This window comes from Vigna unguiculata, chromosome 8 (assembly GCF_004118075.2).
Source record: "Vigna unguiculata cultivar IT97K-499-35 chromosome 8, ASM411807v1, whole genome shotgun sequence".
NCBI classification, from domain to species: domain Eukaryota; kingdom Viridiplantae; phylum Streptophyta; class Magnoliopsida; order Fabales; family Fabaceae; genus Vigna; species Vigna unguiculata.
This window is the reverse complement of record NC_040286.1, coordinates 18,757,425-18,829,513: the sequence shown is the minus strand read 5'-3', so window position 1 is coordinate 18,829,513 and position 72,089 is coordinate 18,757,425. Positions and strand designations below refer to the sequence as shown.

The 72,089-nt window shown below is 34.3% G+C and overlaps 2 protein-coding genes across 10 annotated transcripts; both read right to left on the bottom strand.

The window, feature by feature from the left end:
- Positions 1 to 27,713: 27,713 nt before the first annotated feature.
- Positions 27,714 to 38,523, bottom strand: LOC114193755 (O-acyltransferase WSD1-like). Of its 9 annotated transcripts, none has more exons than XM_028083672.1 (9): positions 38,399 to 38,523; positions 38,228 to 38,295; positions 37,533 to 37,824; positions 29,410 to 29,964; positions 29,044 to 29,110; positions 28,812 to 28,918; positions 28,471 to 28,680; positions 28,106 to 28,243; positions 27,714 to 28,021 (listed from the first exon to the last, which is right to left on the bottom strand). In XM_028083672.1, the coding sequence occupies exons 3-9, from the start codon at positions 37,704 to 37,706 to the stop codon at positions 27,857 to 27,859; spliced, it is 1,416 nt and encodes a 471-aa protein (XP_027939473.1). In that variant the 5' UTR covers positions 37,707 to 37,824; positions 38,228 to 38,295; positions 38,399 to 38,523; the 3' UTR covers positions 27,714 to 27,856. The 9 variants fall into 9 exon arrangements, with proteins under 9 accessions (XP_027939473.1, XP_027939476.1, XP_027939474.1 ...); XM_028083675.1 differs by having other exon boundaries at positions 37,533 to 37,804; XM_028083673.1 differs by having other exon boundaries at positions 38,228 to 38,282; positions 38,399 to 38,516.
- A 7,249-nt stretch (positions 38,524 to 45,772) lies between these two features.
- Positions 45,773 to 47,359, bottom strand: LOC114194967. Its single transcript, XM_028085369.1, has 2 exons — positions 46,942 to 47,359; positions 45,773 to 46,743 (listed from the first exon to the last, which is right to left on the bottom strand). The coding sequence occupies exons 1-2, from the start codon at positions 47,357 to 47,359 to the stop codon at positions 45,773 to 45,775; spliced, it is 1,389 nt and encodes a 462-aa protein (XP_027941170.1).
- Between the last annotated feature and the right edge of the window lie 24,730 nt (positions 47,360 to 72,089).

The window sequence follows — 72,089 nt, the reverse complement described above, 5'->3', positions numbered from 1 at the left end:
ATGCAAGAAATACTCGTGGTCAACACGGAAATGGTGACTCTGCTACTTAGCCTGCTTGGACTGGATTCCATTTATTAAGACTTTTCTTTTAGGGCTACAACTCATGTATTGTCTTGTCATTGACTTTATTTTGAATTACTTTTGATCCTTTACTACACTTTGTTACTAGCATCGTGGTGTGCCTTAGTTTCTTTCCTGTTTTCTTTTGAACAACTGTGAGGAGTAATGTTTATACTCCAAGACCGTGCTTACTATATTATTATGTGTGACACTTCCTTTAAGTAGGGTTATTAATTAAATGGGATGTTACATAACTAATAGTGATAAATTTTATATTTGTCACAAATTTTATTAAAATTGAATCAAATATACGTATCACAAATTCGTTACTAAAATTTTATATGGTAAAAAGTTTTTATTTGATAAAAATATAATTAATAAAAACTTTATTGAATATTTATAAATTAAAAATAATCATATAATGACAATTATTATTAATTACTGAAAACAAAATTAAATTAAATTAAATTAAATTTATTTAGGATTTGAACTCACCTTGTAAAGGTGTGCCAAGTTACTATACCACTTCACAATTGCTATTTTCACTTTGATATTTTTTCTTATTTATTTATAGTCTTATATTTTTTGTTAATATTAGTAAATAATATATTCACTACAAATTTAAATTTAGTATGCAAAATATAAAGTGGCTACACTATTTTCCCTATCTCTATCTTTTTATGTCTCTCTATATATAAAATCTATATATAAAATAAATAATATTTTCATAGATAGATGAATGAAAATAAATAGATAAATAGAATAAACATAACTAATACAAAGTTTGTATTACAAAATTATATAAAAAAAATCTATTATCATTAGTATCATCTTCAACAATAATATTATTTTCTTGGTTCATTGCCTTATACTTTGGATTTGTTGTATAACTTGTTTCCTTACCTTCTTTGGCGTTTTCAACTTTAATAGCACTCCCAAAACCATGTAGCACTCTAAATCCCATCATTTTAATTTTGGTTGTGTTCATCTTCATCACATTTCTTCACTACTTCTCCATGAAAATCCCATATAACACAATCTCTTTTTATCCCAATTGTGATCAAGTGCTCATATATGATTCTTTTAGACCGAAAGAGATTATTGTTGCACTTTTTGCATGGACAACATATTAATTATCCTTCTCCAAGATCAGTAAATGTAAATTCAACCAAGTTGAGAACTCCTTTCTCATATAATGGTTCTGTTCGATCAATAATTTGCATCCAACTTTTATTCAATTCCATTCCCATCAAAGAAAAAAATATTATTAAGTTAAAAAAAATTCCTATTAAACATGGTAAAGAACAAATAAAATCTTATAATCAAAATCCATAAAATCATAAAATAAATAATTAAAAATACATATTTCATAACTCACCTAAAATTTTTCGATCTTTTCTCTTCAGTTTAACACTCTCTTGTGTGATCATGTCATTCTTTTCTCTTTTCTTCGTACTCTAAAATTTATATAGACTTCTATTATTTATTGAACTTTATCTCTTACTAAATAAAATCATTATCTTTAATATATTTTATATTATTAGTTTGTTCAGAAAAAGATTTAAAAAGTTTGTTAATATGTCTAGAAAATAACAAAATTTTGTTAACTTTAATACTTATATAACAAAAAATAATTAATCAGTAAATACAATGAAAATTAATAAATAAGACATTTGTATTTAAGCATCGATCATAAGAAAAATATAAATGAAAATTTATCAATGTCGTTATATAATAAAAAGAAAATTAATGATAATTTATCAATTTCTTTGCCAAAAAATACATAATATAGTTTGTTATTAATACATATAATTTATAATTATTTAATTATAATTATTATGCTGTTACTAATAAAATAAAATATTAAAATAAATAAATAATAAAAAATGAGTAGACAACTTGAATTCTAATAAAGTTTCATAAAAAAACATTTGATTTTTAATTTATAAAATTAAATTAATAAATATAATTATAAATTATTATGTGAATTACTTTTTATTAAATTTGTAGGTGTTTTCACTAGCGTCCTTTGACAATTATCCAAAAAATTCTTCGCTTTTGAATTTTTGCACATTCACGTTTACCTTTCGTGTAAATCTTCACTTCTTCACTTTAGACTAATCCAATTTAATTTTGGGTGAAAACGAAATTATGCGTTCGGTCAATATTTCCTAACATTTGGTGCAATCGTAGTTCGAGGCTTTATAAAATTTAGCAAGTTACAGTTTCAAGGTTTTCCTCTAAGGTATGAGTTTCATCTTTCACGTTCTACCCCTTTAAGGTATTACTTTTCGAATGTATTAATTCTAGCTACAAAACTGGTTGTTGCAATGAGTGTGACCACTATAGATGTGTCTCTTTTGGTTCCTTCGTTAAAAATCACCCATGCATTTCTTGCTCATTCTTTGGCTTTATGTCAAATCGCTCATTTTATTTTTCTCCCAATTTTAATTCCTCTTGGTATGCACTTAGGGTGTGTTTTTTTGTGCGGAATGATTTGTGGGAAAGGAAGATAATTGATTTCGGTTGATTTGAGAGTGATGCTTATGTTGTTCTTTTTAAGGAATTTGGGGTGATAGTGGAGTGGATTTGAGAGTAACTTTTGTGAGAGTATGTGAACGATTTGACTGATATGACTAATAAAAAATTAAATTTAGGTCTAATTAGTCAGATGATACCTACTTATATTTAGATGTGTCAGTTTGGTACCCGCTTTTAAAAATGTGTCAATTGAGTCCTAAATTTTGAAATGATGTCTCAATTAGATCTTTTTCAGCAAAAAATTATTAACACCATTAACGGTATTGATATTTAAAATGGATTACAAAATTAAGTATTGATATTTATTTAAAATTTAGTGGTAAAAGTCATGAATTAAGTAAAATGACTTTAGTAATTTTTGTCAGAAAGGGACCTGATTAAGACACTTTTTCAAATGTTGGAACTATATTGACACATTTTTAAAAGCGGGTACCAAATTGATACTTTGATAATGTGTAATTAATTTTTGATATATTTTTATCATAAATAAAAATATTAATAATATTTATTAATTGGAAAAAAAATTAATATTATAATATATTTGATTTGAAAAATTTAATATTTAATTTCAAAAAAAAAAAAACAAACCATGGTCGTCGTCCATCTTCTCAAGAACCAACAATGGTGGAAAGGTAGCAAGTTGTGGGGAACATTCAAAGGAAGGACAAATGAAGGACAAAGGAATGAGAGTGGTAGGGCAGAAGCTCACCTGGTAGACCTCGAGAGCACCGTTGGGTTTGTTTATTTTGAATAAAATAACAAGGACATAATCGTAAAATGTTTCCAATCACTCTCCAATCTCACTTTGCTAGCGGGATGTGATACATAGAGCAATTTTGCAAATCAGCGCCCTCCTTCACTTTCAAATCCACGTAAAAGAACAAAAAAGTTCTCTCAAATCTTTGCTTGTTATCACCTCTATACAGTAAACACTTCTAAAAGAACACGGTCTTAAGGAGAAGAATGTTTGAATTTTAAGTGGAGTTAATATTAAAACTGATAACTTTTATACATGTGTTAACGTTGCATTTGAATCTTCTGTCAAAGGGTACGAAAGCATAAAATGACTTTGCATATGAGGTTACTGATAATAGGGATAAAAAGCGTGATGCCATTCTTCAAAAGTTCTTCGGCTATTTCTGAATGTTAGGTGAAATAATTATCATTGCTTTGGTATTAGCACTCAACTATTGGTTTGCATTTGAATCTTCTGTCCAAGGGTACGAAAGCATAAAGTGACTTTGCATATGAGGTTACTAATAATAGGGACAAAAAGTGTGATGTCATTCTTTAGAAGTTCTCTTGCTATTTCTGAATGTCAGGTGAAAAGATTATCATTGGTTTGGAATTAACACTCAACTATTGATTAAGTAAATATTTTTCAGTTCTTATTTTTAATTTATTTGAGTTATATATTCCATCTCTCGGATACTAATATGTCCATTAATTTCTATTTTTCATTACATGGTAATTTATTACTTTTAATTCTTTCTTTTTTTTTGGAGTTGTGTAGTGGTAAGTTAGATTCCAAATTCATGATTTCACCTGAGATGTGAATTTATATCTTTCATTTCTTTCTAATTTATTGTCTTTTTGGTGTAATCACAGTTGGGCTCTAAGGTTCCTCCTCCAAGGTATGAGTTTCATCACGTTTTAATTTCCCTCCAAGGTATTAATTTCTATTTTTCATTACTTTGTAATTTATTACTTTAAATTGTAATTATTATGAGTTGTAGTTGTCTAAATGCTATCTTTTAGTAATGTAAATATATCATTGTTTGTTTAGATGAAAACATGTCTAACTATGAAGAAGAGAGGCTATTGCAGAAAATGAAGCAAAATTTGAGGCTATAGGAATATCACGCAAATCTTCTTCTTTGAAAGTATTAACTCCAAGAATAAGAAGGGAAGAAGAGATGAAGAAAATGTTGAGGAGTATAAGTCCAAAGAATTAGAAGAGTTACAATCTTGAAATGAAGAAGATGAAAAGTACAACAAGAAAAAGGTATGTAACGAGACTCTTAAAACATATAAATACTTTTGTTTAGTTTGATGACATTTCTTTAACTTTTATTATTATTACTTTTTTATTTTGTAGATAACAAGACCATTAAAGTTAAATTCTAAAATGGTCAATGCTTCTCAGTTCGATAAGGTTCAGGAATTTGAAACATGTCCAAGTATTCGTATAACATATTTTTTTTCTGAAACTAAATAAACCATTTCTAAAATTAGTATTGATTTCTTTTTCCGAAGTTATTTTAGATCAACGTGTTAGAAAATGATTAAACAAATTATTCTATTAATATTAAAAATATATAATAACATAATAATAATTATTAGAGCAATAATAATATTGACATGTATATGAATTAGAGAATATTAATCAAAAACAAAAATTCTTATAACAATAATAGATAAAAAATAAACAAGCAAAGGAGTAGAAATATCTTGAGTTGAGACACGTATAACGCTATCTTTAGAGAGAAAACGTCTCCATTGCATAGGGCAATACATAATATTATGCGTTCCTTTCCTAAGATACAACAACCCGTTAGATCGATCGAGTGCAGCGAAGGATCTCCGAACCTTATGAACACCATTGTTTTAAGAAATAATATAGAGAAGAAAAGAAGTTCCTTTTTAGACAATTCTTGGTACTATTGTGTTTGTTGTTACTTTTCCCATGCACTTAGGTGGTATTTATAGGTAGAAAAGGGAGACGCAAGAGTCAATTGTAACAAAAAAATATAATCGATGATGAAGGCGTGACCACCTCCTTAGAAGCTCCCTCAAGAAGGATCACTAGAAGCATGTCTAGAGGGGAGTCTTCTATTCCATCATCTTTATCTTTGTTTTGCATTACTTTAGTTTGAATTCCCTAAGTTGGTTTCTAGTTGACTTATTTTGGTTGACTTGTTGACTTTGACCCAAAGTTGACCTTTTGACCAAGATTAGATTAACTTAAACCAACATGCTAATCCTTGTTTGTCTTGTTTTATAGGTAATTAAGAGAAAGTAGAGCATGGCTAGGTGGCACATGATGAATGGAGCACATGGATGAAATGGAAGAGAGAGGAAAACAAAAAGCATAAAGTAAAAGCAAAAGTAGACATGTACCTTGTCTCCTTTTGCCTTTTGGGTTATTCCATTGAAGGCTACTTGTCTCCTTCCTCTTTTAGCCTAGAATCCTCATGGGAATGCATCCACCAATCATGTCCCTTCACTTGGCCGAGAATTACTTTCACATTAGGTTTAGGGTTTGCTAGTTCATCCTTTTCATGTGTTTTGTCTTTGCTAAAGGACCCCTATGAACTCTTATTTAAAGGGTGTTCCTTGTCTTGTAAAAGGGTTTATCATTTTGTTATAAACTTTGTGTTTTCAACCACCATTTTTCATGAGCTCTCCTTCCTAGAAGTGAACTAACCTTTATCTTATCTTGCTTGCAAGTGGCGGCACCATCACTCATCTCTAGGGTTTGGTTGGCTTAGACCCCCCCTATGAGTGGCGTGCTTCACCCATTGCTCATCTTCTATGTTTTCCATTTTTAATGTTTCTTCTTTCATTTTGTTCTTTAAGTGTTGTTGGGTCCGTGTGTGTGTTGACTTGAATCCAACTCTCTTCTTCCTTTCATGAGCTTGAGAAATGAACCTTCACATCTAGATAGCATGCTATCTTAATGTCCAGTGGGAATTTCTTTCTTAAACAACTTCACCATATTCATAACTCTTAAAGAAAACAAGATAATCCTTAATCATTTGGTATCTAGAGCCTAAGTTATCTTGAATATGGTGATTTTCTTGTGCTAACCTTTGTTTTGGTGGCTTGTTTGGCTTGGAGACCTCTCGGCATTTTGGTGTTCAAGATGGTGTGCACATAAATTTTCCACTTCACTTGAGGTTAAAGTATCTAAAAACCCTATCTCTTGATATATGTTGTTTGGTGAAGTGAAAACATGAAATTTTGGTGCTTGTGTTTTAACAAGGGCCCATGTGTGTGAATGAATATTTTAAAATGATGGAGTCCATGCTTCTCAAAGTAGGACTCCAATTTGAAAGTGAACAAGAAAAGGTAGCTAGATTTGTGAGTGGTCTTAGAAGAGAAGTTCAAGATGTAGTTGAGTTGTGTGAGACTCTACTCTTGACAAAATTTTACACTTGGCCTTAAAAGTTGAAAGTCAATTGAAAAAGAAACAAAAGGCCAAGAGGAGTACTCCTTACAATGACCACTACTCTAGGACTTGGAAAGGAAAAGAAAGAAAGGATGAGAAACCTCCTTCCAAAGACCACCCACCTAGGACCAATTCGTCTAGGACCTCTCATGAAAGTGCAAACTCTTCCCAAGGTTCAAGAACTAGTTCCATAAAATGCTTTAAGTGTTTGGGCTATGGTCACATTACTTCAAATTGTCCAACAAAAAGGAACATGATCTTGAACCCTAAAGGAGAAATTGAAAGTGAACATTCTTCTCCCCCCTCCCGAAAAAAATTCTTCCTCCCAATCTTCAAGTGAGGATGAAATCAAACCTACTGAAGGAGGTTTGTTGGTGGTTAGGCGCATGCTAGGCCAAGTGCCTAAGGAATTTGAAAACCAAAGAGAAAATATTTTTCACTCAAGGTGCCAAATCAACAACAAAACTTGCTCCCTCATAATTGATAGTGGAAGTTGTGTTAATGTGGCTAGTACAAGGGTTGTGGACAAGATTGGCTTGAAAACCATCCTTCATGTCAAGCCCTATAAGCTTTCTTGGCTTAGTAAGGAAGGTGAGATCAAATTGGACAAACAAGTCCTTATTAACTTCTCCATTGGAAACTACAAGGATGAGGTGTTATGTGACTTAGTGCCTATGGAAGCAACTCACATTTTACTAGGGAGGCCATGGCAATTTGATAGAAAAGCTTTTCATGATGGCCATGCCAACAAGTTTTCCTTTAGCTTCCAAGGCAAAAAGATTACATTACTACCTCTTTCACCAAGAGAAGTCAATGAGGACCAAATTCAAATGCTAAAGAAAAGAAAAGAAGAGAAGGCGCAAAAGAAGGCGCAAGGGCATGACAATGAGTCCAAGAAGAGCATGATCACCCTCAAAGGGATGAAAAAGGTAATGCTTGCCCAAAAACATATCTTCTTAGCTTATCCTAGTGAATCTTCCCCCTCCTTCCAAAACCCTCACTCTAGATGTCCTTTAGACTTGTCATTAGTCTTAGATGAGTTCAAAGATGTTTTTCAATAACCTCCAAAGGGTCTCCCACCCCTAAGAGGTATAGAGCACCAAATTGATTTCATACAAGACTCATCTTTGCATAATAGGCCAGCCTATAGGACTAGTCCCGAGGAGGCTAAGGAAATCCAAAAACAAGTGAATGAGTTGTTAGAAAAAGGGTGGGTGCAACATAGCATGAGTCCTTGTGCAATGCCCGTGATTCTTATCCCCAAAAGGGATGGAACATGGAGAATGTGTATAGATTGTAGGGTTATCAACAACATAACCATCAAGTATAGGCATCCCATTCCTAGGTTAGATGATTTGATTGATGAGTTACATGTTGCAACCATATTTTCCAAAATAGACTTGAAGAGTGGGTACAATCAAATTAGAATCGAAGAAGGTGATGAATGGAAAACCTCTTTTAAGACTAAGTTTGGATTATATGAGTGGTTAGTCATGCCTTTTGGCTTGACCAATGTACCTAGTACATTCATGAGACTCATGCACCATGTTCTTAGAGAGTTCTTAGGGAAGTTTGTTGTGGTGTACTTTGATGACATTCTCATTTATAGTATGTCTCAAGATGACCACTTGCATCATTTAAGGAGTGTGTTAGAGACCTTAAAGAAGACATCCTTGTATGCTAACATGGAGAAATGTGTGTTTGGGATGGATCATGTGATCTTCCTAGGTTTCAAAATAAATCAACATGGGGTCCATGTGGACCAAGAAAAGGTGATAGCCATCAAGGATAGGCCTCCCCCAAAGAATATGAATGAGCTTAGGTCCTTCCATGGGTTGACTAGTTTTTATAGGAGATTTGTGCCAAACTTTAGCACCATAGCCGCCCCTCTCAATGAATTGGTCAAGAAAGGTGTGGTCTATAAGAGGGGCAAAGATCAAGAAAAGGCTTTTGAAACTTTAAAACAAAAATTGATCAATGTACCACTCTTAGGCCTCCCTAACTTCTCCAAAACTTTTGAAATTGAGTGTGATGCATCCAATGTAGGTATTGGGGCCGTGCTTCTCAAAGAAGGACACCCCATAGCCTATTTTAGTGAGAAAATCAAAGGGAGTCACATCAACTACTCCACCTATGACAAAGAGCTTTATGCTCTTGTGAGGACTTTGCAAACTTGGCAACACTATCTTCTTTCAAAGGAGTTTGTGATACATAGTGACCATGAGTCACTCAAATTTTTGAAAAGTCACGACAAGTTAAGCAACAGACATGCTAGGTGGGTAGAGTTCTTAGAGCAATTCCTATATGTGATCAAACATAAGCAAGGAAAGGCTAATATTGTGGCAGATGCACTTTCAAGAAGGCATTCCCTCCTTTCCATTCTTGAAACTAAATTTCTTAGTTTTGATCATATTAAGGATTTGTATCCAAATGATGTTGATTTCTCCCCCATTGTTAGTGAGTGCCACCAAAGGGCTTACAAAGACTTTTACCTTCTCAATCACTATCTTTTCAAAGATAAGAGGTTTTGCATTCTCCAAGGTTCTTTAAGAGCCTCACTCATTAGAGAGGCACATGAGGGAGGTCTAATGGGGCATTTTAGGCCAAACAAGACTTTGGAAGTCTTAAAGGAACACTTCTATTGGCCTCACATGAGGAAGCATGTAGATAGGCATTGCAAGAGTTGCATAGCATGCATGAAAGCCAAGTTTAGAGTCCAACCCCATGGTCTTTATACTCCCTTGCCTATCCCTTCCAAGCCTTGGGTTGACATTTCTATGGATTTTGTCTTAGGCCTCCCAAGGACAAAAAAAGGTAGGGACTCCATTTTTGTGGTGGTGAATAGGTTCTCTAAGATGGCCCATTTCATTCCTTGCCATAAGATTGATGATGCAACTTATATTGCAAATCTTTTCTTCAAAGAAGTGGTGAGACTCCATGGCCTACCTAGGTCCATTGGGAGTGATAGGGACTCCAAGTTCCTAAGCCATTTTTGGAGAACTTTATGGGGGTAAACTTGGCACCAAGCTTCTTTTCTCCACCACTTGCCATCCACAAAGTGATGGCCAAACCGAGGTGGTTAATAGAACCCTAGGGCAAATGTTGAGATGTATGATAGTGCAAAACATTAGAGAGTGGGAGGAACTTCTTCCCCACATAGAGTTTGCCTACAATAAGGTTGTGCATTTCACTACTTCTCATTCCTCTTTTGAGGTTGTGTATGTGTTTAATCCCCTAACTCCTTTAGACCTCCTTCCCCTACCCACTCATGAGGCATGGATTTGCCAAGATGGTGATGCCAAAGCCAAGTACATCTAAGACTTGCATTCACAAGTTAAGGAAACCATTGAGAGGAGAGTTAAGAAACAACAAGAGGATGGTAATAAGGGAAGAAAGGAAGTCATCTTTCAAGAGGGAGATTGGGTTTGGCTTCACTTGAGAAAGGAGAGATTCCCTACTCAAAGGAAGTCTAAACTCCTCCCTAGAGAGGATGGCCCCTTTCAAGTCATTAGGAGAATTAACAACAATGCTTATGAGTTAGACTTACCCCCAAGCTACAACATAAGTAACTCATTCAATGTTTGTGACCTTTCTCCTTTTGATGTAGGGTTTAAGAATTAGTGGTCGAATTCTCTCCAAGAAGAGGAGGATGATGAAGGTGTGACCACCTCCTTAGAAGCTCCCTCAAGAAGGATCACTAGAAGCATGTCTATAGGGGAGTCTTCTATTCCATCATCTTTATCTTTGTTTTTCATTACTTTAGTTTGAATTCCCTAAGTTGGTTTCTAGTTGACTTATTTTGGTTGACTTGTTGACTTTGACCCAAAGTTGACCTTTTGACCAAGATTAGATTAACTTAAACCAACATGCTAATCCTTGTTTGTCTTGTTTTGTAGGTAATTAAGAGAAAGTAGAGCATGGCTCGGTGGCACATGATGAATGGAGCACATGGATGAAGTGGAAGAGAGAGGAAAGCAAAAAGCAGAAAGTAAATGCAAAAGTAGACATGTACCTTGTCTCCTTTTGCCTTTTGGGTTATTCCATTGAAGGCTACTTGTCTCCTTCCTCTTTTAGCCTAGAATCCTCATGGGAATGCATCCACCAATCATGTCCCTTCACTTGGCCGAGAATTACTTTCACATTAGGTTTAGGGTTTGCTAGTTCATCCTTTTCATGTAAAAGGGTGTTCCTTGTCTTGTAAAAGGGTTGATCATTTTGTTATAAACTTTGTGTTTTCAACCACCATTTTCCGTGAGCTCTCCTTCCTAGAAGTGAACTCACATTTGCCTTATCTTGCTTGCAAGTGGCGGCACCATCACTCATCTCTAGGGTTTGGTTGGCTTAGATCCCCCTTATGAGTGGCGTGCTTCACCCATTGCTCATCTTCTATGCTTTCCATTTTTAATGTTTCTTCTTTCATTTTGTTCTTTAAGTGTTGTTGAATCCGTGTGTGTGTTAACTTGAATCCAACTCTCTTCTTCCTTTCATGAGCTTGAGAAATGAACCTTCACATCTAGATAGCATGTTATCTTAATGTCCAGTGGGAATTTTCAAAAAGCTTTCTTAAACAACTTCACCATATTCATAACTCTAAAAGAAAACAAGATAATCTTTCATCAGTCGTTAACCATAAATAACATTAACCCATCAAATTAAAAGTCCGTGAAAAATATAAGTAATAGTAGAATTTTACTTTAATTATCTATTTTTTAAATTATATTAAAATATTTCTAACAATCCCTCACATAATTTAAAAAATAAAATAAAACAAAATATATTATCTTTTAAAACAAATGATTGTAGTTCAACATAAGGAACTTTCCGGGTTTGAGCCTTACACCTAGTGCTTATAAACTTCCACCTAAGAAAATGCAAAAACTTGATTCTCTTGAGCTACATCCCTTGTGATCGGGTTTTAGTAAATAACCCATACAATATCGATGTTCATTATAGATTTTGACCAGTGGTGTTGGGACAAATAGCTTGGATGATTTAGTGCTTGAAGATTTGATGAAGTTACTTGAAGCCATTGCCTTGGAACATGTTAGAACCATGCTTACATTGATGAAGATATGGAGATTTGATGTTTCACGTGTTGATCAAGCCTAGTATGCGTGCTCTCTATCTGGATTAATCATGGGAAAACAAGCTAGAAGATTGTAATTCATGTTGTAGACCATTTTGCATTAATTAGATGTATATGGTCTTAGTGGTGTCTTTTAATCTATTGAAATGTTTTTCAACAGCTTAAATGGTGACTTTTAATCTATTGAATGGATTTGTAACATATTACAAAGTTGATGCAATAGTCTTAACTAGTAATTATTCAATTAGTTCATTTACTTTATAATCGATCGATTTCACTTAAGTTAAGCGAAATCAACCTGTTGAATTTCGTAATAGTATGACTATTAAAGCTATATTTTTTGAAAGAGAGTGAAAAAGACCTTTTTTTTAGCATGAAATCTTTATGGAATCAGTGGAACTCTCTCTTTCGTGATCATATAGTGTGCCGCTGGTGAAGATTGATCTTGGATCATTCTTGGAGCATTTTGCTTGGTGTTTGAAGCTTGGAGAAGGTGGTTGTGGTAGGAAAAGCGGTGTTACCACTAAGGTTTGGTCTTTCTCAAGGTTTTAGGTTGTGCCTGGTGGTTTTCCAAGTTTGCAAGAGGTGCCTTGCCATGCTTGTTTGATTCTTGTGTGATTCAAGAGTCATTGTGTGGTGTACTTGCCTTGCATATTTTAAAAGTGTATTGTTGTGAACTTTGTAAATCTTTTGAAATAGTACAAAGTCAAGCTCGGGTTGCCTTGACTAACTAAATGTAGCTTAGGTTTGAGTGAACCAGTATAAAAATCTTGTGCATTAATCTTTTCTCTAACCCTTCTCTCTTTTATTACACTTTAAAGTTTAAAGATTTTTTATTTGAATCATCTTTTGTGTGATCTAGCGTTATCTGCAACATTGATCATGTTTGTACAACTCATTTGAACCTATCTTCGCTGATCTTTCATATTGATCTTGCTTTCAATCACAAATTCGCATGTCTGCATTTTTTCCAGTTTTTCAATCGACTGTTTTTATGATTTAACCTGTTGATTCTATCAGTATTGTATATGTCTGTATCTGTTTAATGAAATAAATTGACTAACTTTGTTTTTAATCGATTGAAAGTGTCCAGTCCAGGAATATTTGCATCCATACTTGGTGGTTGATTTGATTCAATTGAAAATTGTTTTAGACTTTTAAAATTCATCTAATTTTTAACTAGCCAATTCAACCCCCTTTCTTGGCATTTAAACCATTTCATTACTTACAATTGGTATCTAGAGCTAGGTACTTGAAATTTACTGAAGTTAGGTCCTAAAATTGTTTTTGAACTAATTGAAATGGCTAAAAACAAGCTCTTCTTTACTGAAGGTGCCTCATTTCATAGGCCCCCTATGTTTAGTGGTATCAATTACCAATTTTGGAAAATTAGGATGAAATTTTTTGTTGAATCAATTGATCAAGGAATTTGGGATGCAATCATAAATAGACCTTACACTCCTAAGCATACTGTTGAAAATGTGCAGGTTGACAAGCCTTGGATTGAATGGACAGAGGAAGAAAGGAGAAGAGCTCAATATGATTGTAATGCAAAGAATATACTCACGTCATCCTTAAACATGAACGAGTTTTTTAGAGTTTCCAATGCAAGAGTGCCAAGGAAATGTGAGAGGTGCTTGAAGTGATACATGAATGAACTAATGATGTGAAAAGAGCAAGGAAGCATGCCTTGATCCAAGAGTATGAGCTATTCAAGATGCAACAAGGAGAGTCTATAGCGGAAGTACAAAAGAGATTCACTCACATTGTCAACCATCTCATATGTTTGGATAAGGAATTTAACAAAGAGGAGTTAAATATCAAGGTGTTGAAGTGTCTTGATAGATCTTGGCAACCAAAGGTCACAACTATTTCAGAATCAAGAGACCTATCTACATTGACTATGATTGCATTGTTTGGCAAGCTAAAGGGACATGATATTTATGCAAAGGCTAAATGAGTTAGAGTCAGGTGAGAAAATATGAAGAATATAGCCTTGAAGGCTAGCGCCAAGAGAAATGATGAACCCAAGGATAAGGTGGCTGAATCAAGTGACAATGATAACTTGATTCTCCTTGTTAAAAGGTTTGGGAAGTATCTCAAAAAGAAAGGTAGAAAAGGTAATCAAAAGAGGTACACTTCCAAACAAAGTGAGTCAAATTCTTCTAATTTCACTTATTATAATTGTGGAAAGCAAGGACATATCAAGATTGAATATCCAAATGTTAACAAAGAAAAGGAGAAGAGTTTTGATAAGAAAAAAGAGAAGAAACCAAAGGAGACACGTGCATACATAGAATGGGAGGACAATGATGATTCAACAAGTAGCTCATCACAAGATGAGAGTGAGGAAGCCAACTTGTGCCTCATGGCTACTTATGAATCATCCTCATCAAATCAAGTAAGCTCTCTAGACAAAAATGACTATAATTAATTGTTGCATGATTTTGAGGAGTTGCGTAATGAAGCAAACAAGATTTATGTGTTAAACAATCGATTAAAAGGCTTAAACAATTGCCTGAAAACAGAGTCAGTCAACAGGAAAAAGAAATAGCTGATTTAAAAATTGATTTTGAACATTTGGAAATGATTTACACTAATTCAATTGAATGTTTTAGAAATCAGCCGGCTAAAAAACCCTGTGAAAACTGCACAATTTTAAAAAATCAAGTGAAATGCCTTTTGAAAACCTGTGCTAAGTTCAACAAGAAGCTGTTCTTGGCTCTCAAAATTGTGTGTTTGGGAAAGTTGGACTTGGTTACAATCTTACTTTCAAAAAAAAAGCCAAGAAGTTCTCTAGTTTCTTTTCAAAAAGTAAGCCAAATGATAAGAGAAGAAAGATATGTGGTACCTTGATAGTGGTTGTTCGAGACACATGATAGGTGACAAGACCAAGTTTGCAAAGTTGGACTTGAAGGAGGAAGGATTTGTGACCTATGGAGATAACAACAAAGGGAGAATAGTTGGAAATGGAGTCATAAGCAATGAATCCTCTTTCAACATCAAGAACGTGCTACTAGTAGAAGGGCTAAAGCACAATTTGATAAGTATAAGACAACTTTTGACAAAGGCTTTAAAGTCATGTTTGAACCAAATAATTGCCTTATATATGATGCATGTGGTGGTAGTATTGTATTGATTGGGAAACGAGTAAAAAATATATACTTACTTTTGCATCATGCGTCATTTAGCATTCATTGTTTGCTTACAAAAGAGAATGATACTTGGTTAGGGCATATGAGGCTTTGTCAAAAACACATGTAGCATTTTAATCAGCTAAATAGAAAACAATTGATTGAAGGTTTACCAAAACTCAAATTTCAGAAGGATAGAGTATGTGAAGCTTGCCAAAAGGGAAACAGACCAAGGTCTCTTTTAAACACAAAAATTGTGTTTCAACTGAAAGACCTTTGGAGTTGCTTCACATGGATCTATTTGGTCCATCTCGAACTATGAGCCTTGGTGGAAACCTTTATGTATTTGTCATAGATGATTTCTCTAGGTTTACATGGACTTTGTTTTTAGTAACCAAAAATGACACATTCCATGATTTCAAAAGACTTGCCAAGGTTTTAGAAAATGAAAAGAGTTCTAAGATAGTGTCTATTCGAAGTGATCATGGTGGAGAGTTTCAAAATGAAAGATTTGAACATTTTTTTGTGAAAAACATGGGATTAAACATAACTTTTCTGCTCCAAGGACTCCACAACAAAATGGGGTAGTTGAAAGAAATAATAAGTCACTTGAAGAATTAGCTAGAACCATGTTAAATGAAAACTCACTACCTAAGTACTTTTGGGCTGATGCGGTCAACACAACATGTTATGTGTTAAATCGAGTGTTGATTAGGCCTATTTTGAAGAAAACCCCTTATGAGCTTTTCAAAGGGAGAAGGCCTGTTTTAAGTCACTTAAAATTATTTGGACATAAGTGTTTCATTTTAAATAATGGCAAAGAGAAACTTGGCAAGTTTGATGCCAAAGCGGATGAAGGTGTTTTTCTAGGTTATGCTATACAAAGCCATGCATATGGGGTTTATTACAAGAGACTAATGACTGTTGAAGAGTCCATGCATGTTGTATTTGATGAAACTAACCTAAAGCTGCAAGATCAAGTGTCAAAGAATGCAGATGAAGATGATTTACTGCAGGAAAAGAATTATGTTGCAAAAAAGCAATTTGCTATAGAAAAGCAATCAATTGAAAAAGAAAAACAGTCGACTGAAAAAGCTACAAATAACAACTTACCTAAGGATTGGATCGAGCCTAGAGGATTATCAAATGACAACATTATAGGTGATATTAAACAGGGAGTATCCACTAGATGCAGACTTGTATTTTGTGCACATGTTGCTTTTGTATCTCAAATTGAACCTAAAACTGTGAATGATGCTTTAAATGATAGTAATTGGATTGTTGTTATGCAAGATGAACTTAATCAATTCACAAGAAATGATATATGGTTTCTATTTCCTAAAAGCGATGACATGAATATAATTGGAACTAAACGAGTTTTTAGAAATAAAATGGATGAAGATGGTAAATATAGTAAGAAACAAAGCTATACTAGTTGCTAAAGGGTATAATCAAGAAAAAAAACATTGATTTTGATTACCATAAGCATATGTTTGCATGTGTAACTTTAAATTGCATCAAATGGATGTGAAAAGTGAATTCTTGAATAGTTTCTTAAATGAAAAAGTGTATGAATCACAACCTCCAGGATTTGAGGATCATCTCTATCCTAACCATGTTTTCAAATTGAAAAAGGCCTTGTATGGTTTGAAACAAGCACCACAATAGTGGTATGATAGGCTAATCAACTTTCTTTTGTCAAAAGGTTATGCTAGAGGTGTAGTTGATAAAATACTCTTCATTAGAAAACATGAAAGTGATGTTATACTTGTTTAAGTGTATGTAGATGACATCATCTTTGGCTCAAATAATAACATCTTGTGTGAAGAATTTGTTGCAGCTATGCAGGAATAATTTGAGATGTCCATGATGGGTGAGCTTACCTACTTTCTAGGGTTGCAAGTCAAGCAACTCTAGCATAAAACATTTTTAAGCTAATCAAAATACTATTTTGACTTGTTGAAGAAGTTCAAAATGAAGGATTGCAAGGAAGTTGCCACTCCAATTGCAGCAAATTGTCTGATGGATGATTCAGTTTGCCACTCCAATTTCCAACCAGTTGATTCAATCAAATATAGAGGGTTGATTAGGTCTTTTCTCTATCTTACAGTAAGTAGGCTAGATATTCAGTTTGGTGTATGTTTGTGTGGAAGGTTCCAAGCAAATCCAAAGGAGTCGAACCTAAAAGTTGAAAAATGGATTTTAAAGTATATGAAAGGAACAACTATTGTCGGTTTATGGTATCCATCTGATTCTAACATAACTCTTAGTGGTTTTTCAGATTCTGACTATGCAGTGTGCAAATTGGATAGGAAAAGCACAAGTGGCACTTGCCACCTACTTAGCTCAAGTCTAATCTCATGGAATAACATAAAGCGAGCATGTGTGGTGCTCTCCACTACTGAAGTTGAATATATAGTAGTTGGACATGGATGTGCACAGGTCATATGGTTGAAACATCAACTCTTGGACTATGGTGTAAAGCTAAGTAAGGTACCCTTCTATTGTGATAATACTAGTGCCATCAACTTAACCAATAATCCAATACAACATTCTAAAACCAAACATATAGAGATTAGGCATCATTTCATTCAAGATCATGTTCAAAAGGGAGATTGTGAAACTCAATTTGTTAAAACTGAAAATCAATTGGCTGATTTGTTCACAAAACCATCAGTTAGAGATACGTTTAACAAGCTAAGAACTGAACTAGGCATATTAAACATGAAGAATGTGGTCTAATGTGTTTTTATCATGTTAATCTTATGAATCCATGCATTGATTTCATTAAAATAAGCTAATGTGTGCATAAACTAAAAACGGTCATATTTAGCCTGTTGATTTTTCATTTTTATGTGTTGATTTCACTTAAATTCGTCTCTGTTTGCAAAAATTTTGATTTGTCAAACTTTCAGTCTGTTGATTCTGAAATCAATGCGTTGATTTCACTTAAACAGTTACGTATGCAAAAATCATGATCTGTCAAAAATTTTCAATTTGTTGATTATGTAAATCAATGTGTAGATTTCACTTAAGTTGCCACTGTATGTAGAAAATTTGATCTTCATGAATTTTAATATGTTGTTTTCACAATTTTATGTGTTGATTTCATTAAAACTATATCTCGAAATATAAAGTTCAATTTCATGATTTTTAATCGATTGATTTCTGAAATCAATCTATTGATTTCCCTTAACCAGATTTTGTGTGCATTCTTTTGTGAACTGTTAAATTTTTAGTCGACTAGATTATAAAATCAATGTGTTGATTTTACTTAAACTACAAATTTTTGAATGAATTAAATTCTAAAGCTGACCTAGTCAAAGAGAGCATCTTGTGTCAGGTATTATCTTCCCTTCACAACTATTGCATCAACCATGTGTTGCTTTTTCTAATTTGTTTCACCAAAAAGCATTGTGGTGTGTAATTTCAATGTGACTTTGGTAACCTAAAACAAATTAAAGAAATTAAATTTGCACCCTTTAATCGATTGTTTCTGAACTTCAGCCTACTCAATTATGAATACTGCACATGAATCACTAATCACGAGAAGGTTTGAACCCACAACCATTCAATCATAAAGCAAGCGCACAACCAATTCAAACAATTCATGTTTTGTGATTATTCCTATAATTTTAGGATTACATTATCACTAATCACGCTCAAACATAACTTTAAAATAATACACATATTAAAATAACATACTAATCCATAAAACTCGAAACCAAGTCCTTTCACACAGACAAGTACTCTAAACCATTTGACCTAATACTTTTGCATGTCATAATAATCCACAATAAATGTCATAAAGGCTCCTACTACCCGCATTTATTAAATAATTATTTATTTAGTTATTTAAATTTCTCGAGTCTTACATTAACCATTGCAAGACACCCCTACACTTTGAAATATTTGAAATGTGGTTCTCCTTTTTTTTTTGGTAACGCATAAGAAATTTATCAAAACCTTTGTAAGGAATTAAATTTGAAGATATGACAAACTATATATAAAGTTTCACCCTTTATAATTTTAGGCAAGCTAGAACTTGTCGAATAACATTTACCATATCAAAGCATTTTTTTTTCTTTCACTACACCATTAGATTAACACTATATGAAGATATTACTTAATGAATAATACCATGAGTTTCGCACAAAACACTCATTTATACAAACATGTATTTTCATCACTTCCCTTTTTAATTAATTTTGTACCTCAATTTTATAATTGAATGGTCTCTAACCAAACTTCTCAATAATTTTAGCAATAACATGTCATATAACACAACTTTCAACAATTGGAATAATCAAAGAAAAAGTTACTTAATATTTTATTACAAGATAAAGGTACTTAACTCAAACAAATCATTACAAATATATCCTTTACCAACCAAATAACATGTCTAGAAATAATAATCTTATTGCACTTGAAAACCACTTCATAACCTTGTTGAGCAACAAGGAAGTTTCTAAATCCAGAAACATGAAAACCTCCTTTTTTTCTTTAAAAAATAAATCTAGAAGACAAGTTTAATTTTACTTGATCATCCCCTCAATTTCTTATATGAAGATAATATTTTTATGAGTACACACATGATTATAAGCATGATGTCAATTAATATAATTCATTTCAATTTCATGTGTTAAACAATATTTTAAAATTAATAAATTTGATAAGAATTTTTTTAATATCAGTAATTTTTTTTCCATAAAAATATCAAGCTAAAAAAATTTTTCCATTGCAAATGCATAGTTTAGTTCAAGTGTTTTTCATAACACAATAGTAGTTTTAATATGACAAATTATTCGTTCCTTTCTCAAGATACAATAACTCGTCAGATCAATCGAGTATAGCGAAGGATCTCTAAACCTTATGAACACCATTGTTTTAAAAGATAGTATAGAGAAGAAAAGAAGTGCACTTTTGAGAGAACTCTAGTGTTTGTTGTGACTTTCCCCATGTACCTAGGTGGTATTTATAGGTAGAAAAGGAAGATACGAGAGTCAATTGTAATAAAAAAAATATAGTCGTTAACCATAAAAAACATTAACCCATCAAATTAAAAGTCCATGAAAAATATTAGTAATTATTTATTTTTTAAAATTATATTAAATTTTTCTAACACAACATTTAGTTCAGAATAGATGTGGACATTCCATTAATGCAAAACTCCCAAGTAAAAGAGGAGAATTAATGGTATTGGGCAAAACGTTTAACATCCAATTTCCTCCTCCGTACTTCAAGCTTTGTGGAAAACATGCAAAATATTTCAAGGCTGAAGCAACTGTATGTATACGTCATAAAGCTCCTTTCAAGTTAAAACTTGGAAAGAGATATCTGACGATGATTTAACTATAATGTGGAAACATATGAAGGTTAGTATAACTTTATTAATGTAAATGTATTTAGTTAATTTTTATTTATCTATTTGCTGTATTTTGGCAATGATCTATTTGGAACTTTTTATTATTTTATCACATATAGTATATGCATTATGTTTGAAGGAAGAGGATAAAGAACATGCAATGAAACAATTGCAAAAGCAATATAGGAATAGACATCACCACTTGTATCAAACAGACATTCAAAATAAAGGTAGACCAAATGACGTACATCTTCAAGATTGGAATTGGTTAATAAATAACAAGTGGAATGATTCAAATTTTAAGGTAAAGTTACTCCCTTTTTATATCTATATGTTAAAGTTGAATTTTAATTTTTATGTGCTTTTATATTATATATTAAATTATTTCTACATTTAAAGGAAATGAGCTTGAAAAATAACACTAGTCAAAGTAAACAAGAGACTAAATCAGGTATTGGCACAAAATTAATTTTCCAAAAGGCATTTGAGGATGTAAAATTACTATTATGTTTTATGGGTACTAACTTGTGCAAATTTTAACTAGGTTTTATAAGATTTGTTTTATATGTTTCACATATACAAGTTTGTTTTTGTTCTTCTATTTAATCTAACATCACATTATCTTCTTTTTTTCTTTTTTCAAAAGAAAGAAGAATAAAAAAGTGAGGAATGGCCAAGTGTAGTGGAAGTATGGAAAGCTACACGTATGAAATCTAATGAAAATTTGTGTGTTTCCAATGGAGAAGAAATTATGGTAAGTAAAAATATACTCTAACTTTTATTTTAATATATACAAGTTATATTTTTTTCTTGTTGATGTTTTAAAATTTTAGTATATATATTTGAATTATGGGTAAAAATTTTAAATTGAAATATATAAATATAGGAAGATTCAGAGACCTCAACTTATTTTATGATTTCGTTCAAATGTTGACTTTTTTAGTGTTACCATTGCCATCAAATTTACTTTATATTTAATACTGAAGAAATCATCCAACAATAATTAATAATTAAGGTAACTAACATATAGCAGTAAATTTACTTTATATTTAATACAGAACGAAGAAATCATCCAATAATAATTAAGGTAACTAACATATAGTAGTAAAATATATTCATGTATCTATCTAGATGGGATACATATGTCGTAAAATTCTCACGATACAATATAAATATATAATTATAATTCTACAAATCCAAATAACTAAACATACTTGTTAGACTTTACTGAAATAAAAAAAAAAAAGATATAAATTATTTACAATAAAACTAGTATTTTCAATATATACCGTTGCTTTCCGGAAATCATTCATATATGAAGAGTTTTCAATTTTTAAAATAATGTTTGTACGTTTCTGTATTATACATGTATATATAATTTTATTAGATTTTCACAAACTGTGAAATACAATGATGCTCTTCATCTTTTATTTATCAAATATCTCTCTTCATCTTTTATTTATCAAATATCTCTTCCATTTTTTTTTGTTTTCAAAATTATAAACAATCAAATTATTTACATATATATTTTATCTAGATTTGAGTATATATATTTGAATTATGGGTACAATTTTAAAATTGAAATATGTAGATATAGGAATATTTAGAGACATCAACTTATTTTATAATTTCATTCATATGTTGACTTCTTTAGTGTAACTATTTTTCGAATTTACTTTATATTTCAAATGTTTCTTTATTTGATCTAATCAAAAATTACTATTAATAAATATTTTAAATGTTAATTATTTTGTCTTAATATTACATTGGATAATTTGAAAAGTGTGGGTGAAATGTGGGTGAATACGAGGAAGAAATTTCGAAAGCACATGTACCATTGGTTAAGCATTTTTCATTTGTACTAGGAACAACACGAAATCATTCACAAGATATGGGAACGATATCAATCACAAAGAAAAATATAGAGGACAAATTATACAAAATCAAGTGGAGAATGCACAAAAAAGAGCAAGTGATCTAGAGTTAGAAGTTCAAAAGTTGAATAGCATCATTCAAAATCAACAAGAAACTAACACTCAACTTCATAATGAATTGCAATTTCAATGACAATTAATTGAAGATCAAGAACTTGCTTTGAAATTTCAACGTGATCAAATGAAGCAAGATATACAAACAGAGATGAAACACCAAATGGCTAATTTATTAAGAAGCCAATCATTCAGTGGATCAAATGTTCCCTCAAAATGAAGAAAGTTGTATCATTAATATTTATTTTTTTTAATTAATGAGTCTATAATTTCATCTTTACATATTTCTAAAGTATTATTAATTAATTCTTTATTGATATTAAAGCTTTACTTTGTTTTATTTTGTAGGATCAAAATATTTGAAGACACTACATTTATTGGTATTTTTAAGTGTCTATTTAATTTAATTGTTCTACATTACAATTCAATCTCATTTCACATATTATTTATTTGGATTTATTGTTGAACATTTTAGTTTGTCATTTTAAACGTAATGATACTTTGTGTTTACATTTTATGTTATTTTATTTTAATTGATATTTATTTTAATGGATACTTTATTTTTATTTTAATTGATTGGTATATTTATCATGATGTTGTAAGATAACTATATATTATTGTAATTTTTAATAATAATGATAAATGATAAACTACAAATAATTAAAAATAATTTTCACATAAAGTTTTACAACATACTAATAATAATAATAATAATTAAAATTAATAATAGTGACAACTAATTTATTTTCATTCTCTTTTATATTTGTGATATCTAGTTATCATCACTATTACATATAATATTATAGTGACAATAACTGTATCATTGATGTCTTATATATTTGTGACATTTTACTATTGTCATTGTTACTTTTGTCAGAATAAAATTTGGTTTTAGTAACATTTAAGATTATTGTGACAAGTACAATAATGACAAAGGTACTAGTGACATCTTAATTATTATCACAAGATGGTATTAATAACATATTTATAATTTTAGTGATGAAATATAGTTACTTTTTCTTGTAGTGGACCTATGAAGCTTTATTGTGATAATAAATATGCAACTAGCATACCTCATAATCTAGTAAAACATGACAGAACCAAACATATTGAAGTAGACAAATATTTTATTAAAGAAAAGTTTGACAGCGACATGATTTGCACATCATATGTTTCTATTCAACGATAACTTGCACATATTACCAAAGGGCTGAACAATAATCACTTCAAGAAAACATGTAAATAACGTCCAACTTAAACCTACCCAAGAGAAGAAAATGGACCCTTTTGCGTCCGTGAAGAGTCTGTTTACAACACACCCATTATAACAGGAAGCTTTCTATCATTAGCGTGTACAGTGACAAAGGACTCAAAATAGAGACGGTCCGGCCCACGCAAGAGAAGGACTCTAATTTCTTCTAACACAAAAGTATAAATAGTTGAACTGACATATTGAAAGCAAAATAAAGTCGGTCTAACCAATGCTACGGTACCATATTTAAAAAAATAGTATTTTAAGAAGGACTCTAATTTCATCTGAAACAAAAGTATAAATGGTTGAACTGACGTACTAAAAGCAAAATAAAGTCGGTTTAACCGACGCTACAGTGCCATATTTAAAAAATAAATTAGTATTTTAAGAAATACTGAAAGCAAACTGGGTAATAAATTAATAACCAAATTAAACATATCAAACGTAACATAAAAATCACAAATGAAAAGTATCATAAAAATTATAAAAACATATGAGAAGTAACATAAGAAATGCAAAACTTGTAGCCCTAGCCTTGGTAAATCCAAAGAACTTAGACATATCAATACATTCGGTTGAAATTATATCAATACATTCAAGGTTCGGGATCTCAAAGAAATACAACATATTGCCTAAAGCCAAAGTGAAAAAGGATCATGGAAGCAAAATAAAAAATTAGGATAAACAATCAGAACTTCCACACAAAAACTGATACTAGGTTTACTAACATCTACTCTGTGACACCAACCTTCTTAACCCGCACCTTCCACCTCACCACCCCTAACATCATTAGTCGAAGCTTCCTCCTTCACGAATTTGAGTCTGGGAGGCTTAAGTCGTCTAGCGTCAACACGAGTTCCTTCCGCTTCACCAACTTTTTTCTGCCTCCACCGCTCCAAATCCTCTTGAACGTTTCCCCACTCTGCTTCAAGAGTCCGTGCAGGAACAACACAAAAAATTCGTCACCAAAGAAGGAAGGAGGTTGTTTTGGTGATGCAATGGTTGAAGAACTTTTCCTATTTGTTCAATAATGAAATATAGAGAGACCTTAGTTTGAGAGATGATGTATGTTGTGCTGAGAGAAGAGGAATAGGCAAACTAGTAATGGAAGAGAAAAATGTTACTTAGTCTTGGAAGATGAATCGGTTCTTTAATTCAACATTTATTAAATATTTAATTCATATATAAAATTACTTTAAATTTGAATATTACTTACTTTTTTATTATAGTAATATTATAGTAAATGTTTGTGGCAGCTTTACGATTTCCATTTAATATTTAAATATAAATTTTGAACTCTAAGAAAGGGAAACCACAAAATTAGAGAGGGAAAAACTCTCAGGAAAGAGAAAGTAAATTAATGCTTTTTATTTTTTTTCATTTACCATGTGTGGCTTTGTGATGGCTATAATTTGTATTAGGGGTTAGCAAAATTACTCCACCTGACTGAACCCGTAAAACTCGAAAAGTAAATAATGGATTCGGATAATGATTTTTTATTTCGGGTTGAATGAATAAATTTATTTGAATAAATATGATTTTAAACAGTCGGGTACGGATATTAGATTAATTTTTCGTGGATATCCGACCCGACCCGAAATCAATACTTATCCAATTAAAAGTTTTCAAAAACCCTAATTTTTTGCTGCCCACTCTTCTTTCTTGTTCTCACTGCGTTGCCGCCCCACTCATCTTTCTCTTTCTCTCTGCATTGTTTCTAATCAACAACACCTGCAACCTTCATGCATATTACTTATTTCTCTTGTTTTGATGGATTTGAGGATTCAGAGGCATACGAGAGGAGAGTGAGAAGAATCTTTGAGAACTTTAGAAATTTGAGTCTTGTTAACAGGTGGTTTTGGAGTTGGGATCTTTACAATTATGTGAGAAGCGTTCATAGAACACCAAGTTTGGATGAGTCTCCAAAGCGTGTGGTTAGGAGCAAGATCGGGGTAATCCAACAAGGTTTCGTTTGGTGACAAGGCATGTGGTATTTTTCTTGTAAAACAACTATGTTTTGATGCTTTAACAATCATAGGTGACATATCTGCTTCGATCTGTGTCTGATCTGCGTCGTGGGTGATAGATTTACTCTTATCTGTGTCGTGGATGACGAATTGCTCCAATCCGTGTTGTAGATGGTGGTGCGGTAGCGGTCTACGAAATGACTTGGTGATGGATAAAAGCATGACGGTGGAGATGATGAAGGAAACCATGGCTATAATATGATGAATGTTCTTCTCTTCCTCCTTCGAATTTTTCATTACGGATAACCCGTATCCATATTTACATTTAACCGTATCTGATAAACCCGAACCCGCAATACCTGATAACATAAACATATGAATATGGATTTCTTATTTTGAATTCGAATTGGGTCAGATTGGCCTTCTTGAACCCGAATCCAATCTAACCTGACCGTTGCTCACCCCTAATTTGTATAATTAATTTTCTTTATTTTACCAAAGTAGAGAGGTTGAAGCACATGCTAAGTTAAACAACTTTTTAAAAATTTTTCATTCTCATAAGAATAACAAAGAAGAACGTTTTGATCAATAAAAAAATATTGTTTTTAAGCGGGTTTAGTCAATGCAAACATGTAATTTATTTTTAAAAATTAAAATATTATTCATATATTTAAGTTTCATCGATTTAGAGTGGGCTTGGTCAACTCTAATATTTTTACTTTATTTTGAGTTGTTGAAGAGTCGATAGAACTGACTTTAATGTAGTCCATTTTTTCACGGACACAAATTTATAAAAGCTATTAACTTGCATTCTTGTAGTGAATAATTTTGAAAAAATTATATGTAAGTTGGGAATGAAAAACATATTTCTTCACTGGAAGGAAAATGTTAAGATATTTTAAGAAATTTCTGTTGTTACTCTTATTTATTATTGTTCCTCATGAATAATGATCGATCTGGAACAAATACAAGTTTACCTCTATTTCTCCTTAAATTTCACTCTGCCCTATCCTTTATCACTTTTTCTCCTTTTATCCTTTTACTTGTTTGAGCTCTCCTGCTTTTCCCAAGTTCCCCTTTTCTCGACCCTCGTCTCCCTTCGGTTTCTTGTCGTTTTCCTAATGTCCTTCTTCCATATCCCTTTGGCCTCCCTTACCATTAAGTCAACACTAGTGGAGAATAGGCCTTCCAAGACATTAAATAAAGATGGTTACCCAAGTCCCCTCTTCGATGTTTTTCTAATTGATCATATATAATGATGATTAGAGTTAAAAATTGTCATCGTTTCTCTAACTCACCGTATATAACGACGGTTTTGTAGGACAACCATCATCATAGACGCCTTTCATTTTCACTTTTACACAGAATTCACATTCGTGACCTAGTTTTTAACTACACCCATTTTCTCTGTAGCTACACTAGTGTCATCGACGCAAGCTGCTACCGCTGACAAGTTCACTCGCCAAATTGCTCTCTTCTCTACTGCCTGGTTCTTATTTCATCTCCACGAAGTTCGCCCCCTTGGCTCGCCTCCATCGCTGTGTTCGTTCACTTCTTTGCCTCTGCCTCTCACCTCTGTTCTTTGTCAGTTACTGCTTCTTTTCACCCTTTTTAAGTGCATGAAGGAAGGTTCACGCATTCGCAAACCAATTTGCAATGTGAAATGTCAACGTTGCCTCTTGTTTTCCCGGTCTTTTTCTCCGTTCTAAGAAAGCTCTCCGGCTAAGTTTTCTATTTTAATTTTTATTTAATTTAATTACTATATTTGTTTGACTAGTACGTAATTTTATAATAAAAAGAGTATATTCTTTTTTACACTCATGTTATAGTATATTAAAATGTTTTACTTTGTAATTCCAAATATACGAATGATTAAAAATATTTGTTCTGTAATACGTGCTGGGATTGAGTCCGAAAATGTCCGATTTTTGACAAAGAACAATAATTTTAGTTTTTCGTTTAAGATTTAATACGATTTGTCTGGTATTTCTGTTTTGGAAAAAGGTATTGGGCTAGAGATATTGGGCCTAGCCCAATATTATAATAGCCGACCAGTCATACGATGTATTCAGCGCGTTGTATTTCTGTATATTTTATTTTTATTTTCAAAATTATTCGGAAGAATTTATATACATATATTCAATATATGTAATGAGAAAAAGCCACTGAGAATCATTTTATTCTCTTTTATCCTTAAGAAATATAAGTTCCCAAGTTATTCATATAAATTGAACTGGGAGATAATAAATAACTGTGAAAATTGTTTAAATCTCATAATTTGATTTTAAACTATTAAACTAGATGGACAACGTTGTTTCTCTGAACAGCATCACGGATGAGTTTGAGCGATTGTTCAAAATCATCACAAAGAAGGTAAGGATCGGGAATAACAAGTGGGTCCACTGCTAGAGAAATGGTCATCTTGTTAGCATAACTTTGGAAATGGATTGTAAGTGCCTGTCAAACAAATAAAGAAGGGTACATGTACATTACACTCATCATCAAACCCAGAGTTAAAACTATGAATGAGTGAACACTCACTTGAGGGTGTCCATAAACACTAGGAGCAATGTATGCCACCGGATGACCCAAGAAGCTAATTTCTTCCACAGGTCCAGCCACATTAGAGAAGGCTATGCTTGTGTTAAAGAGAACTCTTTCTGTTATCGCAGCAGCAACCTACAACAAACTCCAAAATGAAAGAATACTTCACACATCATGAAAAACACATCAATTTAAGCTTTGTTTTAAGTAAGGTTATAAGATTGGTTCGATGAATTTTAAAGGGATAAAAGAAATAGTGAGTTCAATTCATTCACTAATAAAATACTAACAACTAATATTTTTCGATATTACTAACAACTAATATTTATCTATAAAAATACGTAGAGTCCTGTGACTAATACCTTGACACCTAATAAATTGAGCACTGCCTTTGCACAAAAGTAGGAGCAAATTGCTTCCAATGAGTGCTTCTTTCGGTCGATTCTATCCTTCGCTTTACGAATGTATTCCAATGGATTTTCATAAATAGCTATATCGAACGGGAGGATTATGTATCCCATAATATTTCCCCATCTTACTTTTGATTTCTCTGCCATCATATCAGCTAGATCCTAATTACCACAATAATAGTCAGGACTTAATTATCCTATTTAAAGAAAAAACTATCAAGATAAATTAAAAAAATAATGGACTTTATATAATATTTCCAATTGGATCTTAATTATTCCACAACCACACTCACCTGTATTCCACCAACAGGTCTAATGTTAACAAGAATTGATGCCCTAAGGCGAATGTTCTTAAGGGCACTTGATCTCCCTTTGGCACCATTGAAATTTGCTTCCTGATCTGTTGGGGGTCAAGTTCCGAAAACAATTTATTCATATGTCATTTGTCTGGTGCAGATAATTTGCAGCATTCGTTAATGATACAAGTTTTAATAAAGTTGAATTGCAAGAAATATAGAACCTTACCATATGCTCGATTCAAATAGAGAGTGAGAGCTGCTTGTGTTACCCCCAACAAAACATCATTCACGGTCTAATTATCAACATTTAACAAAAGTGAGAAAAAAAAAAATCAGTATCCAAATCATCTTTTCTTGAAGGAGAGTTGTGCATAAATACATAATTGGTTTTGTTTACAACATATCTATCAAGACCGTCTAAGATACAAGCCACAATAGGATTGATACTTTAAATTAAAATTATGTTTATATTCATTAACAACGTAAAATATGTAGAAATTATAAAAACTTAATGGTAAAACAAGTGAAAACAAAGTATGCAAAATAATTTGAAAGTAAGGGATAAAAAAAAGGGAAAGAGAAAGTAAATTACCGTTTGCATTTGATTCTTGATTAGCTTGATATCATCCATACTAACGGTGTGATTGACAAAGCGTTTGGTATTTAAGGCAACTCCAGGAGCACCTTTGAGAGGAGTTGGAGTGTCTCTAATGAAGAAGATGGTGAGAGTAAAAAGTAGCATATCGACGAGAGTGTGCCAAATGAGAAGTAGTCCCCACCAAATAGAGAAGAGCCATGAACGGTGGCGCTCGGAGTTTCTGTTTTTTGTAGGCACCGTTGGCAGTGCATGAGGGTCAGAGGTTTTGCGAGTGGCGGCAAGGAGGAGTGATATGAGAGAGGCACCATCACCCACCGAATGATGGATCCGAAATATAGCAACAGCTTCTGCATCTGAGGTTTTTATGTTGAGGAGGTGGAGTTCCCACAGGGGCTTCGAGAGGTCCAATGGGGTTTTGGTGAAATGGGAGATGTAATCTTCAACGAATCTATCTGGGTGTTCTATGTTAGAATCTATTTCGGGAACTATGATGTGGTTGTCTAAATTAACTGTTGTTGGGATCCATTTTCTTGTCCTTCCCTCCTTAACCTGAACAACAAACCACAAACAAGTAATTGTTTATTACCTCTTTTTATTTATTGTTTCACTCAAATCGACTTAAAAATAACCATTTTACTTACCTTGTTTATTTATTTTATATAAAATTTAAAATATCATAAAACATTTTAAAACTAATTATTGTTATTTATACATGTTTTCTTTTCATAAATATTAAATAACTCTTAGGCTCTACGTGTATAATAAAATTTAAAACGTCTAACACTTCTCTTTTCAAATGCTAGTTAAAATATGGTCATACTTCATATGTAAGGCCCAACTTCCTTTTTTTCTAATAACAAATCATGAAAAAAAAAATTTTCGTTTGTCATACAATGCTAAATCTTGATTTTACATCTAATAAGTATTACTACAAAAAAAATCTTTAATTAATGACTAAATAATTAATCACTATAGTGATCAATTTAGATATCAATTTATTAATTAAAAATTATTGATAACTAAAATAGTTTCAAAAAATTATAACTAGTCTCTAAATTGATAGCTAAAACAATTTATATTATGAATTGGTCTCTAAATTGGTCAGTAACATTAGTTATCATGGTTTTGGCTACAAAAAAAAATTACCTCTAAATTAGTATAATTAGAAAATTGGTTATTAAATTGGTCTTTAAATATATTTTAAAATCGGTCACTATTTAATAGTTTCATTGTAGTGTATTGTGATGCTCAAATGATATGCACATATATCTTACACGATCTTTGCACTTCACAAATATTTGTATGTTTATTCTATATGTTGCATGTCTTATGTTTGATCAAGAGGATTCTAACATCACATCAACAATCAATCTCTTAGAACATGAGCTAAACCTGATTTACTTCAACAACTCCCAAGTTTATGCTTTGTCAACTTGAAAAGGTCTATTTGCTTTGTAAATGACTTTCTACTTTTATGAATTCAAGTAATGACACCCTGTCCAATGGGAGATAACTACATTTAGCTAACAAGATGTTGCTTACTGAATAATCACATTTAATGCATATGCTTGGAGTTCATTTAATGCATCTTATAAGCATGCTCATCATATGTAAGGATGACAATCACATGAGTGTGAAGCTATTCAACAGCCAGAAATCGATTTGCAAATGGATATTTTCTTCTATGCATATATGAAGCCTTTCTTAAAGAAAAAGATTAAAAGAGTTCAATTTGCAAAATGTGATAAAATGTTGTCAAAAACTGCTTGAGCACTAAAATAACTTTATATAAGGACACTATTGTGTTTGCTTTAGTAAACTAGATGATAACATACCCCCTCGCCATGGTCAAGTACATTCAAGAAGAGATAAAGTCACTATGCAAGGTGAATTTCTATACATGTACCTTTTACCTTTGGTGGCCAAGGTGGAATTTTTAGGATTTTGTAGCTACACATTTTTTAGACACCTTTTCCTATAAATAAAGGTGTCTCACCTTTTCTAAAATTACTTTGAGATATGTAATGAAATGTTGCCAAAATTTTGTGTCATCATACTTGTCTCATAAGTCAAGGCTAGAGCATTCCATGTGGTCTCATCTAGCCACCCTTCTCTAAAGTTTGTTGGCACAAACAAGCTTGAAACAAGGAATTGATAAAGCCAAGTGCATGAAGATCTCATGTGATTGATGAAGATCGTTGAAGATTCACTTAAAGATTGTGTTTCTAGTGCATTAAATATGAAAATATTGTGTTAAATGTAATGATTAGGTGTTATATCATATTGGTAGACTATATGACATAGGTTAGATGTCTTGTTAGCCTTAGTGTGTCTTTTTAAATTTGTTAAAATGAGTTTTAACAGACTAAAAGGTTTGTAGTATATAGTTTCTGGTATGAATGCATTTAATCAGTTGAATTATTTTTTAATCGACTGATTTCACTTAAGTCTAGTGAAATCAGCCGACTGTACGAAAACTTCAACTGACTTATTTCATTTAAACCAAACTATATATGTTGCAATACACAACTACAGCGTGTAGATTGAAGATCTTGGTTGATCTTGGAGACATTTTGGCTTGTGAGTAGCTTGAAGAACACATGTATGGTTGGCTAGGGAGAGCCACCATCAGGTTTGGTTGTTCTTGTACCTCTGGTTTTTTTGTCTAACGTGATTTCAGGTCTATAAGTGTGATTCTTGTAGGGTGTGTGTCTAGATTTTTTTGTGAGTCAAAAATCTTGTAAGTTTCTTTGTTCAAAAGTGTAATCTTGGTGTGTGATTTGTAAAACTCTTGAATATAGTGGAAACCAAGCTCAGGTTGTCCTAGTAAACTGGATGTAGCTTTGTGATTGAGTGAACCACTATAAAAACAATTGTGCAATTCTCTTTCCCTTATCTCACTCACTTTGAATCACTTTAAAAACTCAAGAAAACCAAGTAATCCACTATTTGTTGTGTTTTAATGCGTTTTTGTGTAATCTGAGGTTGTATACTTGTTAGAAAAATATTGATTGGAACAAGTTTTGTACGTAAAAGATTGTTGTTTGAGTTAAATCTGTAAATTCTGTATTCTGAATAAATTCCCAGGATTTTAGCCGACTGATTTGAAATTTTAATCAACTATTACATAGCTCAAGAACAAATTAGTCTGCTATTTATTTTTTGACCAATTGAAAGTGTACTAGTCTGCAACTTTTAAATTCTAATTCTCTAGTCTATTTGATTTAATTGAAAGGGGTTTTATGCTTTCGAAAAAGTTTTAAACAGCTAATTCAACCCCCCCCCCCCCAACTTCATGGCTTAAATCACCATTTCAAAACTAACAATTGGTATCAGAGCAAGGTTCTTGAAATATATTCAAGTTTGATAAAATATATTTTGAAATGGCTGAAAATAAACTCTTTTTTGCTGAATGTGCCTCTATTCATAGACCACCCATGTTTTGTGGCATAAACTATCAGTTCTGATCACCCATGTTTTGTGGCATAAACTATCAATTATGGAAAATAAGAATGCAAATTTTCATTGAATCTATAGAGAAATGGATTTGGGATGCAATAGCTGATGGACCATAACCCCTAAATGTCTTGTTGAAAATAAGCAAGTGGACAAACCTTGGACTGAATGGACGGATGAAGAAAGAAGAAAAGCTCAATATGACTGCAATGCAAAGAATATCATCACTTCATCTTTGAATATGGATGAATTTTTTAGGGTCTCCCAATGTAAGAGTGCAAAGGAAATGTGGGATGTCCTAGAAGTTTCACATAAAGGGACGAATGAAGTGAAGAGAGCAAGGAAGCATGCCTTGATTCAAGAGTATGAGCTTTTCAAGATGCAAAAAGGAGAATGCATAACTAAAGTTCAAAAGGGGTTCACTCACATTGTCAACCATCTCATAGGTCTAGGCAAAGAATTTGACAAAGAGCAGCTAAACATCAAGTGCTAAAGTGTATTTATAGAAATTGGAAACCAAAGGTGACTGCCATCTCTGAATCTAAGGATTTATCCATCATCACCATAACTGCACTATTTGGCAAACTAAGAGAGCATGAGATTGAAATGTAAAGGCTAAGTGAGCTTGAGTCAAGTGAGAAAAAGGTAAAAACCATAGACTTGAAGGCTAGCTCCAAGAAGAGTGATGAAACCGAGGAAGAGGTAACTGAATCAAGTGATAATGAGAACTTGAATCTATTAGTCAAGAGGTTTGAGAAGTATCTCAAGAGGAAAGGCAACAAAGGTAATCAAAGGAGGTACATTTCTAAACAAAATGATTTAAGTTACATGCTAAAACCAATTCAACTTAAAAAAAATACATAGATTTATGTCGGACAAATGCATGGTGCTATGTAAATCTGTGTTTTCTTTTTCTGTTTAAATAGTGACAAATTTACATCGGAGAGTTGTTGTCTGACGTAAATTTACATCGAAAGTTATGTAGTCCAACATCTATTTATGTTAGAGATAACATTGTCTATCGTAAATTTACATTAAAGATAATGTTGTTTGACGTAAATTTATGTCAAAGATATTTTCTAATGTAAAACTATGTTATCTTCATTGACGAGTCAGACCTATACACTAGTGCAGAGAATAGATTTGGTCGTAGTTATTTTGGCCTTTTTACTGCGGGTTCATAACCAAGACATATCTTGGTGAGGTAAAAAAGGAGAGGTTTATGTCTCGGTTCATAACTGAGGCATATACGAAAATTATTGCCTCGGGTCTTACTTCAACCGAGACATAATAGACATCAAAAATTAAAAAAAAAATGCATTTTAGTTCGTGTTCTTTCATCTCATCCAAGTACATTTCCTCCACCATTGGCTTCTAAATCCAAACTCGAGCATTTATGAACCAATTTCAAACCTATTCCATTTCCAATTTTCAATACACAAAACACACATTCTAATAATCTTTGCAATGGTAAAAGGAGAAACTTTTACACAGTTGTTGAGTAAGCAACGTGCAAGCTTCATAGTGGAGAAGTTTCCTTTGCCCACAGTCTGACCTAGTTCATAATTTCTGACACGGGAATTTGTGTTGTTGTTGGTGCTACCCTCTAAGTGCTCCATCTTCTTCTAATAATAATATTTGGCTCGGGAATGTTCTTGGTGGAAGCATGTGTTTGTCGGAGTCCTTGGGGTAGCTGAAACCAAATAAGTTCAACAAGTTTCAAGGCAAAGAACCATGGAAATGGAAATGAAAAGTTTGAAAGATTGAATTTTGAAAGTGCTTATGGGTGGAGAAAGTGTTCAAAGAGCCAAGCACATAAGACAAAAACCTAGCACAATGCCTCCATCTACATACCATTCAATCCCGCGACAATGGAGGTGGCCCAACAACGCCTTGTTCAACGGCCAAACTGCGGCGGAGGGGTGAACGGAGTGGCTATGGCACAAAGTAGTGGAGTGGTTGGCACAGGGAGCGGTGGAGAGCCTGGCACACACGCGTTTCGCGTTGCAGAAGCAAGAAGAAGACGTTGAAGGAAGAAAGAAGAAGGTGCAGGAATAATGAACTGACTTGGGTTTTTTAACCCTAAAAAGCTCTATTGCCTCGGGTTATATATGACCGAAGCATAATGCTTTCATGCCTCGATTTAGTGGGACCCAAATCGTAAAAGTATGTGATCATTTTAAAATATTTATAGCGAGAAATTAAAAAATTTGAGAGAGATCTGTCTCATTTGTAATTATAATCGAGGCAATAACACCTATTCTGCCTCAGTTTTAAAGAGACTCAGGGCATAAAAGGTCACTTAAATTACAAAAATGTCACCGCATCATGATATGCCTCGTTTGCACCAGAATCGAGGCATATATGGCGTAGTCAAAACATAAAATTGCAATAGTGATATCAGATATAAAAAATTGAAAATAACAAATATAAAAGACCTTTGTTGATATTCTAAATAAGGTTCACATTTTCAATATTAATTAAGGAAAATTATTTTTTAACAAAGTTTGATTGACAAACTTTTGACAATGCACACGTGGCAGCACCTTAATGGATAAAAAAAAAAGTCTGATGTGACTTGAAAAAAGAAGAAAAAGATTTGGTGTGTGTTGAAAAATAAATTTTGTCAAACATTATAAAAAAAAGTTTGTCAAAATATCATAGTCCATTCATTAATTAATTATTATGAACCTTGAGTAAATTTATATGAAATAGAAAGTAAAAGGAAGGGCATTACACTCTAAGTTTATATGGCTATCTAATTAGTTATATTTTCTTTAAATAAATAATTATGAAAATAAAAGAATGTAAAATGAAATAATGTCCTTCCTAAAAGCATCCTTTATTTCAAAGTAATTATTTTTTAATATTTTAACAACATTAAATTCTAATATCGAGTATTTCAATTAACTTTTAATAAATAAAAGTTCGTTATTTATATTAAAATTTTAATTTTTAATACTTCTATCTTATGATTTCTGTAAGGGTATTTCCATTGTAAAAAATAATTTTTGAGAAACTATACTTTAGTACAAGGGCGGACCTTCTCTATGACACAATGGTCACCAAAAGATTTTTATTTTACTTTTTATATATATTTTTATATATTTTAAAATTATATTATATATATTATTATATTATTTATAATAAATTTGAAACAATTTCTCATTATATATATATATATATATTATTTATTCATATATCTTTATTGTTTAAAAAATAAAATAAAAATCAATTTGATGGATGTTGATTAACAAAAAAATTAAGATTTTGTCTCTAACCATAAATTTTTTTCTCATTAAGTCATCAGTAAAGCATGACAATCAGAAAAAAAAAAAAGTAAAAGATAAATCCAAATTCAAAGATTGAAGAACAGAGATTTTGAAAATACATTATCACAATATCTCTCATGAATCAAGATTAATATTCTATTATCATTTATCTGTGTTAGATTTATGATTTTCATATTATGATATTCTTCCTCATTCAAGTTTTTTCCAAATTAGTATGAACCCTAATTATGATTTTGAGATTCTTTTATGAAATTGACATGAATCCTAGTTATATTTTCCCCCAAATTAATATAACCCTAAATTATGACATTTAAAAATTGTGTTTTTTGCTACATACTTAAAATTTGGAAGATTTTATGATATATTTTGAAATGCATTACAAATTCCACTATAGTGAATAACCTTAAATTGGAACATAAATTAGAATATTCATTATATGTGAATTCAATAAATTAAAAAGATTTAAAATCAGAAAATATATAATCATGGTATGAAAATAGTCTAAATACAGGAAAATAATTTTATAAAAAATATATAATTTGGTATCCTAAATATTTTGTCCAAGTTTCACCACTGCTTTGGTATTATTAGTTTAACTAGAAACATTTTAAATAATTTATAAACTAAATAAATTAGACACTAGTTTATTAGAGGAAAATTAAATTTCTGGAAATAAATAAAATTTTAATTTAATTTATAATCATTTTGAAGTCCAGATAAAAAAAACGCATATAAAACTTTTTAAATTAGACAGAGGTACAACAAAATTTAATTATTTTAATAAAGATCTAAAATTATAATCAATAATAATAATAATAATATGTTTTTGTCTAAAAATATAAAATTAACGTATAGAACAACATTTATATAGTGAACACTGGCTGGCAGAGTTTAGTGGTGTGTGAGGGGGCCAGGCCCGCTTAATATTTCTTCACAAATATATAAGTTAATATATAAAAAGATTTTTTTTATAATTTTAGTATATTTTATATATTTGATACTCTCCTAATCATAAGAAAAATATAGCAATTTAAAATATTTTTAAAAATCTGCTACTGATAATTGGCTAGTTTTATTAAAGAAATTTTAATGAAAAAAATAGTTTATATCACATCAATCATAAAAAGAAAAGGAAATTACATTAATTGATAATTTTATTGTCAGGAGAGTTTTATATTGTGAAAATAAATAAGAAAAATGTTTATTTTGAGTATAAATGATAAAATTAATGTAAAATACTGGATACAGACCAATCTACCTAAAAGGGAGAAGAAAAAAAAGATAGAACGAAATCATTTCAACAATTTATTAATTGTGAATCAAATGATTTGCACAAAATATTAGGAGAGGATATAAGTAATTACTAACCAGCTTGCTGGTGAATCTTGGATGCTTGAGCAGTGTTTGGCATAAACCTTCTCTAATAACCTCAGGATTGATCCTTGTCTTCGACCCCATGCTGGCAATCACGTAACAGTTCATAGATGCTTCAAGAAACAACTTCCCTACTGGACTCACTTCTTCATTTTCCCTTGATGCCATATTTTCTCTCTTTCTGCCACAAACTAATGCTTCCAATATGGAATGTGTGTTTGTTGTGTTCTCACCACCTTAAGACCATTGCGATTCTCAAACTCATTCTTCAATGTAATCAAAATACCTAAATCAGGAAATTTGGCAGGAAATACGGTCACACTGGACATATTTCAAACCAGTGGCAGTGTTTTGATTCTTACGAGGAACTAGAGCGTGTGAACTCTTAGACAGATGGCAAGATTTGATAGGTTGTTTGGATATTTTGAAATAAAAGTGAATTTTAAATTTAAATAAACTCTACCCTATCAACTTGTAAATAGTATTCTATCCACTTTTATTCGTAGTCAATTCGAGACTCCCAACAAGTTTTTAATCTAAATAAATTAATAATAACGTGATGAATAAAATAAATTACAATATGAGTGATACGTTATACGCATTATTCTAACCTTTTTATACAATACAAATAGTTTTAATAAAAAGAAAAGTAAAAAGACAATATATAAAATATATAAAACGAGAGATACCTTTGGGTATGGTTTAATTTTGAATGTGGGTGGCCAGAACCATGTGTGTCTGCGTCTGAAAAAGAAAGCTAATTTGAAACAACCATACATATTAAAGATGGAGTTTGGAGTTTCAAAGTTGTGGTTGCGATTGGATGAAGGAGAAATTAAAGATGAGAAAGAAACGCTTACAATTAATTTAAATCACTTGCAGTGGCACTTTGAGGACCAGGAAAAAAGGGTGATGATGGGAGAAACCAATCCATCAATGAAAATGAAACCCATGATTATTCCAAACTCTGCAACTCACATAGTGGAAGAACATCTTACAGAATTTACGCAATTGTTTATGGGAAAGTCTAAAGAGGACAAACATAGTTGACTAAGTCATGCAAATAATTCAGATTTTAATACTTTAACCAGCTAATCTCTCCGCAGACTTGTAATATATAAACTAGTCTAATATTTGACTTTTACCATATTACTCAATTTAATTTCTTTTATTTAAAATAAGACATTTTCGATATATAATTTATAGTCAACAAATTGTTTATACATCATTGGGAAGATAGAAATAAAATTTCTATCACTATCAGACTCAAAGGAGAAATTTTAAAAGAACTAATCACTACAATCTTCAAAGCATGAATTTTTCGATACTTACTTTCTTTATCAAATGTATTTTATGTCTACTCTCTTTGGGTTATAGCTTTTTTCGTAAATTTATGCCATAAAAAATTCAATGTACCGGTTTAGGGAGTTCAACACGGTGAATAGGATATGTGTAGTTCTCCCGTACCCTACCTGCTAGATAAATATATATCCGTCTCGTACTCGTATTTATATCTGTCGGGTATATATTATGTGAGTATCCACATAATTTTTTAATATCCACGGATATCCATGCGTACTCGCGGGTATTTACAAAAAAATAAAAAATATATATATTTAATAATATATTTTTGTTCTGGTTCAGAAAAATACTAGATAATTCTTTGCCAAAACAAAGAGAAAGTGTTTCAGACTTATTTAGGTCAAAAACCTTCCATCCCTTGACCATGAGAGTAATCTTCTTATTTATAGAATAATCAGTTACAAATACTAGATTCTACAAATAATACAAAATAAAATTATCTTTTTCCCCTAAAATATCTCTAAATATAATAACAACCTTTATTAATCCCCTAAATCCCGCCAAACACGGAATTCAATTCAGTTACTATTCTCCCCCTCGGTGATACCCCGATCTGCTACTCCCGATCTGCCATATGCCAAAAATCTATCTTGCCCAACAAAATTCTCTTAACTATCATCTCGGCATAAAACCAAACCGCTTTCTCTGCACCAGTACACAACTCTTCAACTTCTGCACTTTCTCGTCTCCAGAACGAGGAGAGCAGAATCCACTTCCCGTAAAATCATAATTGTTCCCTGCATTTTCGCAACCACGTGTAACTCATCCAACGGTCCTATTTTCCCCTCCTTTTTGAATATCAAACGTCATTCATCTCCCTCTTTAACCTACGCAACCCCAACCATCCCTTCATTACACTCACGCTCCCTCCACTCCCACCTATCCTTTCTCAACCGCCATTTCCTTTATCCAGGTATTTCTTCTTTCTCCTTCAAATTTCATGCTTGTCCCCTTGCTCCCTTTACTTGTTTCTTATGCATTATTCCTTTTTTTGTACTATGTTTTAACTTTGCAATTGTATTTTCCTCCTTCCCTGATTATCCATAGCTTACTCTGAAAAAACCCTTACCACACCGCCACTATAACCGCCCTCCATGAATACCCACTATAATGTCCTCTATTCCTGGGCCCCTCTGGCCTTACGCAGGGAAACCTCATCCATGACTACCCTCACTAGGATTAGGGCTTTCAGACGCCACCAAACCTTGTGTAAAAGCAATGAAACTGATGTAACCGTTATTGCCTACGATGGTGATGAACCTATTTGTAGAGATGGCAATTTATTTCCCATTTCCCCTCAAAAATTTACTTATATGTATGTTACTTTATTTGAGAAGCTAGGTTTACGACTCCCCTTCAATACCTTCGAAAAAGAACTCCTCACCATTCTGAACATTTCTCCATGCCAACTACACCCTAACAGTTGGGCTTTATTCGCGCCTTCCAAATTCTATGCACCCACTTCGGAATTACTCCCTCAAGCAACATGTTTCTTTACTTCTTCGAATTACGAGCTCCCCATAAACAACTATTGGCCTCCCTTAGTGGAGTTAGTGGTCGAGCTCTCCTAACCTTATACAACTCTTCTTACAAGGGTTTTAAGGGTATTTTCATAAAAATAGTCGCCCCCGATCACAGCCCTTCCCTCCTAGAAGGCTTCCCCTTATATTGGTGCCAATCGCCCAACCTTCAATCCCCTCGGCAATTAGAAGACCTGGACCCTTCTGAGAAAAAAGATTGCTTGATGCTGGAACAACTGGATGTTATTTTTGATACTCAAAAATTATTAGAGCTGGAATTTCGAGTGGTGGATCTAAAATTCCACATCGGTACTTACTTTACTATTGTCCTTTTATTATTTTGCACTTAATATCATCTCCCTTTTAACCAATTCTACCTATTTTTGCAGAGAGTCTAATGGCAATGTCTCATGAAGATATGCTAAAACGAGCTCGCCAACTCAAGAAGCAAAAAACAACAACACCCGACACTAGTCCTTCTGCACCCCCTCCTCGTATCGAACTTCATGAAGAGACATCGGAACCCGATCTTGAGCCCCTGACCCGAAAATTCAAATCTCGAGGCAAAAAGGTAATTGAAGCCACCTCGCAACATTCAACCTCGCAAATTTAGTTGGCTCCTCATCAGACAGTGGACGACACCGAGATGAGCTTTTGGCACCCCTAGTTCCTTCATTCTCAGCATGGTCGGAAGCACAACTATCTCCGTCACGATGTCAACCTGTTAAGGACCCAAGACCTCAAAACTCTGCACGAGAGCATCCTAGCTAATCTCCATAAAGCCGAAGCATCCAACTTCATGTTGATGGACCAATTCAACCTCCTATCCACTCAAAAATCCTTTGACTCAGAACAAAAAGAGCAAGCCTTGGTGCTTTCCCAAACCGAAACCTCTCGTCTGACCACTGAAGTTGCCGAGCTGACGAACCAAGTAAAGAAAAAGGACGAATTGCTTGCTGATTTACATAACCAACTAAAAACTCTAGAAGCCGAGAAGAAAAGTTGGGTTCTCAAAGAGAAAGATCTTCTTAACAGCTCAGAACTTCTCAAAGACCAAATCGGTTCCTCCCTGAACATGGGATTCCAACTCGCCCTTGATCAAGTCTGTGTTCTCTGCCCCGATGCAGATTTATCTCCAACGGACATCTCTAAATCCGTGGTCAACGGACAACTGGTGGATGCTGACGACTGAGACTCCATATTTTGTATCTCAGATTACTTTTTGTATCACCTTTTGAACCTGGCTTTTATATTTTGCTACTTCTCACTAGACTATTTATTTAACATCGCAAACAAATATTCTCAACGTTTTAGTATTTAGCTTTATTTCTCCAGATCTTACTGTTAAGTCTCTCGCTTATTTCTTTCCTTGAACTTTCAACTTGATAATAAAAAATTACCAACTTCTAAATCGTACAACCAATCTTAATTTAACCAACTCTTAAATAATCTTGATTGCTAACTGTTCTAAACTACACCCTTAACCGATTTCAATGCCATATAATCTTGATTACAAACCAAGCTCTCGGTCATAACAGTTTAGCCAGTCCCTCCTAGCGAATATCTACACTCCTACTAGCTCTGACCTCAGTTATAAACTGAGCTCTTAGCCAATTTCTTCTAACCAATTTCTACACTTCCACTACCATATGTCTCGGTAATAAACCGAGCTCTCAGTCATCCCAATTTAGTCAATCTCTTCTAGCCAATATCTACACTTCTACTACCTTTGACCTCGGTTATAAACCGAGCTCTCAGTCACACCAGTTTAGCCAATCTCTCCTAGCCAATATCTACACTCCTACTAGCTCTGACCTCGGTTATAAACCGAGCTCTTAGCCAATTTCTTCTAACCAATTTCTACACTTCCACTACCATTTGTCTCGGTAATAAACTGAGCTCTCAGTCATCCCAATTTAGCCAATTTCTATACTTCTTCTAAACCTCAAGCAACTCGGCTTGGAATAGAACACAAAGGCTCTTTTAAACCTCAAGCAAATCGACTTGGAATAGAACACAAAGGCTCTTTTAAACCTCAAGCAAATCAGCTTGGAATAGAACACAAAGGCTCTTTTAAACCTCAAGCAACTCGGCTTGGAATAGAACGCAAAGGCTCTTTTAAACCTCAAGCAACTCGGCTTGGAATAGAAAAGTAACGCTGAATAACATTATATTTGAAAAATTAAAACAAAGAAAAACATCTCTATAGAACAAAACAATTTAACTAAAGTAAAAACGTAAATTTGCCGCATTCCATGTTCGTGGTATTTCCTTTCCCTCTAATGTCTCCAATTTGTAAGCTCCTTCCCTCAACACTTTTTTAACACGATAAGGCCCGGTCCACTTTGGCGCCAACTTACTATCCATCTGAATTAACTGTGCCTTCCTTAGTACCAAATCTTGTGCCTGGAAACTCCGAGGTATTACCTTAGTCTTGTAACTTCTTTCTAACCTCCTCTTCATGGCTTCACCCGAAATCTGGGCCAAGTCCCTTACTTCATCTATAACATCTAGGTTTGCCCGCAACCCAACCTCAAAAACCTCCTCATCAAACAACCTTACTCTTTCCGTGTTTTCTATGATTTCTATCGGGATCATTGTGTCTGTGCCGTATACCAAGGTAAATGGAGTCTCTCGAGTAGACGTTTGAGGTGTGGTATGGTATGCCTATAACACTCGGTGTATCTCATTTGGCCATTCTCCTTTTGTTGCCATCAATCTTCGTCTCACACCCCTTAATATCACTTTATTAGCCGCTTCCGCTTGACCATTCGTTTGAGGATGCTCCACTGAAGAGAAAACCTGCTTAATCTCAACTTCATCGCATAATTGCCTCACCTGTGAGCATGCAAACTGAGTTCCATTGTCTGAAATAATTCGGCGTGGAACACCAAATCGGCATATTATATTCTTCCAGATAAATTCCCGAACCCGACTACCCAAAATCACAGCAACCGGCTTGGCTTCAATCCACTTTGTAAAATATTCTACAACAACAATAAAAAACTTGAGTTGTCTCACCCCTTTAGAAAACGGACCCAAAATGTCTATTCCCCAAGTGTGAAAGGGCCAAGGTGTATTAATAGAATGCAACACCTCTGGTGGCGCATGGCTCCAGTCAGCATGTTTCTGACACGACTCACATTTCATGACATACTCCATACAGTCATTCTTCATAGTGGGCCAAAAGAACCCACCCCGCACTATCCGCAACATCAATGCTCTCCCTCCCACGTGACTTCCACAAATGCCCTCATGGAGTTCGACCATGAGCCGAAATGCCTCCCTCCTACCTACGCAAATCATCAAGGGTCTGGAAAATCCATACCTAAACAAATGGCCATCGATCAGTGTATATCGACTTGAGTTTTTCTTTATTTTTCGCGCCTCATTCACATCCTCAAGTAACTTGTTATCCGCAATATAGCTTTTTAAAGGTGTCATCCAAGATTCTTCAGCCATCAAGATCTCCAAGACCTGATGTTTCTCCCACATATCTACCCGAGGAGCTACCAATGTTTCTCTTATCACCGATTTATGTTGCCCTGGTTTTGAACAACTAGCTAACTTGGATAATAAATCAGCTCGGCAATTTTGCTCTCTCGGAACATGCACAAATTCAAAGAGAACAAAATTTTTTGCAATAGATTGGACCACCTCTAAATATTTAGCTAACTACGGATCACGAGCCTGGAACTCTCCGGTCACTTGCCCTACTACTAATGCGGAATCACTTTTGACTAATAACCTAGTGATACCCATTTCTTTAGCTAAAAGCATCCATGCTATCAAAGCTTCTTATTCTGCTTGATTGTTACTAGCTTTGAAAGCAAATCTCAAAGATTGTTCAATCAAAACTCCCTCTATTCCTTCTAATACTATAGCAGCACCACTTTCTCTCAAATTAGAAGCCCCGTCCACTGATAAAATCTATGATATCTCCTTAACGTGTCGATCAGCGACAGGTGGTTCAGATAACTCTACTAAAAAATCAGCTAAAAATTGAGCTTTGATTGGTCCTCGTGATTCATATTGTATTCCATACTCCGAGAGCTCTATTGTCCATTTAACCAACCTGCCTGATATGTCAGGTTTTTGCAGTATGTACTTGATCGACAAATCCGTCATAACCTTGACACTATGATTTTGGAAATAATGTCTTAAATGCCGAGTCGATACCACTATAGCTAATGCAGCCTTCTCGATAGTCGGGTATCTTACCTCAGCACCATGAAGTACCTTGCTTACGAAATACACAAGCTTTTGATCCCCGCCAGACTCTCGTACCAATACCGATCTAACTGCATACTCGGTCACCGAGATATATAACGCTAGATCAGCGCCCTTCTCGGGTTTGCATAATACCGGTGGTTTACTTAGATATTCCTTTAGCTTTTGAAAAGCTTCCTCGCATTGATCGGTCCATTGAAACTTTTCATTTTTCTTCAAGCATTGGAAGTAGGGAAAACCTTGATCTCCACTTTTAGCAAGAAAACGGGATAAAGCTGCCATCCTTCCTGTCAACCTCTGTACCTCTTTAACATTGCTTGGACTCCTCATATTTATGATAGCTGCACACTTGTCCGGATTAGCTTCTATTCCCCTTTCGGTGAGTAAGAAACCCAGAAACTTCCCTGCCTTAACCCCAAAAACACACTTCTCGGGGTTAAGTTTGAGCCTGTATTTGTTAATCATGACAAATAATTCCTCCAGATCTCCCTGATGCCTTTTTTCCTCTACCGAGGTGACTACCATATCATCAACATACGCATGCACATTCCTCCCTAACATGGACACCAAAATTCGATCCATTAGCCTTTGGTATGTAGCTCCTGCGTTTTTTAACCCAAAAGGCATTACTCGATAACAATAATTAGTCGTTCCTCCCATGAATGTTGTCTTATCTTCATCTAATGAATGCATTTTTATCTGGTTATAGCCTGAATAAGCATCCAAGAAGCTTAACAAAGCACAACCTGATGCACTATCAACCAACACATCTATATTAGGCAAAGGATACTAATCCTTTGGGCATGCATTGTTTAGGTCAGTGAAATCAACACACATTCTCCACTTTCCATTAGACTTTTTTACCATCACCACATTTGCTAACCAAGTCGGATATTGTATTTCCCGGATATGAGCCGCTTCTAACAGCTTACGTACCTCCTCGGCAGCAGCTTGAGCACGATCCCCACTCAACCGTTTACGCCTCTAAACTTTAGGTTTAGCCGAAGGGTTAATGTTGAGTTTATGGCATAAAAAATCGGGATCTGTTCCCGTCATATCTGCTACACTCCAAGCAAATGAAGAAAGGTTATTCTTCAGTACTTGTACAAGTTGTTTCTCTTGTTACAAACTCAAATCCCCTTCAATCCTTAATTTCTTGCCCTCTATGAATATTTCTTTTATCTCTCCCACGGGCTGAGGTATTCTCTCAGAATGTACTAGTCTAGGATCTAACTCGGGATCTATGACTACCTCCGTTGTGCTGACTGAATACGCAACTTTTCTTCTTGACCTTAGGCTGTCTTCATAACATTTGCGAGCCACTTCTTGATTTACCGATAAAGTGAGCACTTTCCCATCATCGGTAGGAAACTTCATTTTCAAATGAACCATCGATATCACGGCTCCCAATTTATTGATAGAAGGCCTTCCTAGCAGCAAGTTGTATGATGAAGGTGCATTGACAACTATATAACATATAAATATAGTTTTGGCATCTTCTTTGTCTCTAAAAGTCGTTCGAAGATCGACATACCCTTTAACTTCCACCTGATCTCCCGAGAAACCAGCAAGTACTCCATCAAAAGGCCTTAATTGGTCTGTCGGTATTTGTAGCCCTACATAGGTGTTCCAGAACATCACATCTACCGAACTCCCTTGATCAACCAACACTCTATGAACATTCCTTCCCATCATGATAACAGATAATACTATAGGATCATCTTCGTGTGGAACTACTCCTTTTAGATCTTCACTTGAAAACACAATGTTCGAAACTTTCTTCGGCCTTTCGTTTTTGGCCGTGGTCATGACACTCCTTACATATCTTTTCCTAGCTGAGCTGGTATGTCCTCCTCCCGCGAAACCTCCTACTGTCGTGTTGAAATCCCCCAGGACAGGTGTTTCATGCAAATCGGAGACCGGATGAGTTCTAGATGGTTCCACATTTGTATTAGCTTTTATATATTTCCCCATGAGTCCCCTATTTGCCAACACGGAGAGTTGGTTATTTAAAGCGTAACACGAATTTGTGTCATGACCTCCAACCTGATGAATATTACACCAAGCGTTCGGTCTGTTTCTGAGTGTTCTCCCTGTATTATTGGGATAGCGCAAATGTTTAGATATTTCCACACATTCTAATATTTTGACTGGAGTCAATCTGAAATCAGGGATTCTTCGAGTTCGGTGATACTCGGTCCTTTGCTGTGCTACATAAGGGACGAACCGGCGATCCGTCCTAGTCTGAGGTGGAGTCCTTTCTCTTTGAAAAGTTTTAATATCTCATTCACTCTTGGTATGGGTCAATGTTCTCTTATCTCCTACTTTTTTATGACGCATGGCCTCTTCAGTCTCTATCTCCACCGCTGCTCTTTGCCTTATCTCCATTAAGGTCTTTGGAGGGATCCGATACAAGGATTCACTGAAGGAACTGGCTCGGAGCCCCTTCACAAAGGCTTTTACAAGTAAGCCCTCGTTAAGATCGACTACTCTCATGCTAATATTGGTGAAGCGATTGAGAAACTGTTTCAATGATTCTTCAGCATACTGTCGTATGTCAAACATGTCTGCCATCTCCACTGGTTTGGCCCTATTAGCCGAAAATCTTTCCAGGAAAACACGTTTGAATTCGGCAAACGAGTTGATTGAGGAGCTCGGAATAGTGTTGAACCATTCAAGAGTGATTTCGGCTAGCGTGCCCACAAACATTTTACAACGTATTGCGTCGTTCCCCCCCTGATATCAACATCCGGGCCTGAAACGCTTTTAAATGTAACTCTGGATCAGAGCTTCCTGTGAAGGGTGCGATCTTTGGGATCACGAAATTCTGTGGAATCGACTCCTCCATGATCGTATTTGCCAGAGGGTTGGCGTCGCTAACCTCGGGATTCAACCGACTGGCATATCGGTAACCAATCCTGGTGGCCTCTAGTCTGTTTTGCATCTCTTTGTTTGCCTTCCGTAGTTGTTCCTGTTGTCGAAGTGCATCTTTTAGGCATCGGTGTGTTTCTTCAGCCTCTTTGCGTAGTCTGTCTCTCTCCCCCAAAGCCTCTTCCCGAAGAGCCTGTAAATCTTCCTCTACTTTCTTACGGGTTTCCTCCCTCTCTTTTTCTAACTAAATTTGGTCAGCCTCTACTTTCAGTTTAATCTCCTCATTCTGTCGTTGCAGCTCCAAAATACTTTGCATTATATGCTGCCTAGTTGGCCCTTCACGTGCCGCACCTCTGCCTCTGTTCATCCTCAATTTTGTCTCTGTCTGCTCGTTCTTTGAGTGGGGTCAGGATCGAGTTTTACCGGTCCCCACGGTGGGCGCCAATGTTCTGGTTCAGAAAAATACTAGATAATTCTTCGCCAAAACAAAGAGAAAGTGTTTGAGACTTATTTAGGTCAAAAACCTTCCATCCCTTGACCATGGGAGTAATCTTCTTATTTATAGAATAATCAGTTACAAATACTAGATTCTACAAATAATACAAAATAAAATTATCTTTTTCCCCTAAAATATCTCTAAATATAATAACAACCTTTATTAATCCCCTAAATCCCGCCAAACGCGGAATTCAATTCAGTTACTATTCTCCCCCTCGGTGATACCCCGATCTGCTACTCCTGATCTACCATATGCTAAAAATCTATCTTGCCCAACTAAATTCTCTTAACTATCATCTCAGCATAAAACCGAACCGCTTTCTCTAGACCAGTACAATTTTAATTGCAAATTCAAATAAAATACAATACGTAATATTCATAAATTTTAAAACAAAGTCCAAATAACTCATTCAAATAGTGTTGAATAATAGTTTACAAAGAAATGAACTTTTTTTAAAACTAATTGATAAAAAATAACTCATTCAAAATCAATATGTTAATATTTTAATCATATTTTTTTTATTTTTTTTAATTTAAATTCCAGTATAGCAGGTACAGGTATCCACGGGTACGGATACTATGATACTCGTATCCGCCCCGTTAACATGCGGGTATTAAAAATACGCGTACCCGTTACCCGCGAATATCCATTTACAATATTTATTTCCTGTAAGGCCCATTTTTTTCTCCCCTAATGTTTTAAGGGCTGGCCTTAAATCCGTTTGGCCTAAGGGCTGGCCCATAGGGTGCTAAGGCCTCTAAAGTTGCCAGAGTCTCCCATTCAGCTTTCACTTTTGCAAACAACCCCCTCATACGGTCTCTTTTCTTTTTCAAAAGCTCTGCTAGGGTTTCGAGATCCATTCATCTCCAAGCAAGTTCGACTCATTTTCCACCCACGTAAGTTGATTCTTCTCCGTATCTCCCTTACTTTTAACTATGTAGTCGTATTTCTACCTAGGGTTCACATTGGTAACCCGTCTTGGACCTGCTCCGCTGTTTCAGCTCTCGAGTCCATTCTTAGAGTTGCGATGCTCACTATTTAGCGTCAAAGTGCTCTTTCTAGCTATTTCCAAGTAAGGGAAGCTAGGGTTTCAAGTTTTAAATTATTTTGGGCCTGTTTGTGAGTCTGCTTGGTGTTTGAATGGACTGTATGTTGTTGTGAGCATGTGGGATGCCTTGTGTTGTTATTTGGATATGAAAATGTGGCTGTGCAGGGAGAACAGTGACGAGATCTAATACTCTCACCCAAGCGAGCCTGTCTCGCCTAGGCGAGACTTGCAGAAGCAGGCTAGGTTCGCACTCGAGCTCTCGCTCAGGTGGAGAGCTCTCATTTGAGTGAGGCGACATCTCGCTCAAGCGAGAAGGGCTCGCCTAAGTGAGAACGCATGGGAGCCTAGCATGTCGCTGCACTTTTAGTCCAGATGAGGAACCTCACCTTTGGGCGAGGGGTGGTGTCGCTCAGGCGAGATGGCCTCGCCTCAGCGAGCGTGCGAAAAACCTCCCAAGGCTTCTATCGCGATCTCGCCTAAGCGAGAGTCTACAGCTTGAGCGAGAAGACTCCTCTCTCCTAAGCGAGATCTGTTGCAGGCCACGTTGTTTCTTCGCTTGGTTGTTATGGATGGTTTTGGATTGATTGATTTACTCTATTTAAAGTATGAGGCTTGTGAATTTGCATGGAATATTTGTGGTTAGAGTCGATTGACTCTTGTGATGAGAGTAGCAGAAGGCCTGAAACCCATTTAAGGGCTAACCTTGTGTGTGTGGATTGAGACATTGTAACACTTAGCTCGGGGGAGAGCATCTCGGTAGAGCAAGGAATGTCCACCACAAGTGCAAGCATCCGCTGAATCCGACTAATTATATGTATCCAGATGAGTCGAGTCTGAGTCTTACTATATTGTTTGCAAGTCATAACATGATTGGTTGGCTTATGCATCTTGGACTGTGGAAATTGCTTGTAATAGTATGATCAACTATTTTCTACTCTAGCTTACCCTTTTGCTTGTTTGATTGATTTGTGTGTGGTCCTTCTCCTTTTGCGATGATCATCAATTTATTGATGGGAGTAGATGCGAGAGGTACTCAAGGTCAACAGGGAAGGAATGATTCCGCTACTTAGCTCCTTTGGGATGGTCTCCGTTTCTTCGAGTTTTATTTATGGCCATGGGCCATGTATTACCTTGTTTTTGAGTATTAAGCGTTTATTGTCAATTATTGCACTTGGTTTTGTATTGGCATCTTCGTGTGTCTCGGTTTCCTCTGAGTACTTTTGGATAGTTATATGGAGTGACGTCATACTCCGAATCTTCGCTCATTATATTATATTGTGTGACGTTTTCATTTAATTGAGTTTAATTATTAAATGCAGCGTTACATTTCCTACCCATTATAGATTTTATTCGTGAATACCCGCAGATATGATTTTTTTTGACATCCCTATACTCGTCCCAAATAATTAAATTAAAGGATCATTAAAGAAATTATAGACTTGTAACATGACTGGTCTATTAAGAAATTGTGGTTTTTTTTTATGATAAAAAAATACCTTATAGCAAAAGAGTAATTAGTCAGAATTTCAGCAATCCTTTTTTGTTTTTCAAAGGCATGTTTCCACCTACAAATTTCTAACCTAGAGGAAAAGCTTTCTTCTTATAACACAACTTTTCAATATTTTTTCATGAGGGTTGATTTAATTTAATTTTAAAGAACCCCTACATCCTATCGTTTTGCATTGTTGGTGTATACCTATCCACACCCAAATTAGTTTTATTTCCTGTTAATGGCCACACCGAAGTTATGACCTTTTCTTGTTTTTATTTATTTCATACCCATATCAAACTTAGAATCCTTTCTTATGTTTTTGCTCAGACCAAACTTATAATCCATTTCTATGTTTTTGGGTGCTTTTATCCATACCAAACCCAAAACAATTTATATTATATATGTATACTTTTCACTAATTGCTTTTATCCATATCTTAACACTAAATAAGTTCATATTTGACATCACTCCCATAACATAAAGATTTTATTAAAAAAAAATGGAAAAACATGGGAGATTATCCTAAATTCATAATAAAAATATATCGTACACATAGGCAAAAATACCTACTATGAAAAAAAAAAATTAAGTACATATAATGAAAAAAAAGTAAACTAATGCCATACTTTAAGAAAACTGAAATTCAATAATTAAATTCCTCGATATATTATGAGATTTACACTAGAAGAAATATTGATATTGTCGACGACCATAATTCTTTGGTAATACTTAAAATTCATCGATAAATCAAAATTAACGACGACATACCGATGGTTAAAAATTTGTTGTAAAATCCTCATCGGTAAAATTTACCAATGGAATAGGAATTTCATTAATTAACAATAGAAAAATTTATCACTAAAATCTTCTAGTAATTACTGATGAAAAAATTTGTCGATAAAATTCACTAATAAATATTATGATCTAGTTCGTTTTCTGTTAGCAAAATATTTTGTAGGAAATACTTGCGAATTTTGTAATTTTGTAAAAAATAATTATTTACGAAAAAATTATCTGCCAATTAAAGTTTTTAGAAAAAAAAATATTTTTTTTTACAGATTTGCAAAAAATGTCATATAATATAAAAAATTCTAGTACTGTTTCCCTTTGGTTTAATATGATTTACGATAAAAATCTAGATGTGTCTACAATGATGTTATATTTTGCTTTAGTAATAATATGCAATATTTAATAAAATAATTTAATGCAAAAATTGTAGAAATAAAATTCTAACACTGCAAAAGTAAACAATGCATATATATATATATATATATATATATATATATATATATATATATATATATATATGACATTTTATTTAAGTCTTTCTCATGTATTTTAGATGTTAATAAACATAGGTACTCAAATCGGTAGCAGTGTATTTATTACAGTTTGCGATCCCAACATTCAAAACCTAAATCTAGATTGAAAAATAAACAAATAATGGTTTAAAACTGCCTCACAATCTCAAATCCTACTCTAAAGATGTTGTTAGCTATAAGAAAATATTTTATCAATAACTAATTTTAACAATCAAAAGCTTTTAATAATTATAATAATTAATTTAAATATTAATTTATAAAATAAAATATTATTAGTTATTAAAATAGTTATTATTGTTAATAAAAAATTATAATTAGTCACTAAAATGATTTTTAAAATTAACTACTATAATTTTGAGTCTCAAAAGAAATTGGTCAAAAATTAGGTAACTAAGTTTTAGCTACCAAAATAACTTAGTTACTAGATTGGTCTCTAATTAATTAGTGACCAATTATAATTTTTTTATTTATAATAGTGACTATTTTAATAATAAATAATTTTAAATTTTGTAAATTGGTATTTAAATTGATCATTATAGTAACTAACAACTTTTGATTATTAAAATTGATTATTAAAATTGATTATTAATGAGACATTTTCTTATAATGACGGTAAAATAGATTACAATATAACATATAGCTCATACCTAACTACTTTATTTACAACTAGCTCAAGACCTTAATTTATATAATGATTTGTGTTGGACTAGGTGGAAGTATTTGAAGAACTATTTCTCTGAAGATTGTGAAGATTCGTAATGATGCACAAAGACTTAAAAATCTCGTAGGATACCTTTGTAAGTTTTCCGTTACTTGATATTACATTGCAATTAGAAAGAATTAGAGGTTCTTTTTGTGATAGACAATTTTCTAATTGATGAAAAAGTTTCTTTAATATTTTAAAATTATTACTAATCACGAAATTTATAACAACGGTTAAAAGAGGTTTTTAAAAACGATTCTGAATGACACTAATTTTAAAGGTTTTAACCACAATATTTTGCTTAAACTATCGTTTTTAATTAGATTTTTAACGATAGACAAATGTGGAACTGTCATCTAAAAGAAACAACTTGATCATGTAGAGTTTATAAAACAACAACGAATTTAAGCCAAATCTTCATTGTTAAAAAAACCCAAGAACGATGACATATATAGTCTCAAAAGGTCATCGCAAGTGCATTTTTTATTTTAGGTCAAAATATTTTTTTTGTCTCAATTTTCGTTAAATTTTTTTAAATAAGTCCTAATTTTGGTTTCGTGTTCAAATAGGTCCCAATTTTCGTCAATTTTATTCAATTGGGTCCTTTTTTGCTAACACCGTTTAATCATTAACGGTCATGAACAGTGACTGTCACGTGTCATTTTCGTGGTTTTTTTTTAATTTTTATTTTAATTTATTTTATTTTTTTTAAATGTACATGTGTCAACCCAATAGCATGTCATGTGTCACTTCGTGGTTTTTTTGAATTTTTTTAAAATATTTTTTAAATGTCCGCGTGTCAACTCAGTAGCATGCCATGTGTCAAAGTCAATGTTCTATATTTAATTTGGTCCTTATATTTGTTATTTTTTTTAATTGAGTCCCAATTTTTGTTAAAATTAACCAATTTGGTCCCTCTTCAAATTGAAACCAAATTTAATTTTTATATTAAAATTTACATTTTTTATTAAATATTTTTTATATAATATATTAAAATTCACATCATTATAACTTTGATATAAAAATTAAATTTGATCACATCTTCGATAGGGACCAAATTGATTAATGTTAACAAAAATTGGGACTAAATTGAACAAAAGTAACAAATATAGGGACCAAATTGAATATAGAACATTGACTTTGACACGTATACGTTACTGGGTTGATACGTGGACATTTAAAAAAATTTAAAAACAAAATCAAAAAAATTCAAAACAATTCAAAAAGATTCAAAAATTAAAAAAAAAATCCAAAAACTAAAGAGATTAATGAATCCAAAAACCAAATGTGTATATAAAACGTAGTAAATCTATACAATATTCCAAAACAAAATAAAATGTCTAAATAATATAGTCTATCATCTACCGTGGCGGATCTTGACCAAAATTTATGGGGGAGCCAAAATAATATGCTTAAAATTTACATATTTAATATTATTGTCACTCATTCAATAAAAATGAATAATATTCTAGTATAGCTATAACTATAAAACAAATTACACTATCTAACAGATTGTCTGTCGTTTTTTTATATTCTTGAACTTATCAAATAATTTAATCATAATTAAATTTTTCAGATATTCTTTTATCAATATAAATAATTACATTATCTGCAAAATATTCATTTTCTATTTTTCTAATTTGCACATATCGATTTAAAAGTCGCAATTCATTTCATTGTTATGCGATGAGCAACCATATTGTCATGTTTTGATCTTCACTCATCTTTTATCAATTCTAAAAAATGAATTTATTCTTTTGTTTTTTCATCAATATATCTATTTAAAAAACAAGTTTAACACTAAAAAATAATTTATCCTAATATAATCAATAATTAAGAGACATAATTACTAACAAAAATTATAATAATCAATTCACTATCAAATGAGACAAAAGAAAATTACTTTTTTTCTTTTGTGGGAACGTAACAAAAAAAAATCAGATAAGGGTAAAAGATAAATACAACATGTGAAAAAATAAAAAGACAATGAAAATAAAAAATAAAAAATATCTAATATTATTATATTTGATTTTATATTTTATTATTTATTAACATTAAATGTTATATCCTATAAAAAAAATAAAAAATACATATTATTTAAAAATTTAAAAACATAAATAGTTTAACAAATTTTAAACATATATAATTTAAAAAAAAGTTAAAAAATTATGAAAAAGTTGGGGGCCGTGGCGCCACCTGCTCCAACAATGATCCGCCGCTGTCACAAGGTGGTGTGCATGTTTATAAAATATTTTGCTCTAGTTATTCTAACATATTCCAATGCTTCTGAGTTGAATGGTTGTGTCATTGCAAAACTATACCGTCAACATATATAGTTTCCGGTATTTAACCTTGATTTTAGTTCTACTTACTACTTTAAAGTTGTAGGAATTAGTTTAAATATATTTTCTTTTACTGTTTTGAAGGTAGCGTAAAATCTTGTCTTTTTTTTTTTCTTTTTTAGAACATTTTTTTTTGGTTTTCGTAGGCAGATTTTGATTCCTTTGCTTTTTTTTAGTAACTAGCATAGTTTTCGATTGTCTTTTATCATTTAAAACATGTTTAGACAGCTACATTACATTATGATTTACTAATTTGGTACAATTTTCCATTTTAGCCTATTTTATCCTATTTTTGCTTATATTTTACGTTCTAAGTAATCATATTTTGAGTTTCTTGTTATTTTCGAATTGTGATTTGGTGTTCATGTTTCTTTTACCATTTCGAAGTTTCCTTGATAGTTAGTTAGTAGTTCTAAATACTAGGTTAGTACAATTTTTAGATTTTGCAAATTCTAGCTAGTTTAGCTTGTGCTTTAGGTTCTAGATAGTCTGATTTTGAATTGAGTAGTTTTTTGTATTTGACTATTTTCCTAGCTTCTTTATATCATTTTAAACTTGCTCATGGAGTGTTTTTTGTTGTTTTCATGTAACATTCTATTTGTCCATCCAAATTCCAGTTCTTTTAACTATATTTCTCAGGCTGGATATCTCATTTCAGGTTTACATCATCGACTATGGCCTTGCAAAGAAATATAGAGATCTTCATAAACATAGGCACATACCATACAGGTAAATTTATCATCATTATTTGAGGATATTAAGGTGTAGTATGTAAAATTTTGACCAACGCTTATAGGAAAAAAACACTTTTTTATTTATTGCATGTCTTCCTTTGATTTATGCATTTTTATCTCATCACTTCTAGAGGCATTATACCCTTTTTCAAGTGGATAGTCTTTACCTAAATGTCAACGCTAAAGTATGATTATTATATTTATGTACATTTTTTTTGTCATTAAATTGCTGCCAAAGTTATGAGACAAACAACGACCAATTAAATCGATTGCTAAAGTATGATTAATTTATTGATATACAATTTTCTTTTAGGTCGCTGAAATGGTGGCAATTTTTTTTTTATCAACAAGGAATAATATTGGTTGGTCGCTAAATCGGTCGCTGATTAGCAAAAAAACAAAAAATATTTTTGGTATTATTTATGATTTTTACATGCTTAAAAACATTATTTTTACCTGTTTATGAATGATAAAATTTAATATATCTAAGTAATAACAAACTGCATTACATAATATAGTAAAGTGTAGTACATACATTACGAGTGGTAAATATATAACATGATCCAAAACAAAAAAACAAAAATAGTTTGAAAGTGTGCAACATTGAAACACAACAAATAACTAAATATGAAACTAATGATCTCCTGGTCTACTATCACTGATATGGTCTACTCTATCATCTCTAATAGTAGTAGGATCACTAGGACCTGGCATAACATTCTTCAAATGAATGTGTTGCAAAATAAGTTTCATTTCTTCATCTTGTTGGCGCATACGTTCATATTGTCCAAGTATATGTTCAGCAAGTGTTCAACCTTTTCTTCAAGTGTCTTCTCCTTGTAATTCTTTGCCATAAATTCATCATTCAACTTTTGAATAGTCTCACGCATTTCTTCTATTTGATGTACTACTGGAGCTTGGCTAGTAGAAGAGTGAGCACCTGCAAAGCTTGGCAAGATTATTCCTTGGTAAGAGAAATCCAACAATCTCTTTAGTTAAAAAAAATGTACCTATAACAAACATAAAAAAGAATCAAGGAGAGACAATGAATCATATCACACATCATTCAATACTAATATTAGTGATCTAAACAAACTTAATAAGTAAAGGGGATAATAAAGAGACAATGAATACATAATAAAGGAGAGATTTTAAGATGGTACTTGGTTCAACTCTTTGAGCTACTCTTTAAAAAAGAGAAGCTGGGCAAAACAATATTTCAAGATAAGCATTTTAAATGAAGAAAAATTCTAAAAGTGGGACTTTAAAAATTTTAGAGTTTAAGGTTTAACTTCAAAGTAACTTTTAAGCCAAACGAATAATGGTAAGACACGTAACATATCAAAGAATACTTCATTGTTATTTACTTGCAGTTGAAACACATATATTCACTATGCATAGCATTAGAACTGGAAAGTTAGAAATGAAAAAACAACAGTCGTGTACAAAGGTTAAATCCCTAAACAAATACAAGTCAATTGTCAGTGTAAGCAAGACAAACTCTTTGACACATTAAATTGGTATAGGATACTTTCCAAAGGACCTAACAAAAAAATAGAGAAAATGTCACTCCTATTATTGATTCCTAAATTCAATCTCCAGTTTGAAAGCATATGTTAATTACTCTATCAAAGTATATATATATAAAGAATCCTACAACATTAGAATTTATTCATACATTCTAAAAAAGACTAAACATTATACATATCTCATTATGAACCAACCACCTAATTAAAATTAAAATACAATATTAATTAAGAAAAACAAGCAAATATTCAAGTACATGTCTTTTCCTCTACCAAGCTTGACTAGCACTTTAAGCCAAGATTAATACTGAATGTATATTTAAGTCATTATACAACCTCCTCTTCATTGTCATCTTCTAGATTATATACGTTAAACAAGACATCAATTAGAGTTATTATACTCATTATGAATTTTAATACTAAAGACTAAAACAAGATAGTTCTTATAGGAGCAACTATTCTCGGTGCTACTAATTTTTTGGCTAAGTTCAAGTACCTTATAGAAGCAACTAATCCTGGAGCTAGCTGATCCAAATGGTGGAGGCAAAGATAAGAGGTGTAGTTGCCTTGGAGAGGTTTCTTGATGATTAAATAAAGAAGGTTGATTGAAGATTTAACTCAAAGTCAACCTTGAGAAAATGTAAGCATCCAATGTTTGCGTCAATGTTGTTTGATGAACCAACTTGAAACAAAACATTTATACTCAATTTTTATTTTGACATGATTAAGCAAATATGGCTATGAAGATTAAGATCGTTTGATGAATTTTTCTTATAAACCTACACCACTCACACATCACATCCCTCACATCTTATACCACTCATGAACACATCACTAGACTCACACCTCACTAGACTCACGGATCACACACCATTCAAGCCACCAAGCAATTAAAAAAATGTAACATATTAAGGTGAAGGTTCTCCAATATACAAACCCACCAAGCCACACCACTCTAACTCCTGAAATGAGAGTTTCTATTTGTGAATGAAGTAAAAATACTTTCACTTTGAACTATGACTTTAGTATAAGATTGAAATCTCATATATATGCAATAATTTGGTAACAATATTGTAAGACCTAGGAAATTCATATAAATGATAATCAATAAAGTACAAGTAATGGTGAGTTGGAAATACCCTAAGGGAGTTCCTTGATAATCCCTAGACAAAGGATAGTGCTAGCTTAAGTGGTTGAGAGTACTTAGTTATGTGGAGAGGGCTTGGGTTCAAGTCTTGTGTGTGTTGTGGTATGTCTATTTAATTATGTTATCTTTTACAATTATATTGTGAATGCAGAAGTAAGACTTAACATGGTATGTATGTGTGAATTAAATGTGAATTATATGATAGCTTAATGGTTGTACCTATGTTTGATGAGTGTTGGGATGTGAGTTCAAACCTTGGTTGGTGAGAGTTGCTCTTTTTCATATTTTGGTATTTTTTTTATATACAAGGAAAATCTAGAAACTCTAGAGATTTTCTAGGGGAAACCAGAAGGGTAACTTGGAATCAGTTCAGGGTAGTAAAGGCACCATTTAAATGGCCATTGATGCTTAAAGTGTTAATTAATTTCGTTTAATGAGTTTTTTTTATTAATTTGGACTGGAAATTTTTAGAAAAGGAGATGTTGAGTGGAAATATAGAGGTGCGTGAGTGTGGCAGCAAGAGAGAGAAATGAAATTGCAAATTAGAGAGAGAAAGAGAGTGCTGGAAAAGAGTGTTAGAGTGGGAACAAGGGTTAAAGCGTTGGGGACGAGAAAGGATCATTGGATGTTTATTTTCATTTAATTTTGTATTGGATGATGATTGGCATGAATGGTTGAGTTCTATTTCAATTCGCGTTATTTTTCGTGAAAATCTGGGTTTCTGCTCAAAAACTGCCTGACAACTATGAAGGTCTGCCAGGCGACACAACCATTTTAACATGGTCTTCTGGGTTCTTAGACGAACCGCCTGGCGACAATAAAGAACCGCCAGGTGATAATTGCACTCGAATCACGTAGTTTTATACGTTTTCGGTGCTTTCGTGATGTGTTGGATGTTCTTCAATTATGTGAGTTTGATCATATGTTTCTAGGTGTAATTGAATGATAATAGATGCTTTTAATTGGAAATTTGATGAATTGCGGTTTGGGTGAAAATAAGGGATCAATATGGTTTTGGTTTTGATTGTGAATTATATTGTGTAAAAGTTGGAAATTGATTATTGTATGATTGGATTGGATGATTAGAAATTTGAATGCATACTGAACGTGTAATTGTTGTGATTGAATTGCAATTGGAAGTTGATTTAAGGGTTGGGCATATTACAGTTTTCGGCAGATTCAAGGATACTAGCAATTTCTGTATTCTGATGCACCATTTGGTGGTATAAAGCGTGCCGCTAGGCGATACCAAGTGGCCAACAATGGTTTGGTGTGCTCAGTGGAAAAATTTAGATTTGTGATTACTGGGGATGGTTTTTGGGTATGAGATTGAGCGTCATTATATGATGTATAGGTGTGCATTTAGTGATATTGATGTATGAGTTTAAGTTATATATTTAATAGTGAACTTGTAGTAGTATGAGTTACTGATTGGGAAAAAATAGAGTAGAAGAAACACTATTCATTGTGATAAACTGATTTTATGTCTTAAGAATATAGAAATGAAAAATTGGAGGTCTTCCACTAGTATGTGAGAGCAACAAAGTGAATAAAATAATTATTGATATATTTATGTATGCGTTGGTTGACGATAGAGTTGTTTGAATTATGAAATGAAGCATGATGTTTATGGATACAGGAGTGGTATTGGTTTTGTGATGATGAGATTGTATGCTTGATGGTATTGATGGACTTAAGAGCACATGTTTTCTATATATGCTTGACTATTTTCAAGAGATGTAGTATCCTAAGTTTGAATGCTTGAGTGCTTATGATTCATTGGTACTAAAGAACTGTGATGATGAATTCTGTGGCATGTGAATTGTAAATACGAATTTGGTATTTTGATTGTATGATTGGTATGCCTGAATGTGCTAGAAAGCGTGTGTTTTTCCTAAACCAGTAGAAACTTGATTTACTGGTGTGGCGCCTGGCGGCAGGGGATGCTTCGTCAGGCGATAAGCCACCAACAAAGGAACCATTGGCCACGTGGTGCCTGGCGGCATGGGGGTTACCGCCAGGCGGTCTAGATGGATTTGCATGAGTGATCTTGATGGATTGGTCAGGGATATGCTGGATTAGTTACTTGCGAGGAAGTTCATAACGAAGGTGTGAGATGTGTGTTTGAGGCAGGCGGGGAGGTCCGTATCTTTTGTACTCCTGTGTCGGGATACGAGCGGGGAGGTTATGTTCCGTGCTCAGACTTGAAGCTACTATAAGCGGGGAGGTTCATAGTAGGTGTACACGCATGTCAGACTACGGGTGGGCAAGTTCGTAGAACTGGACTATAGGCGGGGAGGTCCGTAGGGTTGGACCACGAGCGGGTAGGTTTGTGGGAGCATGATAATCCTTAATGACCAAGGTTGTAAATGGATCTTTCTCATATAGGTTATGAGATTGTGGTGGGAGCTAATATAGAGAAGTCAATAAATTAAAATTGGCTAAGATAGATCGGGTGAGGGATAATTATTATTATTCATTGAGTATATTACATTTTTTCTCGGCTCACTCTTTTTGTTTGTGTTTGGCGATGATCGCGTGACTTGTTGTGCGACAGCAAATATGAATCCAGGTGAGCGTGCTGATACGTAGGGACTGAGCGGGACAAACTATGGGATGATTTACTCTGTGTTTTAATTTTCAGTTTATGCGGTTTTTCCCTACTATGAGCTTGTAATAATGATGTCACAACGTAATATAACTACAACGATATAAGTTTTAAATTTTCTCGCGTTTGGGAACCTTATTTACTATCTTGAATTTTAATAAAATTATATTTTGTCAAGTAATATCCACCTAGGATGTTATATTTGGTATCAAAGCATATGATTTCAAAATGATTTTTGGGCCTTGGGGAGTGAGCTTATCATGATTGTGAGATTAGTATGAATTTATTGAATTGTAAAGTTCTTGAAATTTGTGTTATTGCGTGGTGTGTATTGTTAATGAATTTCTAGAGTAAATTGTAACGTTGTATGATACCCTATGTTCCAGAACTAGAAAATGGCTGGCGGGAGAGGTAGAAGAACTTATGCCAATAACTTAGTTGATAAAATTGGCCATGCAATCCACTGATTGGTTGACGTTATGTAGCCACAACAGGTGGTGCTACCACAGCCTACACCATGACCAGCCACCATGGATGATTTCATGAGGCACAAACCAGCCAAGTTCAATGGTAAGGCCACTCCTGATGACCCGGGTGCATGGATCAGGGACTGCGAGAAGAAATTTTGTGTACTTGCTTGCTCGAATGAACAGAAACTAGCATTTGCTACTTTCCTCTTGGTGAGTGATGTAGAATATTGGTGGGTTGGAATGCAACAACAGATGCAGACCAGGGAAGAAGAAGTGAGCTGGGAGAATTTCAAGAGGAGATTCTTGGAAAAGTATTTCCTAGATAGTGCTAAGCATGAGAGGGAGGCCAAGTTCTTGACCTTGCAGCAGGGCAACATGACTGTGCAAGCTTATGTTAACAAATTTGAGTATCTAGCAAGGTTTTACACAAAATATCACAGTGGAATGGCGTTGTCGGAAGTTTGAGAGGGGTCTACGACATGAGCTGCTTAGAGTTCTAGTTCCACTCAAGATCCGAGAGTTTCCCCTTTTAGTGGAACAGGCGACGAGCGTGGAAAAACTAGAGATGGGGCCTAGCTGAGTAGTCAGGCCGTAGAGAAATGTTGTTGAGGCTAGACAACAGAAGAAGCCTTATAACCGACCACAGACATCATCATAAGGATTGAAATGTTTCCAGTGTGGGAAGCACATTTGAAGAGAGACTATCCTAGACTTGCATGAAATGTAGGGAGTAGTGTCGGAGGGCATAAGTGCTTTGTATGCAATCAAACTGGCCATTTTGCAGACAAGTGTCCCAATAAAAAGACAATTCCAGAGCCACGACTGCAGTTACCTTGTACGGAGAGGCCTAAAGCTGCATGAAGGGTATTCGCCTTAACCAGTACAGAAGCAAACCGATCAAGTAACCTTATATAGGATACATGTGTAATGATGGGTCAGAATATATAGGTGCTTTTCGATTCAAGAGCCTTGCATTCTTTTATTTCTAATACATGTGTGGGTAGGTTGGGATTGGAGGTCTCTGATTTAGGTTGCGAGCTAGTGGTCTCGACATCAGCGTCTGGGCAAGTTACAACAAATTCTAATTGTGATGGATGCTCGATCGAAGTGGTTGGCCGCAAGTTTAAGGTGAATCTCATCTGCTTTCCATTGAAGGGTTTGGATGTTATATTGGGGATGAACTGGCTGTCCAACAACCATGTGGTAATTGATTGTGGATGGGGTGGATTGGTATTCCCAAAAACTGAGGGGGTGAAATTGATTTCAACTCAAGAAGTTATGAAAGAGCTAAGGGATGGAACTACTTGTTTTATGATGATAACTCAATTAGAGAACAAGAGTAATGAAGAGCAAATACGTAGCATACATGTGGTGGTCGAATTTGCTGATGTGTTTCCTAACAAAGTCCCTGGACTACCCCCAAGTAGGGATGTTAATTTCACTATCGATCTCATCCTTGGAGTGGATCCAGTGTTAGTTGCTCCATATAGAATGGCACCGACAGAATTGGCAGAGCTCAAGAAACAAATAGAGGATCTACTAGAAAAGAAGTTTATCAGGCCGAGTGCATCTCTGTCGGGAGCTCCAATGCTACTGCTTAAGAAGAAAGATGGGAGTTCCAGACATTGTGTTGATTACTCCATTTAAACAAACTCACAATTAAGAACAAGTACCCTTTACCGCGGATTGATGACCTATTAGATTAGCTGCGATGAGCTAGGGTGTTCTAAAAACTTGACTTAAGATCTGGATATCATCAGATTTTAGTCAAGCCAAAAGATGTACAAAAGACGGTGTTCCGATTGGGAATTATGAATATGTAGTGATGCCATTTGAAGTAACCAATGCCTCAGTAGTGTTCATGGATTATATGAACAAAATATAATGACAGTGTGTAGATAAGTTTGTCATAGTGTTTATAGACGACATCCTTATTTATTTCAGAGATCAGGATGAACATGTTGAGCACCTAAGAGTTGTGTTTGAAATACTCAGGGAACATCAATTATACATGAAATTATCTAAATATGAGTTCTGGCTTAGTGAAATACAATTTCTTGGGCATGTAATCCCAGCCCATGGCATCACGGTTCACCCCATAAAGATAGAAGGTATTTTGAAATAGGAACGACCAAAAATGGTGACAGAGGTGAGAAGTTTTCTGGGATTGACTAGATATTACCAGGCGATTTTTAGAAGGGTTCTCCAAGATGGTGAGTCCCTTGACACAACTCACGCGAAAGGAAAAACCTTTCTTATGGACAAAGCAGTGTGAGGCATGCTTTGAAGAAATGAAGAAGAGGTTGACTACAGCTTCAATGTTAGCCATTCTTGATACGACCGAGGCATTTGAGGTGTATTGCGACGCATCATACCAAGGGTTGGGGTGTGTGTTAATGCAAGAGAAGAGACCAATGGTGTATGCTTCTCGACAATTGAAGATTCATGAGAAGAACTACCCCACCCATGGTTTGGAACTGGCTGCTATAGTTTTTGCTCTTACCATTTGGAGACATTATCTATATGGCTCCCAATTCTGCGTCTTTAGTGATCATAAAAGTTTAAAGTATTTATTTGATCATAAAGAGCTTAACATGAGATAGAGGAGGTGGATGGAGTACCTCAAAGACTACGATTTCGAGCTCATTTATCATCCAGGCAAGGGTAATGTGGTAGCTGATGCCTTGAGTAGGAAACAGGTGCACATGTCGTCATTAATGATAAAAAAGTTGGAACTGATAGAGAAACTACGGGATATGAACATGGGATTACAACTGGATTCCGATCATATCAAGTGTAGTATGTTAAAGGTTACCAATACCTTTTTAGAGGAAATTCGAGAGGGACAATGGCATTATGCCGAGCTACAACAGATTGTTGGTTGGTTGGGTACCAAGAAAAAGAAGAAATTCAAGATGGGAGCTGATGGCATCTTACGATTCCGAGATCGAGTATGTGTCCATGGGAATTGGAGAATGAGGAGAAGGATTTTGGATGAAGGGCATAAGGGTCATCTTAGTATACATCTGGGTATGACGAAAATGTATAAGGATCTGAAGGAGTCATTCTGGTGGCCCAGGATGAAAATAGATGTGGTTGACTTTGTGGCCTCTTGTTTAGTATGTCAAAAAGCTAAAATTGAACACCAAAGGCCAGGAGGTACCCTACAACCGTTGAACATACCCTAGTGGAAGTAGGATAGTATTTCCATGGACTTTGTGACTCACTTGCTTAGATCTGTAAAGGGACATGATGCCATTTGGGTGATAGTTGATCGACTCACGAAGTTTGCTCATTTCTTACCAATCAATATGAGGATGTCCATGGATAAAATTATTGAGTTGTACATTCGGGAGGTAGTCAGATTACCTGGGGTTCCTGCAAGCATAGTATCAGATCATGATCCAAGATTTACTTCACGGTTTTGGCAATCCTACAAGGAGCGCTGGAGACCCAATTGAGAATGAGTTCCGCTTATCATTCCGAGATGGATGGTCAATCTGATAGAACAATTCAGTCACTGGAAGATCTGCTTAGGGCATGTGTATTGGATCACTTGGGTGGTTGGAGTGAAGTACTTCTTTTGGTGGAGTTCACATACAACAACAGTTACCACTCAAGCATTGGAATGACACCGTATGAGGCATTGTATGGAAGAAGGTGTAGAACACCACTCTGTTGGTATCAGGATGGGGAGTTAGTGACTATTGGGTCAAAGTTGTTACAAGAGACGACGGAGAAGGTCAAGCTAAGTCAAGATCGAATGCGTGCGATGCAGAGTAAGCATAAGTCGTATGCAGATAAAAGGAGAAGGCCACTAGAATTTGAAGAGGGGGATCATGTGTTCCTGAGGGTTACCCCGACTACAAGCATTGGGAGGGCGATCAAATCAAGAAAGTGGACGTCGAAGTTCATAGGGCCATATCAAATCAACAGGAGAATCGGATAGGTAGCATATGAGATCGCGATGCCACCACATCTGGCAAACTTGCACAATGTGTTTTACGTGTCCCAAATATGGAAATACATTGCGGATCCCACTCATGTGCTAGAGACAAATGATGTGCAGTTCAAGGATGATTTGACTTTAGACGTGAGACTAGTAAGGATAGTGGATTCTCAGGTCAAGAAGCTGAGGAGGAAGGAGATCCAAACGGTAAAGGTTCTTTGGGATGAAGCAATGTGTAACGTTCTAGCCAAAAATTACTTATTTAAAATAAAAGTTTGGAGAATATATTAATAACCTCATTTATTAACAACTTCTTTCCCAAAACGCGAAAAAATTTAAAATATTTATTTCAATGCGCCAAACTGAACTAAAACCATGGTGTTCAACTATAACAAACGTAAAGTGTTTATAAATCCAATACAAAATATTTCATAAATTGCTATATAAGAAAAACTAATAAACTCCCATAGTTGTTCCCCCACTCCATCGCTAACCATCCACACGCTCACCTGCATCAACATCTGCTCCCATGTAACAAGTTACATGATTATTGCTAAACACATAGATAGGGTGAGCTCAGTTAAAAAATTAAAAAAAACCACGAAGTGACACGTGGCAGTCACTGTTCATGGCCGTTAATGATTTAAACGGTGTTAGCAAAAAAGGACCCAATTGAACAAAATTGACGAAAATTGGGACCTATTTGAACACAAAACCAAAATTAGGACTTATTTGAAAAAACTTGACGAAAATTGGGACCAAAAAGGTATTTTAACCAAAAATAAACAACTAAAACAAGACATTAAGTAAAGCAACTTTCAACCAATGCATCAACATAGATTTTCCCATTCCTCAATGCATCAACTTTCAACCAATAATTTAGGCAGCTCTTAATTCTACACCCTTTGATGAGTACACCGATCGATCTTTGTTGTACGAGTGTCTACTCGCCCATCCAACTACAAGCCACCACTTGATAGTCCACACGCGGGAATGAATTTGCCACGGCCTCACAACGCGACACCAAGTGGAGTTTCCCAAAACGAACATAAGTCCGTAGTTGTCCCCAGACTACCAAACTCTATCAGATGCACTGAAGAGGGCAATCATCTAAAATCTCGTCGTACGAACCACAATCTCGCACACTCCATTGGAATTCCTAAAGCACCAGGCTACAACCTAGAGTGGCCACGTGTTACCCCAATATAAGTTACACTCGTAACTAGGCCCCCAACAAAGCCTCGCCTCATGACCTCCATCTAAAGCTTTGTAGGAATCCTCCTCGCGATCCAACTCTGCACCCAAAACCGCCTGGCGCGCCTCTCGCATTGCTAGGCAGAACTTGGTTCCGGACCGCCAATGCCTTAAGTTCACCTGCCACTGTTTTGGGTATCTATCGCCTGTTGGTAGCTATTGCCTGGCAGTTCAATCCACACCGCCGGATGCTACACCAGTAACGCAAAATTACTGGTTCATGCATCTCCAAAACACAGGTCCAAATGAACCAACACTCAAGACACATAAATTCCAAAATACATACATACATATATATATATACATACATACATATATATATATACATACATACATACATATATATATATATATATGTATATTTTAATTGTAGCAACCTCAACCTTCAAAATTTATGAATACCCCATTGCGATCCCCTCAAGATGAGTTAGATTCCATGACCTTTTATAATATATAAATCACTAGTGCAAAAATGGGATATTAGACCAGTTCTGGAACGTGTATTAAATCGGTTTCGGAACCGATCTAATACAGGCCTATGTAATATGTCTGATAGTTATTAGATCGGTTGCAAAAAAATGATCTAGTGTATCAATATTAGATCGGTTCTCCTAAGCCGATCTTACATTATTCATTACGAAATGCATCAAGATGAAGTGCTTTCGATCGGTTGTGGTATAAACTGATCTAATATGTTGAGCACCTTTTAAAAAAAAGCAGGAAGCATTAGATCGGTTATGGTCTTAATCGATCTAATGCTTGCTATTTTTTTTAAAAAGTGCGTTTTGTAATTGCAACTAACCAAAACCTGTTGCATTAAAAACCAAATAAATACAGACAGTGCAGTTCCAACAGTTTATAGAGTACATATTTAAACAACAATTCAAATCCAACAATTGATTTGACCAAAATATTTCCTAAGTGAAAGAAAACTAATGTAACAAAGGAAAAGTTTTACATATAAACATTTTTAAGCTGCAAGAAGTAATTGGCCCGTTCAATCCTTACTGCATCAATCTTCTCAGATCCCAATGGTTCAACATTTTTAAAAAATGTAGTTCAAAGCAATGAGTGCATATTAGTTAAGTATTTCATAAAAAACATGTTTCAAAAAGGAGTCTTTTGATTCCTTACCTCATCCCAAGAATCTTTCAGAGCAGCACGAGCTATGGTCCACATCTAGTACATGACATAGTATCCACACTTAAAACATCCTTTTTGGATATTACACTAAGAAGATCAAATTTATAATTAATATATGTAAAAAAGTACAAATCATACAACATAAAAGATGGAAACTTATACCTTTGGAGAAATCACTTTGAAATTTTGTGAAGATAAAGTTGATTTACCACCCAACACATTGTAGACATTCAAAGCACTAAAAAGTTAAGTCACTAGTCAATTACAACATATTTCATGACATAAATAACACATTATAAAGGGACTATAACATACCACTGTAGTATATTTCTCATGGCTGAGGGGATGGGTTTGTGTGTAACATCCCGTCAGGATATTACTGATTTAAATAAATAAAATAATTAAAAACATAAAGCTGCCGCATTTAAGAATAAACATCATTTCCCAAAAACGAAGGAAATTTAAATTTTATTAACCTCCAAGGATAAAAGCCAAATCCATAGTCAATAAAACTGAAACAACAAAATAAAACCTCTCACAAAAGTTTACAAAATAGTTTAACTCGGAATAATACAAAAATATATAAAACTCCCAAGCTTTTCCCACGCTCCGTGACTAAGCCTCACCGGCTCCATCTGCATCAACATTCTCTGCTCACGTGTACCACGTACACGATCATCGCCAAACACAAGCAGATAGGGTGAGCTTATGAAAACAACATACATCATAACAATAATCAAATAACCAATTATACAGCTGTAAACTCTATAAAGAACCAAGACACCATCTCTTACTCAATTCTCTAACGTCTGGCCACAACCAGACCATTCGTGTTGTACCTCTTCTAGTGATTACCCCATGGTAATTTGCTGCCAAACCTATCGGCCAGAACCGACAAAGCACGTGCTGGAACCAATGCCACGAATCATACACCGTAACGCCAGGTGGAGTTCCCAATTACGAACATAGTCCGTAATGTCCCAAGACTACCAAACTCGTTAGCCAACAACTGAGGAGGGCAATCTATCTGGACCCATCCGTACTGGCCACAACCAGCACACTTGCACCGGCAACACTCGCCAACCTGAGCTCAACTCAAGGGTTCCTCGTGTTCATCCGCCATCTTGAGCTCAACTCGAGGGATTCCATTCCGAGCTCAACTCGAGGAATGTACGTGCTTAACCTCTATCCCGAGCTCAACTCAAGGGATACGTTCCGAGCTCAACTAAATGAACCCAGCAATCTTACCTTTGAGGCATCACTAAAAGCCTTGTAGATCACCCTACAAAGTCCAATACTTAGGACTTACAGTAGCCAAATCGCCTAGCGGGGGACACGTACTGCTAGGCGCCATCCGCTTCCAGACCGCCTGGCGGGGGACACGTACTGTCAGGCGCCAAGCGCCTAAAAACCATAAAATCTGTAACTACCGCCCGACGGACCATCCCTACCGCTAAGCGGACGCTGCTCCAAGAGTCACTATTTACGTCGCCGCCGCCTGGCGGAACCTATCCTTTCGTTAGGCGCCACCAAGTCCAGGACCCCACTGAATCCATGCCATCGCTTGGCGGTTCTGGTGTCACAGCCGGGCGCTATGACAGTGTTGCGTATCACCAGTTTTTGCTCCAACCTGGAATCACTTCCCACATCAGCTCCCTTGGATTAGGTTTCTAGTATCCTATAACTTTTATGGTCACCAACAATCGTGAAGCCTAAGCATCATTGCTTTATCGAGTAGAAATCCCTATACTACCACTACCCACACAATTTCGAATTCAAGCTTTCTTATTTTTACCTTCTTATTATGTCTGCATGACTTACCTTGAGTTTATGCCAAGTCAATTTACTACGGTTATAAGATTCGCTTCACAGTCCAGATACAAGGATACTCATATGGAAGTGTTTTTCATAAAATCCTCTATATCTCAATATCTTAATCTATTCCACATCTAACCACCCAAATTTACTCAATGGCTTGCACATAGACCTGCACTGGAGTATCTAACACACATCTCACTAACCCTATACCATTTTGTTCCTTATATTGTATTATTAGCTGTCCAGCCATCAATATCATTTCCAATATCTTAAATCCTCATCATTTTTATGCCACATACTAGACTGTATAATCTTTTAACCACTATTCCCGGTTTTAGACCACTTCCACTCAACTTCCATCACTATGTGATATACATCTGCCCACACCTAACTTCCCCACGCCACCAACACACTCGGTCTTACTCCTCTGATACGGCGCCTGGCGGCCACCTACGAACCGCCAGGTGGTTCCTGCATCCTCCAGGAACTCCCCTATTTTCTAAGTTATGCGAACTTTAGATCTTGCACCAAACTTCCGATTTTCCCATAATTCATCAACTCCATTGATTGCGAATTTCGTTCCTATATCATTCTCTCAATTATTCCACTCAACGTTTTCCCTTACAAGAATAACCCTAATTCGATGAGTATCAGAATTCTCCACTAAACTCATTCAAAACACTGTTTCATTCACGTAAGCTACTCATACAATGAAATTCGACGCCAATTCAACCAACAGACGACCCTTTAATGAATAACCATTCTTTTTCCATGACCAAAACCTCCCCAACGTCCCAAATCATGAAAATCAAGCTAAATTGGTTCGTGTCGCCTGGCGGAAATTCATCACCGCCAGGCAGTCCAAACAAAATTGCAGAAACTGAGGCACTAGTCACGCGTCGCCTGGCGGTTGGGAGTGTACCGCCAGGCGGTTCTTCATCTAGAACCAGGAACGCACACAAAAGATATGAGTCGCCTGGCGGTCAGTCACGACCCGCCAGGCGGTTTCTGGAAAAATTCCAGAACCGAACATTCTCACACAATTCAAACAATTCTAATACATATAATCATCATACAATTCATGCAATTATACAATAAAACATAATTACGAGGTTCCAGCTCCCCTAACCTGGATCCTTTAGCTTAAACTTGAAAATTGAGAAGTTCTCCTTTGAACACCAACCCTCCTTGGCTCCTCTCTATTCAGCCCCTCAAGTCTCACTCCAAACTCACAGAATTCCAAAATTTCGTGCTCTCTCTCTGGTGTATTTTCAGCTTGCCAAACCTTTGCTATTTACTCACTTTTTCCCTTTTAAAGTGTGCCTAAAACTAGGTTATTAACCTAAAACGAAAATTGCCACTTAATGGTGGTTAATTCCCATTCATTGTCTCTTTATGGGATGTTTCACAGCCACCCTTATACTGCCATTCCACTAGGAAGTTCCTCAACTCTTCATATTCAAGCCAAAGCCAAAAATATCAAAAATTAAAGTTTAATGTAAGTTCTCCAAGGCTTGAACCCATAACCATGCAATTGCCAAATCAATATCAAACCACTTAACCAATTCAGATTTCATGTTAACAATCATAATTCAATTATCATATTATCTCACAACATGATTATTATATATTTAAAATAAAAACGAACAATAATACAAAATGTCATATATAGGACTCAAACCCAAGTCCTCTCACACAATCAAAGTACTTTCAACCACTTAAGCTATTACTTTTCCACGTCATTCCACTCATAATTTAATGTCATAATTAATTCTCCCACGCGCATTTATTAATTAATTATTTATTTAATTAATTAAATTTCACGGGTTTTACATTACCCCCACCTTTAAAAGTTTTCGTCCTCGAAAAAGAGAACTTACTAGAGAAAAGATGAGGATAAGACCGCCTCATGATATCTTCCATCTCCCATGTCATTTCCTGAGCTGCCTCATCCCATAGCACCTTCACTGTTTTGATCTCCTTTTCTCTGAGTTGCTTTACTTGAGAATCCAAGATTCTCACTGGTCCGGCACCAACAGTCAAGTCCTCTCGTATCTGCACATCATCCTCCTCCAGAATGTGCGTAGGATCTGCTATGTATTTCCTCAACTGTGACACATGGAAAACATTATGTAAGTTTGCCAAGTGTGGTGGCAAAGCAATCTCATATGCAACAGGTCCAATTCTCCTCGTGATCTGGTATGGGTCGATGAATCGAGGAGTCAACTTCCTCGATCTAAGAGCTCTCCCAATGCAAGCTGTGGGGGTCACACGAAGAAATACATTGTCACCCGCCTCAAACTCAAGCGGCCTCTTTCTCTTATCTGCATAAGATTTCTACCGACTCTAACTGGCCTTCATGCGATCATGTATCATCTTCACCTTCTCGGTGGTTTGCTGACTCTCCGTCCTGCTGCCAGCACACGAGTGTTCGGCATCTCCTACCGTACAATGCCTCATAAGGTGCCATCCCGATGCTGGAGTGATAACTATTATTATACGTGAACTCCACA

What these genes read in the sequence shown, in the direction of transcription:
- LOC114193755 (XM_028083672.1), bottom strand. Translation starts at nt 37,706, where the DNA reads ATGGCATCAAGGGAAAATGAAGAAGTGAGTCCAGTAGGGAAGTTGTTT. An exon ending in CAAGATTCACCAGCAAGCTG is followed by an intron (nt 29,965 to 37,532) that starts GTTAGTAATTAC and finishes TTTGTTGTTCAG; the next exon opens with GTTAAGGAGGGAAGGACAAG. An exon ending in CTATTTGAATCGAGCATATG is followed by an intron (nt 28,919 to 29,043) that starts GTAAGGTTCTAT and finishes GACCCCCAACAG; the next exon opens with ATCAGGAAGCAAATTTCAAT.
- LOC114194967 (XM_028085369.1), bottom strand. Translation starts at nt 47,359, where the DNA reads ATGTTTGTGGGCACGCTAGCCGAAATCACTCTTGAATGGTTCAACACT. An exon ending in AACATTGACCCATACCAAGA is followed by an intron (nt 46,744 to 46,941) that starts GTGAATGAGATA and finishes CCAATAATACAG; the next exon opens with GGAGAACACTCAGAAACAGA.